Genomic DNA, 72089 nt, shown 5'->3' with positions numbered 1-72089 from the left:
TATTGTCTTCCTTGAATATCCATTAAAGGCTACTTGAATTGATTTGCAACTATGTGAATTGTGTGTGAAACTCTTTACCTGTATGGTTATTCTAAAAGTTGTCCCTAGTCGGAGTTCATCTGAGGACACACATGAATATTAGACTAGCACATGTATTAGTTGATGACTATGTTTCACAAGTCATGGACATGGAGATGTCAAACTAATAATGTGGGCACGTGTAGAGACACGTGCTAGGACTAACCCAACGCGAGTTACATAGTTCTCTCTTTACACAACGTGTACGCTTTGTCCTTAGACCTGAGATTGTCGCATGTACTCAAGATGTGGATCGGCTTACTTAGGGGCTATCAAAAGCTGCACCATAACTAGGTAGTTATAAAGGTAGCTTTCGGGTTTGTCAAGAAGCATGCTGTGAGGAATGGATAGTCAAAATGGAATTTGCCCCTCTCTATTTGAGAGAGATATCTTTGAGCCCCTCGAGTGATCGGATTCGGAAATGCATGGCCATGCTATGTGAGGTTAAGAGTTAACCTAGAAAGAGATTCCGAATAACAGTGTCGAGAAAGAGTGGTCGGCTTGGAGCTAGACCAAATATCGTGAGGCAAAGGAATAGCATGTACGTGATATTGTGATGGTTCGTCTGATATGATCTTTGTGTGCATATAGGAGTCAGTATGTCTTGCTAGAGGCCGCTACTAACTATTGGCTAAGTTAGGAGTACTCGGGCCATGTCTATACGTATATGAACCTATAGGGTCACACACTTAAAGGGCTGGAAGCCCAATTCAGATGTGATCTAAATTAGACCAGGTTTAGGAGTACAAATGGGCCTCGAACCCAGAGGCCCATTAGGAACCCATATATATTGAGGGGTGGGTGCGCCCTAGGGTTTAATCCTTTTCGCACCAGCAGCTACCGCGCCTTCCACGCCCTCACCTTGTTGCAACTCGCGAACCTAGCAGTCCGACTTGCGACGCTTCCTCCCCGCACGTGTGGATACCTTGAAGGTGTTGTATCTGCAGCACTTGGATGAGCCGCCGCACGAGAGCTCTGACGAGCCGACAATGAGCCTGACGAGCCATGGCACGATGGAGTCACTGCATGTGGACGAGCTGCTGAGGAGCTGCTCGACATCAACGTGTTTGACTACACTACGTCGATGTGTGATCGACTTCGCTGCCCCAATGCGTATCTACAACTTCCGTATCTATGCGTCGAGTGGTAATCCCGTGATCTATAATGGTAGTTTTTTCCTGGTTTACGCGGTAGAAATTTTTGTTTTTCGCCAGCGTAGCCTACCTCGTATCCCAACATAATATGTATTTGGTCAGTTGTCTTAGATATAAGGAATATAAAGTACCATGACCATAGAAATGCAAATGCCAACCTTGCAGATAGATCTAGAGCAACCAAGGTAAGAGAAGAATCTCAAATCTAACACAATACACCAAGAAATTTACTTTTCAGCGCCGCTAAGATACCCCGCGGCCGCTGAGGTCAGCCGCCACCACAGATCTAGTTGGACTTTACAACCAACAGAGAGGAGAGTTCTGATTTTGGAAATACAAGGTAGGAGTTTGGAGGGGCACTGCGGTAGCCATCTTTTTATTATTTGGGGTTAGGTGAGGGATTACAGAATTCGAAGATCCCGCTTTCAAGTTCCTGGGCGCGAAATGAAAATTTGGTAAGCTACACTTGCTACGTGGTCACTGACAAAATTGTGCGCTCTTATTGGACCCACTTGTTAGTGAAGCTGGGTGTGTTTCATCTTGCATACATCAGTGATTTTAGCCTGTAGGTGCTAGGTGACAGTGCACTAGTTTAGTATTTAAAAGTTGTATGGTTTCGTTGTTGTGTGTGTGTGCTCCTATGCCACTGTACGAGTGTGGATCTGAGGGGATGCATCATGTATATGTACTTAAGAATGCGATCTAATAAGAACGGTCATTGTTTGTTCATTACTATTTCAGAATAGAGGAACTTACATTGTGTATCTTCTTATATAAGCTGATAGTCCTCTATACTCTGCTCCCTATTAAAGGCACAAAAGAAATCCCCTGTTGTTCGCTGCCTCTGCTCTCTTCCCCACATATTTCCAATCTCCACCGCCGCCCGACGAGCTGCTCATCCTCATGCCCAAATCCACCAGCATGGCTTAGAGCCAATCAAGCTTCTCAGAGCGCACCAACACACAAGTCTCCATGGCAAAAGACCTCTCCTAGGAGTTTGGCGCCCACGTCATCGTCGTCGCGTTCTCCCTCACTAGCGAGCCCAAAGCCTACGGAGCATCCACTGCTAACTCCATCCTCTGCACCTACCTCCCTGAGATCCATAGCTCACCGTCTCCAGCTTGTTCTAAAACGGTAGGGGAGGCCGCCACTAGGGTTGACGGAATGAAGCGGGAGGCGGAGGAGACCGCTTTCTTGGCTGAGGCAGAGGAGACCGCATGGTTGAAGATCTTTGCGGCTCAGACAAGCACGGGGAAACAGAACTGGTGGGAGGTGGATGTGGAAGCTCTTGCGGTGGATGAGCTACCGGTGTTCGTTAGGGCGTTGGAGGTGCTAAGGATCGATGTCCAACGCCACCTCGACGCAATGGAATCATCTTGGAAGGAGAAGATGCAACCTTAATCCTATTTTTTATTGCTCCCGGTGCAAGATAAATTATGAAGATTTTATGTGAACTTTTATGCTACCTTAATCCTTTTGTAATCAATGCAAAAAAATATTTGTATTTTCTTCTTATGCATTATATTAGCATCAATTAGACATATGATCTATTCTCGGAAAATTGAATAGGCTAGACTAACATTTGCGATCCTTTATTGGGAAAAAGATGCTTGGTCTGAATATTGGAAAGGTGAGCAAGGATTTCCTTGCTTTTGAGAGATAGCTAAATAGGGTCACATTATTTGTTAATAATCATCCTATACTGATTGTTGACGCCAGATTTCGACACGAGTAAAATCGGCGTTAGGAGAGGAAGAAATTAGAAGATGCGGCGAGATGCAAAGGCAACGATTGGAAATCAGCCGATTGGTGCTACAGTCAAGGGTCGGTTGGTTGGTGCTACAGTTGAGGATCGGCCGATTGACCCTTGGAGTTCTGCCTCACCCGATCTTAGTTTCCAGGGTCGAAGTAGTCTGAGCCCTGACGTGTGGGTCCTAATCGGTTGTCCCTTGCCGATGAGATGATCGGCTGATTAGGAGGCTGGAATAGTTGGGCCGGTGTGGGCCTAAAAAGGATTATGAAGATGAAGAGGGAATCAGCCCATGAAGCGCGTGATAATCGACCTAGTACGAATCGTACTTGTAAATATTCGTTTTCTGTTTAAATTTAGGGATAGAGTTCTAGTCGGATAAGAAGTCGTTTGTACGGGGCTATAAATAGCCACCCTTGTAGATCTGTAATCATCGTCAACTCAATACAACAAACTACTATTTCCTCATACTTACTTTCAAGCAGGCGACTTCGCCACACTTTTCTTCCTTTTTCACGAGTTCGTACGGGTTGCCGGGGCTGCATCAACTTGACCTCCGGCTGATCTTGTAAGTTCCGCTTATCGAGTAAATTCTAAGCTTTAACTTCGGGCGCATCGCTGTCATTTCGTTTAGATTTATTCATTAGTTATCGATATTTACTAGAATTCTAGGTTTTACCTGTTGTTCTAGTTTTATCACCAGTAATCCAGCTAGGAATCGGTAATTTCGGCTTTTCTTGTACTTCGTTGTTTAATCTATTTATTTCACGTATAGCCGATTAGATCTGTTCCTAGTGTTGCTACTGTAGCGTTGTTTAGATTACTCTAGCAGTTTTCTTCATTAACGTTGCCCGGTAATCGGCTGCATCATAGCCGATTTCTTTATTCCGGCAAATCGGCCGATTCGCTGATAAGCTTTTTCGAGATCGGAACCTTAGCCGATCGCAACCTCTGGGAACTGACACGTTTTCTTTCCTTGCCAATCAACAGGTCAGATTGGCTGGCACGCCACGCGAACCGCACCAGGGCGATCACCCGAACAGGAGGTAAGCAGATTCTCCCGGGTCGTGTGTCCGACGCTTGGAATTCAATCAGCCGATTTCTAGCGCCAACACTGATTTTCAATCTCTCAAAAAATGGATGCACTATTCCAACTACATTCTCATTAAATGAAACATAGAATTTGACCCATCTTGGTTTCTAGGGGCATGCGAGTAGGAGAACGACACATTGGAAATTAAATGAGGGAATAGCATTAATTGATTTCAAGTAACCATGCCTACACGAGAACCAAGGAACACCGGTAGCGTGGACGTGGAGGATGTGACATTACATGGCGCTGGAACGTGAACGGTTGCCACGTTAATCCTTGGGTACAAATTAGAATTCGTTACAATTTTTGGGAAAAATATGGATAGACATATGTGTGACAGCCCGAGTAATTAAGAATCTAAATCAAATAATCAATAGGGTGATTAAGAAGCAAATCAAAGCTAACTCCAATTTACTGAGAGTTAATGTCCAAAAATACCTTAGATTTTTTTTTAACCGAGTGTTAAAACTCCCTCCTGTTGAGAATCACTTGTGAAGCAAATCAAAACAGATTTTATATAAGAACTTAAATTTTGGCCAATATACTAGTGGTAGCCCTTTTCAAGTTGAACACCTTCCACTCACAGCACTTCTTCTGATTTTGAGCAGAGGATGTGCCAAAATAGATTAGACGATCGGTCAAATTTCAAATTCAATTCCACAATAGCTTTGACCGACGTTCCACCAAAAGTCCTACCATCCTATCTCCAACTTCGTCGAGCTTTTCCTTGTTGATCTTTATAAAAGTCATAGCACATACCTTGTTCCCGAACCTTCACTTTTGAAAGTTAAACTGCGTAGTTCGAACTTGGTGTGAGAATACGTGTTAAACCCAATACCTTCGCCACTCCTCGCGCTCCATTGGGCGAGCTTCCATGCACCCGCCATGGCCGCCACATGGCCGGCGGCCACCAGCAGCCCCTCCCCTCCAATCCTCGCGCCCGGTGCTGTGTCACCTCACCCGTGCTTATCCTCTCCGCTCCCCTCCTATATAAAGCCCTCAACCCTCCCCTTCCTCCATTGCTAGTACAAGCTCCAAGTTTTTCCCCAATCTTATCCGGCCAAATTCATCGCCGTGGTGCACTCCCGGCCCGATTCCTCGCAGCCACGGCACCTACTCGTCATCCCGCATCCATTTTGCTACTTTCCGAGCTCCCTCCCTCACCGGACGACGCCCTCCACAGGAGCTCCTCCGCCGCCCCCTTCCTGTGCCGTTCCTTCCTGTTGTGCCGCTTCTCCTCGTCACCAGGCCCTTCTGGTGAGCCTCCTAGCCCCATGCGCCGTTCCTCTCCCTCCCCAAGCCGCCCCTTCTATTTCCCCCACCTTCAGCCCCAAGTCCATGGCCGGCCGTGCCTGTTCCCGTGCGTGCGTGCCTGTGTTGTGTACTGTTGGTGCGTGGGGGACTTCATTGGAGAAGAAGAAGGAAGTGTAGGGGGTTATGGGGAAGTTTCAGGGATGTTTGCGCAATTAAACCGTAGACCCAGGGGGTAGACAGTAAGATTGTCTCGGTTTTTTTATTTTCCAGATCTAAAAAGGCTGAAACTTTAAAACTTCATAGTAAATTGTAGAAAACTCGTAAAATAGCAAATGAGGACTTTTTGGAATCCTTGTGATAAGAATTACACAATAAAGTCATAATATGATATGTTTTAGAACAAAGTTTCTGATGTTTTTATTTATTCTTTCAAAGTGCTTTTAGAAATCCTTTTAAGTTGTTAGATGCACATCTTGAGTTATAGAAGTCCAAAACTTGTGATTACAGTTGTGTTGGTCTTGTGATGACACCCTCTAGCTAAGAAAAATATTAAACATACTAGTTGTGTACTATTTTTAACATGTTTTGATTTAATCTTGATAAATAGGCAAATTCTAGCTTGCCATGCTTATCATTTTCATATCTAAAGTTGTGGTGCTCCAATCATTGTGAAATTTGTATGGCTATATGTGGTGCTTTTGTGCTGGGGTAAAAATTTCATATTGATTGGTACATGTATGACTGAGTTATTGTTTTAACTTATTTATTCCTTCATAAATGGTTTTAAATAAGTTATAACTTTTATGTAGGTGTAAAAATGGGAAATGTGGTTCCACTACCATTGTATGATGTTGTTCTACTATAATAACATATAAAATGGCTATATGTTTATAGAAAATAATGATCTTTAGATTTATCTTACTTTTACATGCTTTCTTGCAAGAGCATTTTGTCTTTTTCATAGCAACTAAATTATACCACTTGAACATGTGAGATTTATACAGTAGCCATGTTTTGATAACATCTATCATCCATAAAAATCTCAGCTCCCAATGAGATGTTTGCCACATCACCTATAATTAATATATATGCTTACTATATAATTGGATGATGAAAGTTTGCTAGTAGATGCATATACTTAGGTCATGTGAAGCTTTTAATCATTGTTTTTGAGGGGTACATATGATTCTAAGTTATGATAAGTAGTGGTTAAGCTTTGAATATGACTCATATGTATGCTCTCATGTTAATATAACAACTACTTATATAAGTTATTCACCTTTGCTTTGATTCTTGCTTAAGATATTTAGGGTGTTCCATGTTACCTAAATCTAATGCTATTTAACTATGTCCATAGTATTTATGAGCTATGTATTTAACTTATGCATATGTTACCTTGTTAAAGAAATAAATGAAGAACCTTGTTGCATATGTGCTAAAATGGCTGCTAGAGTAGTTTCTGTTGTGGCAATATTTTCATGATGCAAATGATGTTTTCTGTAAATATGGTGAATATAAAAGTTGTGGGTAACTTTATAATCTACCTTGTGTCAAATTTTCATGACTATAAGACTGATGGTTTAGGCGCTATATATTTTACAAGTTCATTATCAGGTTTTGCGTGCTCTATGTATAGGTCTGAATGATTGTGTTGTTTGACTTAGCTAAGATTTGAATAATATCTTGGATATAATATAATAAGTGTAGGGTTTTTCATGAGCCTTCCAAATTGTTAAAGATCACCCCTTTTGGTGGTTTAAATCTCCAGTTATGAGCTTGTGAAGTGGAATGGTAGAATCTGTCCTAATCTGGATAAAGATGTTTTCTTTATGATGTTTAACCTGGTTAACTTTGGTTTTAGCTTGTGGTGTTTATAATAAAGTTGTGCATGGTTTGTTAAGCTTTCTAAAAAGTCTAGAACCACCTTGTTGTGAAAGTTATAACTCCAGATATGGCTGTCTAAATTTTAATGTCAAAATTTGTCCACGTTTGGACAGATTTGCTTCTTTGTGTTGTGTAGTCTTATCAACTGTTGAATCATCTTTAGATGACAATAATAAAGTTATAGATAACTTACTGAGGTTTCTACCATGTTAATAATCATGGTTGTTGGAGGTCTAGAACTCCAGATATGCATTTGTGAAGTTCGTGTCAGTTTTCTATCCTTGTTTGTACAAATCTACTCATTGGTGTGTTTTCACCTTGTTATTTGTGAATCAGCTTTTGATGTGAGTAGCAAAGTTTTATATAACTTACTTAACTATACAGAAAGTCTAGGATTACCCTTGTTGGATGCTTATATCTCTAGTTATGGTTAAAAAAAGTGACTACTATGCTGCTGTCCAGATTCGGTGTATGTGCTTAAGTTATTAGCTTTAACTTGACATTGCCTTGTATGTTTGTTAGTTAGCTCAAATCACTACTAGAGTTAAATTGATCTACTTGAAAATCTTATAAATGTGTTATATAATGTTGGTCAAGCACTTAACTAATAAATGTTCATGTATACATGTTGCTATGAAATCACCTTGCTGCATAGCTTGCTAGAACCTTAGTGATGTTGGTGTCTGACTTGCTTATGTATGAGTGGTTTAAAAACAAATGTAATATACTTTCATAACCTTCAACTTGCTGGTTGTGTGATGCACTTATAAATGCCATGTTGATAAGCACCATCACCCTAGTTCTTGTATGATGCTAAGCTTAATTAGCTCTTGATTGTTAAATGCTTCAATAGCTTGACTTGAGTTAACTAGTGTGCTGTGCTTGTTAGGCTTGCTATCTCTATGGAGACTTGAGTGATAGTTAGTTAAATAACTTGCTCTCTAAGTGCTTATATCTTGTGGTGTAACCTTGTGCGTGTCCCGAATGCTTTTGTGTGATGCATCTCTTTTTACTGTTCTTCGTATTCATGCTGTTGCATCTTGCATCTCATCTAGATACACTAGATAAACCATGTGAAGGACGTGATGATGGAACTGAACCCGAAGACGGTGTATGGTGGAGCTATCCCGAAGATGGAAGGACTAAGCATGTGCTGAGATGAGAGATGCTCGCCAAGCAAGTGTCGTCTAACAAACACTAACCTATTGTGGTTTCCAGGCAAGCCCCGGTGCACGCTTCCCTATTTTTAAACTATGCAATATGTTGATGCTTATGATTGTGCATTTACATTTATAGGAGTTGAATGACACCTTAGATGCATGAACTTAGCACCCTTTTGATCTGAACACTAGCATGATAAGTCGCGTAGATGCAATGCTTAATAGGGCACGGTAAAAGTCGAGTGATTTCCTGTCACTCGCTCGTTATAGGAGTTGTTTGTTACCTATGTTACAACCATAAGGACGATGGTAAGGGCAGGGCCTTGTGAAATGTTTTGGTGGTCGGTGGATTGCCCCGTCTGTCTAAATGAAATTGGACTAAGGTCGAAACTTGTCGGCGTTCGTGATCAAGTGTTTGAAAGTACTAATCTCATACCTAGTATGGGATGGGGAAGCCTAGTACCTGATTGAACTAGGGCGTGGCTTATACTCCTGCTGTCCCTGGAACGAGGTTCCCATGGTGCATCATGTGGGTGCAAGTGCGGTCACAATGCAGCAAGAGGCCGGGACTGTGGAGCATTGCATGCCAAGGGAAGTTTGGCCCTGACATGTGCCTGGGGATCGATGGGGACGGCTGACAAATGAAGCGAACCTTCGTGGTGCGCTGATGTCATGAGATTAGGTTCGCCATGCATGGTTAATAAATTTGAATCGATTCATCTGCCTCTCACAGTTTGGGACTGCTTGATCGCTATTCTGTACTGAGTAAAGATGAAACATGATGATGATATTAATCTTGATGATTGTTCTTTAATTGTTTGGAAACTTTGCTTGCCTAGTATAAGTTGCTAATCTAAACTGGTTAATGAACTTAGAACTTGAGCTAAAATATTGAAAGTAAGGATCAACTTTAGTCGCTTTTGGTAAAAACAAACCCACCGCCAAAAAGCCTTGCATGTCTAGGAGTCGGTGGAGTAGTTACCACCTGACGAGTAAGCCTTGTTGAGTATTAGTATACTCAACCTTGCTTGTGGCTTCTTTCTTAGGTGTGGTTGCTGGTGTTGTCTTGTTTGGGACCCATCCTCGGTCGGCGAGGACAGGGGTCATTGATGTCATGATCGACTTCGTCATGATATCATGTATCGACGTTTAGCTTCCGCTTAATTTACTTCTTGTTGCTTACAACCTTGCAAATTCGGTCTGAATTTCGAAAACTCTGATGTAATAAAATGTTGAACTATGTTATTGTGATGGGAATGTTGTAATCTTTGTGCCCAGTCACCTTCGTATGAGTAATGCTTCTCGATCCTGAGTAAGTGGTTTATCGGATGAAATCCGACGGACGACCATGTTGACTGGCTTAAAGTGCATGATCGCGTGTCAGGCGACTTAAATGCATTTAGTCAGGTTAATTTGGGCGATTCCGCCACAGTATGATTCGTTAGAGGAAAAGTGAATAGGACGAACCAAAATGTTCGATCCTTTGTTGGAAAAATGGTTTTGGCAAGGTGAGCAAGGATTTCCTTGGTTCTGAGACTGAGCCAAATAGGATCACATTATTTGTTAATGTTCGTCCCTCTTTCTCTCCATCATTTATTTTTCATGGCCTTTTTGACAAGTCTCAGTAATCCCAATAGATATCTCTCTTAGTTTGACAATATTTCAGATATGATGTTTTGCTAGGATTGTTTTACCTACCAAGCTCCACATAAGCCTTCCACCTTCATATATGAGTAGAATAGGTTGAAAATAAAATAGTATATCCTTGAGTGACTTGATGAGATGAGTATTTCCATAATTTTTTGCAAGAGAATCTCACTTATGTTGGATTTGCATCTTTTTAAAAAAACTCTTCATGATGGAACAAGGTAAAGGTCTGAAGTCTTGAATTTTAAATGCTAAATACTTGAGAGAGCAATGTGTCTTGTTATGTATAACTGAGTACAAGGATGACATCGAAGGGCAATGCTGATTTCTTGATTGAGCAAGTATTCTAGACTTACTTGAGCACGACCAAGGTTAAAGCATGGGGCAATTGTTGGCGCTCGTTATCTACATACTTTTAGTGGCATTTGAATAGTGTTTTCATGCATATTCTTATACTAACCTGCCACTTGGCACCTGAAATAACCCCATATTCGCATATGTGTCGTGTTTTGGACCATATTGCAAAATCATAGAAAATACAATATAAATGAAGGGTTTTTTTACAAGTTGGATCTAGACCTGGACTATGGACAACACAAGAAGTCTACATGAGAAAGACGAGGACCAGTGGAGACCAAAAGAGGCTAGGCCGATCGGCCTGGAGCAAGTCACCATCCAAATGCGTCCACATTCGATGAATCATCATTCCAGATGACTTAGAGGTGAAGTATGTGGTGCTTTGGCAAGTCAATCTAGTGGTCAAGCTAAGTGATAACCCAGATTGGAAGGTTAGAAGGCCCACGGAAGTAGTAGATCTTGCATGAAGCATATCTCCCTCGTCCGGACTCTGATTGGGGTCAGTTTGGTGTCTAAATTGCATGGCTCAAAATGATCTACAACTTTCATATAGAAAGTTTTGCTGTTTGAGGCTGGTAAGGTGGCAAAATTGCCTAGGCCAATCAGCCCAGCGGGCCCCGGCCGATCAACCTGGCCCATTTCTAGCCCCGATCGATGTGCGTTCGCCCCACGGCACCTATGGACTATAAATATGCCCAATTTTCATCGGCACACACCATCCATCCACCAGAACTTGACACAACCAAGTGCTTTCACCAGAGGGACCTAAGGGTCGTCGCAAGTCTTCGGAGTTGTCTAGGAGATTGCTTAGGCCAAACCCTAGCTGCCACGGTCATCCCTGCACGGCGAAGCCATGGTGGAGTTCAGGAGCCAAGCCTTGTATTCATCAGAGCCTATGTACACATGATGGTGATATCAATCTAATCTTGTGCTTTAATCAACTATGATGCATGTTTATTCTCATAAGTCTAGCTAGCATATGTTCTTAGTAGGAATAGATGTAATCGTGGTGATTAGTTTATATCTTGCGGATACATCTTAGTAGTGCGTAGGAAGTCAGTGTGATTACCCTTGCATGGTGACCAATTGTGGGAGGGAAAAGGCTAAATGATTGCATAATGTTGAGTAGGATCGATGGTGAGTATTGTGGGAGTCGTTTGAGGTAAAGCTTTGGGAAACCGGAGGCGTCAACACGCACCTCGCAGTGGTGACTATGAGAAAGTAGGCCGCTTGCGAGCTGCTGTTCTGAGAGATGACTCTTTATCAAGGTGTTACATAGGTTGGTTACCGCTTTGGCTGGAACTACAATGAGGAGATGATAGGCTCTTGCTATCCTTGGTGGTGTTATATCATATACATTCGTGGATGTGATCTACCCTTATTCATGATATCAATCCTTACATCAAGGTTACCCTTCATATGCAATCTATGCTTCATGTTAGTATTAGATCTGTTAGATTAGATGGAAAACCTAGTTAGTTAGTTGCCGATGCACGGATTGATAAACCTTGGATGGAATACTCCAAAAGGAAAAGCTATGATGATCCGTCCACTTGCGGTTCACAAATTGGTGTGTTAACTACCATCAAGAACAAAACAAGATAGCCATTGTTGCTAGTACATAGTACAAGAGAGTCCATTCACGAACATTCAACAGGAAACATTGACTTTTTTGCCACAATGCGGTGTCGTGGGATAAGAATAAAAAAATCACATGATAAGACATGGCATGGAAGGCTATGATGCAGCATCATGACCAGGGAAAACCAAAGCACCAAGGAAGATAAACAAATTTTTGCCGATGTCCCATCAAAGAGCAAACAGAGCAGGAAAATAGGGTATTGATCTTTGGAGTAGAAAATAGGGGATTTCCCTAGTACATTCATAGAGCAGGAAAATAGGGGATCAATCTTTCGATCCAAAAGGAAACAATCCATTGATAAATCCATCCAAATGAACACCTATGTACATTCAAAAGAAAACCCCAAATCGGAGTAATCTACGATGACCCCTCCGAGGAGTTCCTAGATGACTCTGGCGCGGGACCAACAATGGCGGGAGATGTGGGACTGATAATGGCTGGAGTCACGGGACCGGTATTGGCAGGACTGACATTGAAGGGACCAGTGTCGACGTCAAAGTCCACCTGTCCCCTCTTCTTGGCCATCTCCGAGTCCACCTCCTGCTGCCCCCTTCTCTTCTTAGCCGCCCGCTTCTTGGCCCTCTCCTTGTCCCTTCTCTTCTTGGCCCTCTCATCCTCCCTTATCTCCTTGGTAGCCTGCTTCTTGGCCCTGTCCTCTGCCACAACATCTGCTAATGCCACTTCCGGTGCCCGAACCGCAGCCACCTTTGCCCGCTCCCATTCCGCATGGAAGGCCGCCGCCATCGCTTCCTCCTTCGCTGCTGCTTCCTCGTCCTCCTCATCTGAGTTATCCTCAACGTAGGTCTCATCGTCATCCTCCTCCTCCTTCTTCTAGTACTCAGTCTCCTTATTGTAGGACTACCTAGGAGAGTCAGGTACAATGGGGGCTCATATGAGGGGTCAGACTCGTCATACGGTGACCCATGATGCTTGACAGGGCCACCATCCTCATCGGAGGAGTAGTTGGAAGGAAGATAATAAGCAATCGGAGAAGAAGCCATGGTAGTTTTCTGGAGGAAGAGAGTGGAGGTAAGGCAATGGAGGGGTTGGTTAGCACAGAATGATGGTACTGTATGTTAATGGCTCTTAGTTGGTAAGGGAAAGCTGAAAGGTCGCATCGGGAGTCGAGGGACGGAAAATGGCAAGAGGCGCATAGATCTCTAATAATGTAACGTTCTTTTGCAAGTGAATAACATTGATATCTTAGTGAATTCTGGTAGAGAAATAAAGAACTAAACTTAATTTGTATGTACTACGTGCAAACATAAACAATCTAAAACATTGCAAAGATAAATGATCTACATAATCTCCCTAGGGTTGCCTAGGGACTCCCAGTTGCCCTCGAAGATGTTCAAGTGACTAACGCGACAGAATATGACGACCTCTTTCCACCACTGCCAGGTATGACCGTGAAGGCGGTCAACATCCTGGGAGGATGGAAGCATGGCAAAGACAAGCTTAGAGAAGGTGTCGTGCGCCATCCTGAAGTTGTGATGGCCCAGCAAAGCGCCGAGATGATGAGCCAAGGAGCCAGTTGGTGCCGCTCGGTGACATAAGCTACTAGCACCAGTCGGCAACACCATTCTAGACACAAAGGTGGAGCAACACGGCCTAGGTGACGGTGAGTTCCAGCGGTGGAGATGGAGCATCCATGTCAAAGATCCTGAAATGCACATGGAAACTAGTTTGGTGAATGAGGGGGCAAGGTCGAATGCACGTACAAATCAAAACATAGACTAGAGAGAGAGAGAGCATTGTACTTACGCCGAGAGGAGGAGATGCAGAAGGGTTTTCCTATGCTTGAGGCTGGCTTTGTGGGAAAATGGTTTGAATCTTGGCAAGGTGAGCAAGGATTTCCTTGGTTTGGAGAGAGAGCCAAATAGGATTATATTATTTTCTAATATTTGTCCCATTTTGATTTTCAACTTCTAAAAAACTGATGCACCATTCCAACTACAATCACATTAAATGAAACATAAAACGGAGCAGGAATACAAGTGATTGGTCTTCCACCAGAGGAAATAGTCCATTGATCTTGCAAACAAAAGATAACAGCATAGCAGAGATGGCTAGGGTTCCAACAAAATCTAAAGTTACTAATTAATAGCATAGCAAAGATAAACAATCTAATTAATCCCCTTAGGGTCACCCAGGCCCTCCCAGAAGTGGGTCTTGAAGAGGTAGAAGCAGCTTACGCGGTGGAAGATGACGACCTTGTTCCACCACTGCTAGGTGTGACCGTGAAGACGGTCAACATCCTTGAAGGATGGAAGCATGGTAAAGACAAGGGGGGAGGTGTTGTCGTTCGCCATCGAGAAGTTGTGGAGGCCAAGTGAAGCACCGATGCTGACCGACACAGTGTAGCAAGGATAGAAATTAGTTTAATCAAAGAGGGGCCAAGGTCGAATACACATACAAATCGATATAGAGACTAGGGAGAGAGCACTGTACTTGAGCCTAGAGGAGATGCGGCAGGGTTTTCTTGCGTCGAGGGGAGATACCCAAGGGTTTTCTTGCACTTGAGGCAGGCTGAAGAAGAACAAGTGGAGGCATGTCGCATTTATAAAAAAACCATCGCTCCTTCGCCGCAAGCCTCCCAAAATAAACGGCTGCATGGACATGGAATGTGGATGATGTGACATTACCCGTCGTTGGACCGTGGACGGTTGCCACGTTAATAATTGGGTAAAAGAAAGAATTCAATACTTGGCGATGTGCAGATGTATGATCCATTATTAGAAAATTGAATAGGCCGGACAAACATTTGCGATCCTTTATTAGGATAAAGATTCTTGGTCTGAATTTTGGCAATGTGAGTAAGGATTTCCTTGCTTTTGAGAGAGAGCCAAATAGGATCACATTATTTCTTAATAATCATCCCATATTAATTTTCAACATCTCCAAAATCTGATGCACTATTCCAACTACAATTAGTGGCAAATTGTAGCATCTATAGGTTGCAACCATTGTGGTACATGCTTTGCTAACAAAACATCCAATCCATATTTCAAAATACGATGTTACAAACATCAGAGGTGCATGGCAGTTTTGTTTAGGACACACGGACGAAAACATAAGTTATTACTCAGAAATCATAGATGATTATGGAGGCAAAGATACTGCAGGATGAATGTTGCAACTGGCCATCCAGTATGGTTCATGGGCGATCATGGGCAGCGCTGGCCCGTCGAGCAGGAAAGGGTCTAGCGCCTCCCTCACTAACTGAAAAAGTGTGCTTGGCCCCCTTTGCATTGCTGGCCGAATGGCTGTGGTCTACAGCGACGCACGGCCGACTGTGCTTCGCTCGCACTCCACCCACTGGACGCCACCTTTCGGTGCAGACGGCAGCTGATTGGAGACAGTGGTCGCAGTCTTCTGCCGACGGTGTCGAGACTTTCCCCACCACTCCGTAGCGGCCCTGTGATGACCCCCGCAGGTGTTGCAGAGCGATCGGGGCCCCATCAAACCTGACCTGCACTACGATGCCCTGGTGGCGCCGCAATCACCGCACCTCGGTGCTGTCGCGGTGCCCGACAGTAGTGGTGCAACACGGAGCACCAAGGACCTCCCTCGCAACCGCTCAGCTCAGACGTTAGGGATGCAAGGAATGGCGGCATCCATTGGAGGAGATGATGGCAGAGAGAACGAATAGGCAAGGTGAGCAAGGATTTCCTTGCTTTTGAGAGAGAGACAAATAGGATCACAATAGTATTTGTTAATAATCGTCCCACATTGATTTTCAACCTCTTAAAAAGTTGATGCACTATTCCAAGTACATTCTCATTCAATGAAACATAAAATTCGATCCATCTTGGTTCTTGGGGCATACGAGTAGGAGAATGACCCATTGAGAAATAAATGAGGGAAGACCAGAAATTGATTTCAAGTAACCATGCCTACACGAGAACCAAGGAAGACCTACTGCGTGGACATGGATTATGTGACATTACATGACGCTGGAATGTGGACGGTTGCCATGTTAATTCTCGGGTACAAATTAGAATTCGTTACAATTTTTGAAAAAAATATGTATAGACGTATGATCCGTTATAGGAAAAGTGAATAGGATGGACCAATATGTTCGATCCTTTGTGGGAAAAATGGTTTGAATTTTGGCAAGGTGAGCAAGTATTTCCTAGATTTTGAGAGAGAGCAAAATAGGATTATATTATTTGTTAAAATTCATCCCATATTTATTTTCAACCTCTAAAAAAGCTGATGCACCATTCCAACTACAATCACATTAAATGACATCTTAGCCTCTCGAGCTATGTCAGTAGGAGAACCACCCCTTGGGAAATAAATGAGGGAAGACCATAAATTGGTTTCAAGTGCGGCTAACCATGTCTACATGGGAACCAAGGAAGAGAAAAAGGGTGAGGGAGAGAAAATAGAGCAAACAAAGCACGAAAGCATGGGATTGATCTTCCAACCAAAGGAAATAGTCCATTGATATTACAAACAAAAGATAATAGCATAGCAAATTTGGCTAGGGTTCCGGGCGGCAAAGATAATGAAGTCCAAAGTTACTAATTAACAGCATAGCAAAGATAACAACATTGATCTTCCACCGGCATGGCTCACTCACTCCATCAACCCCTCATTTCGGGCCATGATGAGGTGACGGCTCCACTTCTTCTTGTTCTCACCCGTCAGTGGCATGAACGTTGCCATCCCCAGGACATGGTCCTTGACCTCATTCATGATCACCCACCGCTGCCTCTTGGCGGGGCAGACGGAGCACGCGAAGGTCTTATTAGTGTGGCGGAAGACACGCAAAGCGTCGCCCTGGGGGAATGGCGTGTGGTAGCTATGGTGACAGTTGTCACACTAGTCCATCTCAGGCCCTGTTTGGTATGGCTCCAACTCCGGGTGGAGCTGCTCCACTCCTGAACTCCACATGGAGCTAGCTCCGCTCCAAAACTCCAGAACAAAAATGGGGTGTTTGGCTAGATGGTGCTCTCAGCTCCAAAAAAGATCGATTTCAGTGTGGATTGCCATTGTTGCCCCCTAATTAAGGCCCCACTTGTCATCCTCTCTATCCCATCTTCTTCTTCCCCTTTTTCCACTGCACTGTGCTGCACACGGCAGACCCTCCACGGGCGGCGGGGTGGGTGGCGGGCTGGGCGGCGACGGGCGGCGGGGTAGGCGGCGGGCTCGACGGCGGGCGGCGGGCGGCGACAGGTGGCGACGGGCGGCGGGCGGCGACGGGCGACGGGCGACGGGTGCGGCGGCGGGCGGCGGCGGGCGACGGGTGCGACGATGGGGTGGGCGGCGACGGGCGGCGACGGGCGACGACGTGCGACGATAGGCGGCGGACGGCGGCGGGCGGCGACGGGCGACGACAGGCGGCGACGGGCGCCGGGCGCGGCAGCGGGCGGCGGGCACGGCGGCGGGCGGCGACGGGCGACGACAGGCAGCGACGGGCGCCGGGCGCGGCAGCGGGCGGCGGGCACGGCGGCGGGCGGCGACGGGCAGCGGACGGCGGGCAGCAATGGGCGACGAGGGTGGTGGTGGGTGGCGAGGCCGGCCGGCCACGGGGGCGGCGACGGGCGGGGCTCTGGCGGCGAGTGGGGCTCGAGAGAATAGAAGAGAGAATAGAATGAAACGTTTTTTTGTGTAACCAGTGGCATTGGTGGGTAATTACCCACCAACTCCACGAGGAGGTTCAAAAGAGAGGTTTCTGGAGCAGCAAAAGAGGTGCTCCAAAACTCCACCTCCATTTGCACTACAGCTCCATGGAGTTGGCAACTCCATGGAGTTTTGGAGTTGGGGTGTTTGGCTGAATTTTTTGATGGAGTTACTGGAGTTTAGGAGTGGAGCCGTGCCAAACAGGACCTCAGTCTAGGACTTGGAGTTGGAGTCGAATGCATCAGCTGGAAGGGTCATCATCATGGTCAACTTCCGGGGTGGCGATGAGGGTGCGGGGGTGGAGGAAGTCACCCCCACCACCGGAGGAGGCTGGGAACGCACCGGGTTGCCCCCAGCGGCTCCGCGGCGACCATCCGTGGGCGATGGCAGATTGAGATTGGTGGCATCGGAGTGGGATCCCAACACAGAAGGGCCGTCGTAGTGGGATGACCGTGCCGTGTTGACGTAGCGCCACCGAGAAGTGGCTGCCGATGGCGCTGCGGGACCATGATGAGAAACCAACATAGAAGCGTGACGATGAGGAGGAGGTGCTGGAGGACCACATGATGCGCGAGGGGGAGCCAGTGTGGGAGAGGCGGTACAACAGGGTGCTGGAGGAGGCGAGGGCCGAGGGGGAGACGGATCGGTTCATTGTGTCGGCCGAGCTGCAGGGGTGAGGCATGTGCATCGGGGACGAGATGGTAGTGGAACTAGTGACGATGCCGATGGTGGGGGAAATGGTGATTAAATGAGGAGTTCCTCACCTTCCATGGGAAGTTGCACCAGCTTTCCTAGGAAGCTAAGACAACCGCTGCCTCTCGAGGATGGCAGCTAGCTCCTCGAAGAATGTGCGTGGGAACAGGAACTGGAATGGCAACCGCCGGAGGCCGCGGCATCAAATAGTCGATTTGAATGCAATTGGTTATGATTCTTGGCAAATCTAGAAGGAAATTCTTTTTCGAAAAAGTAAATAGGCCAGACTAAAATATCATGAGTGTGGAGTTAGTCAAAAAATATTTGAGCTGGGCAGTGGTGGAAAATTTTTGTTCGCTTATTATCTAAGTGTTCGAAACCGTGCGATAGCAAAATTTTTTCTCGCTTATTATGTGCGGGCTCCACTATTACATGTGGCAACTAAAATTTTTTGCTCTCCCCACCTATCAAGGATTGTCTTGCCAAGTCTTGGCAAACAAGGCTAGTGGGCAAGCTTGGGCAAGACAACCAAGCAAGCCCAAAGTTTCATCCATGGTTTCATTTTTATTTTTTGATGTGGCACTCTTGGAAACAACAAAATAAAATCATGCAATGAGTTGGCAAAAGTGACAGTACATCATTGGCACAATGTTCATAAACATAAGGCAACATAACCAAAGTGACATTTGCAGAATACATTATCGGGAAAATGTTAAGAACCATAAGGAAATCCTATTGTGCTTTCACTCTAAGTACCATTAGCTACCAAAATTAAGAGCACCATCCCACCTCTGAACCATATACTACTTAATTAGCCTTGCCACCAAGCATCAATCCCATGACAACAACAAATAAAGCAAGCAACATGTGCGCAAGTTTGACACTGTGCCTATAATTCCCAATTAACTTCAGCTCAGCAGTAGCCTTCTGAAGTTGTTCCGCACCATATTGTGCTCATTCCTGATCTCTCTAAGCTCACTATTAGCTTTTGCTGATTCTTCCTCCCACTTCTTTGCATCATCTTCAGCTTGCACCTTCTTCTTCATGATCATCCCATTCTCGATCAACCAACATCATGTAACCGCACTGCTTCTTTTTATCCTGCAAATTAAACACCCTTTACAAATCACCATTGACAACAGTAACATGAAACCACAGAACCAAAATCTCCGTGAAGCAGGTAGCCATTACATTTGGGTAGCAAGCAAACTGACGGCTAGGATTGAGAAAGGTCCAAGAATACTTCACCACAGCTCTCAACCCGTGATCGCACTTGCTTTCAGGATGCCAACTGGTAGTGTCGCAGGAAAATGTCTTCGAGCAGTAGCTACCAATGGAAGAAGATGATGGAATACTTGGAATCTTGAAAAAAGTCATTCTAACTTGAAATCAAAGTTTAGTTTTGCACTTCATAAGCTATATGCTATCAACTTCTAACACTAATCGGAATGTAAACCTAAGGGTAGAATGAAATCGGAATCTACTACCTTCAACCCAAATCCACAATTCCAGAAAATCCCCTTCCCTCTAATGAAAGGGGAAAGTAGCGCCACAAAGTAAGGGACTGACCTGACCGTAGCTCCTACACCTCCCTTCGCTGCTAGGATGTGCCATTCCCGCTGCCCGTTGGAGATCTGCACACCGACGCCTCTAGGCTCAAGTCTTTGCTGCAGCCAACAAGAGCGTGCTGGCAAGTCCCTTGCAGTGTACACCATTGCAGATATACCCATTTCTCTGGCCTGCAACTGGGAAGTGCACCACAATTATTGGAACTGTAATATAAAGAAACTTCCTTGTTTGAAAACCATAAATTGCATTATGTCTTAGAGGTAGTGCTAACTCTTCAGAATCAAGAGGTCACAGGTTCAACCCCTACTCTGGACACTCCTAGCTTTTTATTTTCCTCCTTTTTATCACAGACTGACTTGTGGGACCCTGCTAGATTTATGATGAATTGGAACACTTTATTTCTAAACTCAAGCTTGCATGGGGGATCCTTCTCAGTTTATGATATTTTTGCACACCTTATTTTTCAATAATTGCTTACATGTGGAATCCCGATTGCTTTATGACGTTTTTGCAGACCTTATATTATCACAAAACCATCATGTAAGAGTGAGTGACGATTTCTTTTTGGCTAAAGTGGCAACTTTTATGACGTTCCATAACTTTGTCACTAAATTTGCTCGGATGTGAAACTTTATGACATTTTTGGCGAGAAACGTCATAGATCTATGAAGAGAACAAATGTGTCATCAAATTTTCATCATAGATCAACATATTTCGTGTAGTGAAGGTTGGGTTGGAACATCCTTTCCTGGATCTTGCTTTGGCTAGGAACATCCTATCTTGGACCTTGTTTTGGTGCACTCTACCTAGATTTTGCAGCAGTTTGTTTCTTGTATAGTACTTTGTTTCATTTACAGTGGTTGGACAATTTACAGAAGTTTTTTTCTTTTCCTAAGATAAAGAACCGGAGCTCCATCCTTATGAGCGGGTGAGGGCTACATGTATCATAAGGAACCAGGGCATATTGGCTTCCCTTGGTGTTGGAAAAGTCACAAGCATCCTTACCTAGGCTATAAAAGGATAAAGAAAGGATACCAATGAAAGAAGAAGTAAAAGAAAAAGTGAAGATCCAGATCCGGAGTATGACCTGTCTCAAGAACGTCCTGAATCTGACCCAAGAGACAGGCCAACATGAAGTATCTGATATTGGTGCCTACCAAATTTCTTTTATCAGTTATGCAGGATTGCTTCTCATTTACTTTTTATGCAATTGGTCCAACCAGATCAGTGATAGCATACCTGTCAGAGGCGGAAGAGGGTTGTCCAAGAGAATTTGGGCACTTGATACCTCTAACATTATGCCTCCTAGATTGACTAGGACCAAGGCAAACGAATTGGCTTTACTTCAGGCATGACTTTCGGATGGGACAACTCCTGATTCACAAGAATTGCCAACCGAAGGCCAAGTAATAGCCACCCACACTGAGGACATCATTGACATGATGACTAGCGAAGGCAGGTCATTTGATCTCTTTTTCTCAAAGCCAAAAAATTGGAACGTCTCAATTAGCAACCAAATCATTATTAACACACACCACCTATATGACCATAAAATTGTTAGGTAATGCACGCCCTTCAAAAAGAGCACATGTGCCAAGGGATTCAAGAAGGTTGGGGATAGGTGGCACCAGTGTTCTTCAAATCGAATGGTGCGGTCACGTAACAGTACAAACCATAAAGGGTGATGAATGAGGTAATTATCTGGTCGGTCTCTTTCATCGCGATCAAGTGGTAGCCTGAGTATGGCATCCAGAAAGGAGAGGATTTCACATCCACAGGTGGAGTCGATTATCTGATATATGCGCGGTAAAGGGAAATGATCCTTGGGACACACCTTGTTAAGGCTAATATAGTCAACACACATTTTCCATTTTCCAATCTTCTTGTTTACAAGAACGGGATTAGCAAGCAAGTTGAAGTGGTATACCTCCTTGATGAAGTCGGCCACCAGGAGTTTGGTGATCTCCTCACCTATGGCCCTGCGCCTTTCATCATCAAAGCGGCACAGGCATTGCTTGACGGGCTTTGAGCCCGAGACGATGCGTAATGCGTGCCTGGCGACCTCCCTTGGTATGCCCGGCATGTCAGTGTTGGAGGTATGCCCTAGAGGCAATCATAGAGATGATGATATCTGATTGTATCCATGATTTGTATATTGTGTTCATTGAATATCCATTAAAGGCTACTTAAATTGATCTGCAATTATGTGAATTGTATGTGGAACTCCTTACTTGTATGGTTATTCTAAAGGTTGTCCCTAGTCGGAGTTCATGTGTGGACACACATGAATATTAGACTAGTACATGTATTAGATGATGACTATGTTTCACAAGTCATGGATATGGAGATGTCAAACTAATAATGTAGGCACATGTGGAGACATGTGCTAGGACTGACCCAATACAAGAAGTAGTTCTCTCTTTACACAACATGTACGCTTTGTCCTTAGACTTGAGATTGTCGCATGTACTCTAGATGTGGATCGACTTACTTAGGGGCTATCAAACACTACACCGTGATAGGGTAGTTAAAAAGGTAGCTTTCAGGTTTGTCAAGAAGCATGCTGTGAGACATGGTCAATCAAGATGGGATTTGCCCCTCTCTTATTGAGAGTGATATCTCTGGGCCCCTTGAGTGATCGGATCCGAAAATGCATGGCCATACTACGTACGGTTAAGAGTTAACCTACAAAGGGATTCCGAATCACAGGATCAAGAAAGAGCGGTCGGCTCGAAGCTAGACCAAATATCGTGAGGCAAAGGGAATAGCATGTACATAATGCTGTGACGGTTCGTCTGATATGATCTTCGTGTGCGTATAGAAGTTGGCACGTCTTGCTAGAGGCCGCTACCGACTATTGGGCCGAGTAGGAGTACTCGGGTCATGTCTATACGTATTCGAACCCATAGGGTCACACACTTAAGGGGCTAGAAGCCCAAATTTGGATATGATTCGAGTTGGATCAGGTTTAGAAGTACTAATGGGCCTTGGACCCAGAGGCCCGTCAGGAACCTCTATAAATAGAGGGGTGGGGCGCCCTAGGGTTTTATCCCTTTTGGCTGAAACACATCTGCCGCGCCTCCCACGCCCTTGTCCTATTGCAACTCGCGAACCTAGCAGTCCGTCTTGCGATGCTTCCTCCCTGCATGTGTGGATACCTTGGAGGTGTTGCACCTGTAGCACGAGGACGATCTTGCTGCACGAGGACGAGCTGCTGAGGAGCTGCTCGACATCGATGTGATCGACTACGTGTTTGACTACACTGATCAACTTCGCTGCCCCGACGCGATTCTACATCTTCCGCATTAGTGTGTCGAGTGGTAATCCCGTGATCCATATGCGGCAGTTTTCCTGGTTTACATGGTAGAAAATTTTGATTTACGCCAGTGTAGCCTACCTCGTAGCCCAACAGTCAGAAGGCTTCCATGCGAAGACATCCCGATTCGCACATAGGAAGTCAATGAGCTCACCTTCCTATTTGGTCGGGAGCTTGGTCCAGATCTGCACTGTCTTGGTCGGGTCGCTGGGGTCGACCTCCACCACCTTGGTCTCCTCGGTAAAACGGAAGGCGCTCGTGGAGGTTGGCTTGTTGTAGTTGGGGACTACCGACACCGCTACATTCCAAAGCTTCAGGAGCTCAGTGGAGTTGACGATGCCAATAGGAAGCTCGTGGTGCTTGCGGTCGCACATGTAGGCGTGCGAGAAGGTGCTACCCACGGTGATGACATCGTTTGGTCCCGGCATCTTCAGCTTGAGGTAGGTGTAGTTGGGGGCTGCCATGAGCTTGGCATAGCATGGCCGCCCTAGGATGGTGTGGTAGGACCCTGGAAAGTCCACCACCTCGAAGGTCAGGACCTCCATGCGGAAGTTAGCACGGTCACCAATCGTGACAGGCAGGTCGATCTGCCCGAGTGGGTACGCCTGCAGCCTCGAGATCACACCATGGAAAGGAGATCTCATGGGACGGAGCTTCGACTAGGGGATGCGCATGGCTTCATGGATCTCGACGTAAAGGATGTTGAGACTGCTGCCCCCGTCCATCAGCACCCGGGTGAGGTGCTTCTTGCCGATGATGGGGTCGACGACGAGTGGGTAGCGACCCAGTCGAGGGATGTGGGGAGGATGGTGCCTCTGATCAAATATGATTGGGGAGTCCGACCTGCGAAGGAAAGAGGGGATGGCCGACTCAGTGGTACATACCTCTCGGTAGCGCACCTTGTGCTGGCGCTTGGAGTGGTCGGCGTCGGGCCCCCTAAAGATCATGAGGCATCCCTCGAGGTCGGGGAAGCCATCTCCATCCTTGCCCGTGGTGCCTCCCCTCCTAGTCGCATCCTCCTTGCCTTTCCCCTCCTTGGGCTTGGCAACTTACCGCAGGAAGCGCTTGACAAGCTCATAGTCCTTGTAGAGGTGCTTGACGCCATGTCCTCATTGCCTTTCCCCTCCTGACCCCGTCCTCCTTGCCTTTCCCCTCCTTGGGCTTGGCGGCTTGCCACAGGAAGCACTTGACGAGCTCATAGTCATTGTAGAGGTGCTTCACGGGGTAGGCGTGGTTGGTGCACGGGCTCTCCTTGAGCTTGTCAAAGTGGTCGGGCTAGCCTTGTTGGGCTGCTTGCTCGAGTGCTCAGTCGCGGCAACCAAGGTCAGGTTGGTCGGGCAGCGTCGGTCCTTCTTGTTCTTCTTGCCCCGCTGTGTGGAGGGTCCCTCATCCCGGACCTCGTGCTTGGCCTTGCCCTTGTCCCGACTACCACTGAAGACCGCCCCGACCGCCTCTTCGTCGAAGGCGTGTTTCGTGGCGATGTTGAGCAGGTTGCAGAAGGTATGGGGCTTTACGCAGCCAAGCTTGTGGACCAGGGACTTGCAGGTTGTCCTAGAGAGGAACGTGCTGATGACATCTGCGTCGACGACATCAGGAAGGGAGTTGCACTGCCTTGAGAACCTGTAGATGTAATCCTACAGAGACTCATTGGGCTCCTGCTTGCAACTCTTCAAGTCCTAGGAATTCCTGGGATGGACTAGGAATTCCTGGGACGGACGGACGTCCCTTGAAAGTTCCCGATAAAGACCTTCTTGAGGTTTGCCCAGTCGTGGATGTTGTTGTACGGAAGGAATTCGAGCCATGCCCGAACAAACTCCCCTACGTAGATGGGGAGGTACTAGATGATAGTCATCATTTGCTCCACCGGCTCGGCAGGCAAGCCAGAAGTCTTTGAGCCATACACCGACGTTCATCTTCCCAGTGTACTTGGTGATGTTGGTGGGCGGTCAGAACCGCCATGGGAACGGCGCTTTCTGGATGCGGTGACCAACGGCCCATTGTCCCGGGGTGTCCGGGCTGGGGCTTCGGTCACCGTGTCGGTTGCTCGGTCAATCGCCACGCTTAGGGTGCGTCTCTTCACACTCCTTGATGGGCTAGCTAGGGCCTACGCCGCCCACTCTCGCCATCATTCAGTGGACGTCGGTGTCATGCAGAGCCTAGCGTCAAGTGTTGATGATGCTGCAAGCGTCACAGTTCGGCCCGAGCCACTCGCGCACATGCGGACGGCGTGGAGCAGGTGCCGGGTCAGGCTACAGTGCGACCGCGATGCCCTGCCCTGCCAGAGGTGGCTGCTGTGTTGGGCGGATGGAGCAATTTGATGGGTGCGGCCCCATTGCCCCGGTCAGGCAAGAGGCCGCGTGCCACTATCGTGACGCGGAGCTCTCTGCCTGCTGGACGGCAGCGGTCTCCACTAGCGCTCGAAGGTTCCGGTGAATTGCCTACTCCTGGGGGTCGGCATGCTCGGGGAGGCTGCGTAGAATTATCGCCACGGCAGCGATGTCCTGGCCAACCCGAGCGAATTGAGGGGGATCATTCCCTCTAGCCAGGATGTTGCGCTGGACCTGGAGGGCGCGACCTTGAGCGCCACTCACCGGGTTGCGTGTGTGTGTGGCTCCGAGCGCTGCATGCGGCACGCCGGCGCAGGCGGCTGCCAGCTCAGCCATCGCTGTCGCAGCTCATCACCATGCACCTGCACATGCGCTAGAGCCTCCGCATGAGGGTCCGGGGGGGTGTGAGTCTGCTGGGACTCCACCACCTCCGGTGGCTGTTCTGGGGCGTCTGCCATGGCGTATTCCTGGGACAAAGGTGACTAGGTGCCATAAAGTCGCCGATGTTGGAGCCATCACTTTTGACCTCTTCATCGCAGAGGTCATGGAATAAAGCGGGGGCATAGCCCACCATCCCCATGAACTCGGACGTTAGAGGGGGCGACATCTTGGCCCTTCGGAGCCCTCGTGCGTACGTGTCCGTAGGGGATGCGAGGCCGTAGGGGAATCAGCCGCGTGGTGAGCGGAGACAATGGGGTCCCTCTTGAGAGCTCACAGAAGGTGTTAAACAGTGAGTACAGGACAATGTCCACATCACTCATCGTGGGATTCGAGCCCAACACGGACTCGAGGCGGAGCACGAATGCCTCGATGTTGAGGTCATTGAGTGGCCTGAGGCCCATAGAGGGCGCTCCTCCTTCCGGGGACGCCGAGGCAAACGCCTCCTCGCAGAGGTGAAATACGCTGAGCTGGTCGGTCATGATGTCCAGACTCCCAAAGTGGAAGGTCTAGAATTGTGCAAAGACGGGAGAAACCCACAGCCCACCGAGCAGGGGCGCGGGGAACTCCAGCGAGCCGAAGCGAATCGTATCGCTCGAGCTCGCCATGCCAAGAGTGGCAGGAAGGTGGGCCATTTGATGACCGAAGACTTGTCGGTGTGGAATCTGGCCGACAAGTAAATATACGTAGTTTTGCCATGCCTTAGATCGGATATGGCCTAGCACACAATGACTCAGGGTTTATACTGGTTCAGGTAACGGGCCCTACATCCAGTCAGGTACCAACGGTGGGCAGCAGCGAGCGGTGGCGCGGACTCGAGCGACCCCATGACGTGGTACGTGTGGGCGCACCGCGGGCACCATCTCTGGGCGGCCATGCCGGACGCCTTCTGGATCTATATGTACAAGGTTCACCGGTGCCTGCAGCTGAGCAGCCACGACTGGACGAGGTGCCCATGTTGGAAAATTAGACAACTGTATGATTAATTTCTGAACTAGATTTATCATGACAAGAGTAAAACCTAGCATGCAATTCTCTAATATACTAGGCAACAACAAGCACAACTTCATTATCTCAGAAAACATACTGAAATAACTGATCGGATCACGGTGTACATACTTAGCGGATGCAGCCATGACGACGAGCGGTGCTAACGAAACGATGACGGTGTTGCGGATAGAGCGCAGTAGACGATGTTGAAGATGATGGTATGCCGCAACACCGGACTGGGACGGAAGACGAGCAATGGTGAAGACCTTGAGCAGCCACGTGGAGCGCTTCCCAAAAACCTTATTCACCCTCTCCCGGTGGAGGATCACATGAGCGAGAGGTTCTGGAGACCTGCTCTCCCGTTCGCCGGTACACGCCGGCGCTTGGGATGGAGTTGACTACGGTGGCGGTGCAACAGCGAGAGGAGGCAAAACACAACTCATATAGACCACCTTGAAGATACCCTAACCTGGGGGCCTTCCCGTATAGTAGTCTATGGTACGTCTTTTCCATGAGGGAGGTGGTCCGTATATATAGGGAGGAAAACCCCCAACACCCTCGTCTATTAGCAATACAGAACTAATAGATGGTGTACCCCCTCTTACGCTAATGGACCTTTGAGATTCATTCAAAATTATTTATATGGGCCAAGCCCATATATCTAACAATCCCCCACCAGATCTCAAATACCCATTGAGGTGTTTTGCATGTTTCTCAGTACTATTTTATATACTAGGGTTTCAACAAGGACTGTTAAGTTTTGAGGCTTCAAGCTACATTCATCCAAAACTTGAACAATGGACTAAGCCCCGAATTGCAAGTTTTGTGCGGAAAAGTTTCACTCAAAGTTAGAACTAGTACCTTGTTGCCAGTAGCCTACCCCACGGGTGGAGCATATACGTCATACTCCCTTTCATGAGCTTACTAGAGATCACCTAAATCTCAAAGATTGCAACGTTTAACAGCCGAACTCATATAGGTGTGTTCTTTCAAGAATGCTCTGTAGGACAGCATCTTCGCTTAATCAAGCCAATAGAAGCACATTACAACATATTGCTAACCTTCCTTACAGCACTTGAGAGTATTGCATCTTCAAATAGAGAGGGTTTAATAATCACTCTCCTCAGTCAACCGACAGCTTGTTTCCCCAAATCCTAATTCATGGGATCTCCGATCACATAGGTTGGGTTACAACTGCGGCAACTCAAACGGGTCTCATACCCATCTCCCTCGATGCGCATTCTATCACATTCCGTGATAGCCCTTTTGTAAAGGAATCTACCAAATTTTTGTCTTTTTGAATATAAGTCACACATATTACTCCGGAGTTTCACAACTTCTTAACAGATTTCAGTCATCTCCTGACATGTCTTGATGACTTTGCATTATCCTTAGCACTATTCACTTTAACTATCACCGTTTGATTGTCACAGTTCATAAGGATTGCCGACATTAGTTTATCAACCAGAGGCAAGTCCATTAAGAGATCACGCAGCCACTCTGCCTCAACAGTGGCTGTTTCTAAAGCAGTAAGTTCTGCTTCCATGGTTGACCTTGTCAGAATGGTCTGTTTGCAACACCTCCATTATATTGCACCACCTCCAAGGGTAAACACATACCCACTCGTGTCATATAGGTCATCAGCGTCCGAAATCCAGTTCGAATCACTATATCCCTCAAGCACAGCAGGGTGTTTGGAATAGTGAATCGCATAACTCATAGTACCCACCAAGTAGCGCATAACCATTTCAAGTGCATACCAATGATCAATGCCCGGGGTTGACATGAACCTGCTCAATTTGCTCACAGCAAAAGATATGTCGGGTCTCATTGCGCTAGCTAAATACATGAGTGAACCGATAATTTGAGAGTTTCTTAATTAGTCTTTTGCATTTTTCTAGTTCTTTCTGAGTATCACGCTGGGATCATAAGATGTTGGAGAAGGCTTGTTGTCCATATAATCAAAATAGTTGAAGATCTTCTCCACATAATGGGATTGCGAAAGAGTAATCCCATTCTCATCCTTAATCAGCTTGATGTTCACAATAATATCAGCTTCTCCTAGATCTTTCATATCAAAGTTTTGTGATAGAAAAGACTTGACCTCATTGATCACATCACTGTTTGAGCCAAAGATCAGTATATCATCCACATATAAGCACAATATAACTCCTTCACCCCCACCATGGCGATAGTACACACATCTATCAGCCTCATTAATGACAAAGCCCGCAGAAGTTAAAGTTCTGTCAAACTTATCATGCCATTGCTTAGGTGCTTGTTTCAGGCCATACAACGACTTCAACAACTTACACACCTTGCTTTCTTAACCCTTCACCACAAACCCATTAGGCTGATCCATATAGATCTCCTCATCCAACTCTCCATTTAGGAAAGCTATCTTTACATCCATCTGGTAGATGATAAGACTGTACGAGGCAGCCAGAGAAAGTAGTAATCGAATAGAGGTTAGTCTTGCAATAGGTGAATAGGTATCGAAGAAGTCTTCACCTTCTTTTTGTATGTAACCTTTGGCCACAAGCCTAGCCTTGTACTTTTCAAAGTACCATCAGGCCTAAGCTCCTCTTGAACACCCATTTACAACCCAATGGTTTGGAACCATAGGGTTATTCAGTGAGCTCCCATGTCCCATTAGAAAGAATTGAATCCATCTCACTTTGGACAGCTTCTTTCCAATTGTCTGCATCTGGAAATGCATACACCTCAGTGATGGACGTGGGAGTATTGTCCACAAGGTACACAGTGAAATCATCACCAAAGAATTTTCCAACCCTCTGTCTCTTGCTCCTTCTAGGAGCTTCACTGTCATCCTTCTCTAGGACGTCCTCATCCTCATTCTCATTAGGTTGTTCAGAAGACTCAACAGGTGCAATAGGTTCAGGAGTTGTTTCAGCAGAAAAGCTAGAGTTGCTATGCATATCTTTAAGAGAAAATATATTCTCAAATAATGTTGCATCACGAGATTCCATAATAGTATCAACATGCACATCAGGGATCTCAGATTTAACCATAAAAAATCTATAAGCAATGCTCCTCTGAACATATCCTAGAAAGACACAATCCACTATCTTAGGTCCTAACTTGTGCTTCTTTGGAATGGGTACATTGACTTTCGCTAAGCACCCCAAGTACCCAAATAAGAAAGTGATAGTTTTTTCCCGATCCACATCTCATATGGAGTTTGATCCTTATTCTTGTTCGGAACTATATTCAGGACATGACATAAAGTAAATAGAGTTTCCCCCCACTATGCCTTAAATAAACTGGTAGTATCTAACATGGAATTAACCAAGTCAGTTAGTGTGTGATTTTCCCTCTCAGCAACCCCGTTGGACTCGGGCGAATAGGGAGGCGTCCTCTTATGAATAATACCATGTTCCTCACATAATTCATCAAAGACTTTTGGAAAGTACTTGCCACCACGATCAGACCTTAGACGTTTGATCTTTCTCTCAAGTTAATTTTCAACCTCAGCCATATAGATTTTAAAGTAGTCTAATGCTTCATCCTTAGTTTGCAACAAATAAAAATAGCAAAATGTAGTCGCATAATCAATCAAAGTCATGAAGTATCTCTTCCACCTTTTGTCAACACACCATTCATCTCGCACAAATCAGAATGTATCAGTTCTAGAGGTGTCAAGTGTCGCTCCTCAGCCGTCTTGTGAGACTTCCGAGGCTGCTTCGATTGCACACAACTATAGCACTTAGAACCTTTGGCAATGGTGAGGTTCAGAATTAAACACATGCTGGAAAGCCGAGACATTAAACCAAAATTAATATGACACAAACGTGAATGCCAAGTACTCGCATCATCACTAACGTTGTCACAAATATGGCTCACGGACTTATTACAAATGTCTGCAAGGGAAAAGCGGAATAAACCTCCGCACTCATAGCCTTTACCAATAAATTGTCCATGTTTCAACACGTCTAATTTATTGGATTCTAACACTATCTTAAACCCGTCCTTACACAAGACCGACCAACTCACAAGATTCTTGTTGATAGTAGGGACATGCTGCACGTTCCTCAGTTGTACGATCTTTCCCGAAGTAAACTTCAGATTTACCGTACCAACACCACGAACAACAGCATGTGACCCATTCCCCGTCAACACGAAGGAATCAACATGGATATGTCACCACACACATGAACATTGGCACCCGTATCAAGCCACCAACTGGTAGATTGAAAAACTGAAAGAATAGTAGGTAATAAATTACCATAGCCATCTTCAGTGTTGCCTATGGTCACTGTATTTACATCCTTGGATACAAATCCATGATTAGCCCTTTTATCCTTGCGATCTATGCAATCTGGACAATCCTTTGAGAGATGTTCCAACTCACCACAGGTATAGCAAGACAATTCGGCTTTGTTCATCTTCTTCTTCTTGGTAGTCTTAATGGCCTTTTTTACCCTTTATTCAACAATACATTGCACCTTATGCGCATACTCTACCACAGAACGGTTGTTCACCATCTTGTAGTCATGGGAGCTTTCTATGAGGTACAGTTCACTGTCTGCATCTATTGCACCATACTTTATAACCCAAGCATCCCACAGTGCCTTTGCATCTATCATGTCTATGTAGACATCGACTAGATGGTCAAATATAATGCTAATGATACATCCCACAAAAAGATTATTGGTATTCGTGAACTTCTGCTAGTGCTCAGCAGTCAGTTTGCCTTCTGGTTTGCCTTTTCTCATGTTCCAGATGTGCATCGCATTAAGCCACAAATGGACCTTTGTTTGCCATCTCTTAAAGTTTACACCGGTAAATTTTTCAGGCCTCAGTGACTCAGCAAAACCAGCCATACCAAAATTAACAAATTGCCTATAATAAGGTTTTGGATTTTTGAAAAATTAGACAACTGCATGATTAATTTCGAAACTAGATTTATCATGAGAAGATTAAAACCTAGCATGCAATTCTCTAACATACTAGGCAACACTGTTGACGCCGAATTTTGACCAATAGTTCGAGATAGTTCGAGTCCTGTACAACAATAAGAAGCTAGCATGCACGCACATGGGCATGGAGTCCAAATCAGCTTCATTGGATTCATCGGCAAGGAGAGGCAAGGCTGATATAAAGGAAAGGCTAGCACGTATGGATAAAAATGATTAGAATATACAACATGGATTCTGGTGCACTTTGCATGCCATACGTGGGAGGCTACCAGAATAATTATGCATGTGGCCGATCTTTGTACGTACGGGAGGTTATTTTATAGAATAAAATATTTTAGAGATAGAGTTGGGTTAGTTAGAGATAGAGTTTTTTATTAGAAAAGATTGTGTACGTGACTCGCCTTGTACGTGGTTAGATGCCAATTATGTAAGTTCGTCCTATAAATATAAAGGGACGTGGCCATTGTAAAGAATAATCACACGATCAATATACAACACATTTATCTTTTATTTACCTTTTCAGCTTCACACCATTGCATTAGGAGTAGGAGTAATGTAGCTTCTCGATGAGTTTCTTCTAGCAAGCTGCAAGTCCCCGTCATCAAGTGTACTAGACTTCAACTTCCGGGCGCATCGCCGTCATCATGTCTGATTTCATCCAACAGTTATCGAGTATCTTGGATCTTTAACTTACTACGCATCGCTTCTGTCTCGATCTACGGTATTCACCAGTTATCCTGCCTTGATTAAGTTTGCATCGGCTGATATTTATCTGTTCTATCATCTTGCCGTTTATGACACATCGATTGTTATTAATTCTATCGGAATAGATGATAGATCTATTTTTAATAGCATGTTGCATCTTAATCTTGGTTGCCCCTCGAGTGCCATTGGAATTGAGTTTCATTATGATTGGATTCATCGGCTAGCGGGATTTAAATTGACGTCCTAAGTGTTTCTAGGATGCAACTACCGGGCGCATCGCTGTGGTTTCACCTAAAAATATTGGTAGCGACGTTAGTTTGAATCTCATTAGCTTGTGAATATGGCTATGGTGGAGCAAGAACTCGACGGTGCTCTATCTCCTATCGGCTCTCCAGTCGATGGTTATTGTGAAGTTATGTTGAATCGGCTTGGATAGCCGATGAGCCATTTGCATTCATCAGGATGTTGGAATTAGCCTCATTTTGTTTATCATGATTTATTTTGCTACACCATTATCGCTACTGGTGCTCGGATCACATCGGTCTGATCGGCCGGTTGCCTCAAACTTCGAAAGGATCATCTTCCCCTTGTCAGTTGAATGGTCAAACTGAGTGGTACGTCCGCGCACACCACGCACGTCGATTTGGATTCTACACTGGAGTTAAGGAGATCTCCCAGATCCTCATGTGCTGATGCAGGGTCTACCACCATCAGTATTTTGCGTCAACACATTTTGGCACGCCCGGTGGGACTGATCATAAAATCTAAAGATGATCAAGATGCGGCATGATCCTATCATTATACTGTCTCGGGACATTGTTTCTGAAAGCCGATGAGATATATTTATCGGCTATGTGCTATTCAGATGAATCTGATGCCAAATTTGTTATGGAGGAGACTTACACAACACCAATACTATCATTCCTCGTTGCCGATGGAAGCTGATGGTTAAGATGCTAGTTGGAAGAGTCGCAGTAAGTTCAATACTGTATAACAGGGGCATTCAATGATTGAATTGATAATCGGCCGTGAGAGTGCCGATTACGTTTTTTCATCATCAATGGAAAACTCTTATCGGCTATTTGCAATTTGAAGCCGATGGCCCTCAATGAATGTTATTGGACCAGTTTAGCTTCAAGATGACAGAGATGGCTATTGAATTAAGTAACTCGATCAAACCGATGGACGGTGGCCGCTACATGCATAGCGCCCATATACGGATACGAGGCCAGCGTGCACATATTTAAAGTTCTCTACAACGCGTACTCACGTATGGCCGGGCTTGCGAGGCAGCCGGCGTGATGATTCTAAAGACTTGGGAACTCTCATTTCCTAAGATGTACGTGCGGCAAGGTTAATACGTGATCAAGAGCTCAATTAGCCACACAAGTATTCATGTATTTTTCTCAACGCCGATCCAGGTGCGCGTATACGAGCTCTGAACAGATTCATTCCCGTACAACCGGGGCCGCGTGCCAGCCGGCCCAGAAGATTTTAGAAGCATAGCTTTTCTGATGGCCGATGGCGATGGCTGAAACAACTCTTGAGTCGATGGAGTTATTTTATACAGCCAATGGATGAAAAGGAGCCGATGAAGTCCTTTGGTGCGTCTTAGCTGATGGATGTTTATTTAAAAATCTGGGCAGCAAGATTAATGTCCAACCTATATGAATACAATTATTAAATGATTGCTGACGGATGGATTCCCTCACAATATTTGCACGATCTGTTTCATGCATCGGCTACTAGTGACAGAGTTGAGCCAATGAAGAGAAGAGGCCCGCACAGGAGAATAACTAAATGAAGCTTCTGATGCTCACAAAGTGCTCCAGTCGATCTTCAAATATAACTGGAGCTGCCATAAGAACTCAGCCGATGACCCAGTCGATGTATAAGTTGGGAGCCAATGACAGTAAAGAAGAAGAAATCCATACTTATAGAGGGCATCGGCAAATCAATTGGATGATAAAATACTGGGTAGCTGCTAGTGATGATTATAATATTCCGTCGGCAATTGGAGAGCTACACGTTATTGATCGGCAATTGGAAAAGCTAACAATAACAAAAGATTGTTGGACTCAACTACTGCTGCGACTGCCGGCTCATAGTTTTTAACCTTGCTGCCGATATTGTTCAACCGGAGTCTCCATCGGCTATGTACCCTCCTGTTATAAGTACATGGACAGCCGATGGAAGGAACAGAGGAAGAACCGATTGCTATTTCCTAATGGAGCCGATGGATGAGGCCAATGCAACGGATCTCAGTTTATCATTAACCCATGGAGGCTCTGTTGCTGACCACGGAAGAAAAGCAGGGGGGCAATGTATTTATTTCTGTACTTTGCCAATCACTGGTGTGCATGGACACATGGTTATTTTGTTGTCCAAGAAACAAAGTAGAGAGGAAAACCAAAAATCGGCCATGAACCTCTTTATTTAAAAGGATAAGCTTGGTCTACAGCAAAGAGTTAAGTCAGGATTACTCTTAATACAAGGGTGTATATGTCTCTTGGCCGATGTCAAGGAAAAGCCTAACAAAGACAGCCAATAGAATAAGTATTGAATTCTTTAGTCGGTTATTACTTTTTGGGCATAATCAAATAGCCGTATTTCTACCGTCGGCTAAAATTGGACCGTGCATGCATATGATTGTACTATCGGTTGATGCGCCTATCGGCTGATGTTTTATTGACTGGAGTGGAGCCGACAGGACACAATGCGTTGGCTTCTAGTGCCAGCCAAGCCGATGATGTACAAATAATGCGTCTACGATGATGCGGACATCGGCCGGTGGGACGCTGGATTGGAGCATGAAGACAATTTTTCATGCGTCGCTAGCACTAATCATCGGCTCCTGGAAAGCTGGTTGGTTTTATCGGCTGACAAGATGTTACTTCGCCCTTGTTTACTTGGGAAGTTGGGAGGTGCCAAATTGGCATTTTGTCATAAATGCGACACTGTAGTGTTTCGTTTGTATTTGTGAATTATTGTCCAAATATTGACTAATTAGGCTCAAAAGATTCATCTCGCAAAGTACAACAAAACTGTGCAATTAGTTTTTGATTTCGTTTACATTTAGTACTCCATGCATGTACCGCAAGTTTGATGTGATGGGAAATTTTCTTTTTGCATAGTGTCAAAGTTGGGAGTTTTGTGGAAAGTAAACAAGGGCTTCATTGATTTTTCCCTTTACAATGCAAACAGCCGATAGGAGAGTCTCGATTCTGGGGATGCCCGATAATATCTTGACCAGCATGCTTCACCTCGGCTGGCACGTCGTTCTCGGCATCGGAGCTGCAATGTCCGATCGCTGAGAGATCGAAAGAGGTCGCGAAGCATCTACGCCGCAGCTGGTATTCCCACGGAGGCTGCGCTAGCATCGAAAGGGAGGCGGAACAGGACTGTTTTGCATATCGGCTCCGTGGGCAGCAGCATGCCGTCATTGAGGCACATGCAAGTGCACATGCAGATGTCGGGTTGCATCAGTGTTTCGTTGCAGGAGTGAGAAAGGAGACGAACATTATCCAGCGGAACCTTTCATTAATGGTTGAAGGCAGTTTGAGTTACTGCCAGCAAATAATTAATGGTTGAGCCGATAACAAAGAATTCATCAACGAAAGTTCATCGGCCTCCTAAACAGTCAGACATACGAAGGGAGCTGGCAATTCAATAGCCGACCAGGGGACAATCGGCTGACCAAAAGTCGAGATTAATCACGCAGGTGGATCTGTCTTGGTACGGAGGGATTGGAGAAGGTGCTATTCTATAGAAAGGAAATTAGAGTCCATATACCTTAATATTTCATTTTGTTTACATATTTAGTATTAGGCAAGTTTGTGTACGGCTCAGCCATGAGTCATTATATTGGTCCAAGGTATAAATATGTACCCCTGGCTATTGTAATTTTCATCTCTCGATCAATACAACACATCTACCTTTTCAGCTTCACGCCATCGCATTAGGAGTAGGAGTAATGTAGATTTTTCTTTTCGATGAGTTCCTTCTAGTAAGCTGGGCTGCATCAACTTCGATCTCCGGCAAGCTACAAGTTCCCATCACCAGGTGTTCTAAGCTTTAACCACTGGGCGCATCGCTGTGGTTTCGTCTAGTTTCATCTACTAGTTATCAGGTATCATAGACTTCAACTTCCGAGCGCATCGCTGTTGTTGGATCTAGTTCTTACCTATAAGTTATCGAGTATCTTGGATCTTTGACTTATAGCACATCACTTCTATCTCGATCTATGGTATTCACCAGTTATCGGTTTTATCATATCTTGTAAGGCTGCATCGTTTGATCTCTTGCTAGATGTGGTAGAATCACAGTTATTCGTATCGGCTCTCTAGCTGATAGCCTGCATCGGCTGTTTAGCCGATTGCACGTGCTTTAATGCCCATGGCATGTTTTCATGGTTCTGTTGAAGTATAGATAGATTTGTTTACTTTGAAGGTTTAATCTGTTATCCTTATTATGGCGGCCATCGACCCGATCGAACCCCACTGTTAAGGATAATAGGGAAGATTTGATGAGTCATAGATTTGTTTATATCAAGCAGTTGACCGTTAGCCTCTGTTTCTTGTCAACTTTCTAGCTGATAGCTTTTATGCTCCATTATCAAATCGGCTTGGATAGCCGATGAGCCACTCACACTCGTCAAGATGCTGGAATCGGCTTCATAGCCGATAATTTAGTCATCATTATTTATTTTTCCGCACTATCATCGCTACTGGTGTCAGGACCACATCAGCCTGATCGGCCGGTTGATCTAGACAATCTTTTGAGAGATGTTCCAACTCGCCACAGGTATAGTAAGACAACTCGGCTTTGTTCATCTTCTTCTTCTTGGTAGTCTTAATGGCCTTGTTTTTCCCTTTATTCAACAATACATTGCACCTCATGCACATGCTCTACAACAGAACGGTTGTTCACCATCTTATAGTCATGTATGAGGTACAGTTCACTGTCTGCATCCGTTGCACCATACTTTGTAACCAAAGCATCCCATAGTGCCTTTGCATCTATCATGTCTATGTAGACATCGACCGGAACGATACATCCCACGAATGGTGTTAGGAATATGTAAGTAGATCTAAAGCAATTTTATAAATTGAACGGCAGAAAAATATGATATTTTTTCTGGGACTAAAATAAACGCCTAAGCCCGACCCATATTGGGTCTGCAAAATTAAACAAGCCAAGTTCAGATGCCCCCCCCACTGTTTTAATGAAAATAATTCATTTTAATGTTTCCGACCAGGTTCAGGATGGCCTAATTTTTTGGGCAAAATTAGGCCTTGTTTGGCATGACTCCAGCTTTGGGTGGAGCTGCTCCATTCCAAAACTCCAGGTGGAGCCAGCTCCACTCCAGAACTCTAGAACTAAAATGGGGTGCTTGGCTAGATGGGTGTTCTCAGCTCCAAAAAAGACCGATTTCAGTGTGGATTGCCATTGTTGCCCTCCAATTCAGGTCCCACTTGTCATCCTCTCTATCCCATCTTCTTCTTCCTCAGAACCTACGCCCCATTGATTGAACAACAGCATCCCTACGCCGCCCAGGACCTCCGCAATGCCGCGCCGCGCGGCTTCGGCTGACGCCGCCGCCTGATCGCAGGGCGTGAGGAGTCACCACGGCTAGCTGCGGGGGTGCCCGCTACCGCCATCATCGATATTAGCCTCGCAGCACAGGCGCGAGAGGAGGAGCGGCGGCACCGGTAGGGCGCCGTGGAGGAAGACGGCGCAGGCCTCGGCAGTGGCGGGGGTGCGGATGAGCGCGGCCACGTGGGGGACAGCGTCGACGCTGGCGCAGTGGTGGAGCCACATGAGGAGCGCGGCAGCTAGCTCGCGCAGGATAGGAGGGCCATGGCGGTGCGGCCGACGGGGAGGGAGGGGCCACGACGGCCGGTGGCGTGAGGGAAGGGCTCGTACGGCACGTGATGGTTGGCGGGGCTAGGCGACTGGGCGGGGCAAAGCGGCCAGCAGCGGGGGTCGACGGCGGCTGTCGGTCGGGGTGGCGGCGGCCGAAACCTAGCAGTTGCCGTGCTCGGGAGAAAGAGGAGTCGGGATGGAGGAAACAGAAGAGGCGCGGGACGGAGGAAATAGAGGCACAAGGGAGTCTCGAAGGAAAAGAATGAACATTATTTTTTAATCAGTGGTATTGGTGGGTAATTACCCACCAACTCCACGAGGAAATTCAGAAGAGGTGGTTCTGGAGCAGCAAAAGAGGTGCTCCAAAACTCCACCCCTATTTGCACTACAGCTGGGGTGTTTGGCTCCAAAGAGTTTTGGAGTTGGGGTGTTTGGCTGGATTTTTTCTAGAGTTGCTGGAGTTCTGAAGTGGAACCATGCCAAACAGACTCTTAGTGTCAAGCCTAGCTCTAAATAATGGCTAAATGTAGTGTCGGGCTGTCGGGTGGGACTGGTCCGGGCCTCTTTTGCTCGTATCTAGGTTGTAGTTCTACTTGCATGTGCCATATACCATCTAAAAATGCTCCCCATATCATCACTTGTGCACCTGTTGTTCAGAATATAAATTTCCTTGTGCAGGTATTCGTATATACGTTGTGAAAATGCTCCCTAGCTATATCATCACTTGTGTATCGTTTTTCTTTTTTCAAGAATCTGTTGTGCATTTATTTTAATCGCTTTGTGTACCATGGAAGTAAAACTATGCATGTAAATATTAGATGCGTTAATGAGCTTCCATCCATATGATTTTTAACCGTTCGATTCTAAGTTGTAACCAGTAACCATATATTTCTACGTGTAGCCCGTTCGAAAGATAATTTGAAGTTGGTAATCAATTCATCACAACGTGATTACGCATGTGATCACGTGATAATATTTAGGCTTTGCAAAAAATTATTAGATAAATAAATTATTACGTGATAAATGGATATAGCTCTTCATATTAGATAAAAAACTTGATCAATATTCATAATTTACACCAATCAACCTTCATAATGGATTGAAATAATGCACATGAAAATTACACCATTCAACATTCATAACGATCACTAAAGATACATATAAAGATTACACTTAGACAATAAATATGCATATGCACTAAAGATTACAGACGCTCCAGAGTGGACTTCACGTAGTCAATTATCTAAAAAAAATGGTACAATAACCACATACTTCTACGTGTAGCCCGTTCCAAAGATAATTTGGAGCAGGTAATCAATTCATCACAACACAGGGCCAGCTTGGGCACTAATCAAAGATCACAAGGGTCATCAAGCTAGGACCATCAAGCTACTAAGAAATTCTAGCACAGGATCACAAGGGTCGCAAGGGAAATTCTATTCCCCGCGCAACGGCACGCGGACCGTGGGGATGAGCATGAGGTGGGAGAGGCGGCGGGTCGTGATCCCCAGCGCCTCCGTCATGTCCAGCTCGCCGGGCTCCATCCCGTCCGGCAGCTTCCAATCGAAGTGGTATAGGAGAGAGGCGAGCGCGAGGTCCATGCTCGCCAGGCCAAACCCTATGCCCGGACACATCCGTCTTCCTGCACCAAACGGGATGAACTCGAAGTCCGTCCCTTTGAAGTCGACGTCGTTGTTCTCGAACCGCTCCGGCATGAACTCCTCCGGCGCGTCCCAATTGCTCGGGTCCCTGCCAATCGCCCACGCGTTCACGAGCACCATCGCTCCAGCTGGGACGTTGAAGCCGAGGACCTGGCATGGGCTCCGGCACTCCCGTGGAATTAGCAGCGTCGCCGGAGGGTGCAGCCGGAGCGCCTCCTTGATGACCAGTGGGAGGTAACGCAGATCACTGAGGCTATCCTCTGTGACACTCTCCTCCCCGTCGAGGACTCGCCGCACCTCGTCCTGCGCCTTTCTCATCACTCTCGGGTTCCGCATGAGCTCCGCCATGATCCAGGACAGCGTCGTGGCAGATGTCTCGCTGCTCGCTGCGAAGATATCCTGTAGGAATCACAGAACGTAAGTGATCTGTTATCTGCACAAAGTTTGCAGAACTTCTAAAAAAATTCCTTTGCGAGAAATCTTACGATTATCACGTTCTTGATGTTCTCAGTGGTGAGAGGTGGATCCAGCTCGTCCTCCCTCTGTATCCTCAAGAGCACGTCCAGCAAATCCTCCTCGTCAACGCCGGCGGCTCTGTTGTCTTGGTGGTCCTGGATGATGGTGTCGATGAAGGCCATCATTTTCTCGCGTTCGCGCATCATCAAGCGCGGTGTCGGGCTGATGAACATCGCCAGACGCGACGAGGGGAAGAGGTCTGGCAAACTACTCGCCGGCATGATCTTGACCCGACGCTCCAGCAGCCGCAGGAACGTGTCTCTGTCTCTGAACCGGCTGCCGATGATGGCGCGCACCGCCGCGTCGGCCACGTACGCCGACATGCGCTCGCTGAGGTCCACCGGCGAGGCCGACGCAGCCACGGAGCAGAGGAGCCGGTGGACCTCCTCCTCGCGCACGGCCCTGAACGACCGGACGCGGCGCGCGCAGAAGAGCTCCGTGGTGCAGATCCGGCGGAGCTGCCGCCACTCGTCGCCGTAGGGCGCGAAGATGATGCCGGAGCCGCCCTCGCCGACCAGGACCCTGCCCGTCCGGCTCAGGTGCCGCGTCGCGAAGGCCAGGTCGTGGGTCCTCGTGACCTCGCGTGCCGCGTCGGCCGAGGAGGCCACGACGACGCGCACCTCGCCGAGCCGGAGCAGCATCAGCGGCCCGTGGCGCCGCGCGAGGTCGCGCATCGCGCGGTGCGGGAGCGCGCCGGCGAGGTGGTGGATGTGGCCGATGACCGGGAGCGCCCATGGCGACGGAGGGAGCCTGCCGCTGGCATGTGCGCGCGCCGAACGGTGGAAGAAGAGGAACGGGATCGCGATGAGCAAAGGAAGGAAGAGGACAGAGAGCGGAAGCTCAACCATGGTGATCTGCTTGTTGGCTTCAGAGTTTCAATTCTTTTAGCCGAATGTCTTTGCCTGTTGCCTGGACGGCTGGACCTGTTCTGCAACAATAAGGTAATGATTTGGTCTTTGTCTGATCTATCGATCTCATTAGTGCTAATTTTCTACATTATCGTTACCTTATTGAGAGGTTGAAACACATCATTAGCGTAGCCAATCAAGCAACCATCGGCCAATAACCTCAGCGCATGCACCACGTCCACGGACGTCGAGCGCATGCATGTGGCAGATCACCATGCCCGTCCTTGCTCATGCATGTGGCACAACGTCGAGCGCCATAGTGCTGCGGAGGTCAGGTGCTCGTCCCCTTCATCCGATCTATGTCCGTGTGCTCGTTGATGCAATCCAGCGTCCCTGATGTTGTCTGTACCCATTACCCAACGTCTAGAGTAGCGCTGTCAATGTGTCGTTTCTTCTGATTGCTTTGCATCCTTCCACCATAGTACTACACTACTACTTTGGGAGCCATTTGAAATCATAGGACCAAGTGACCAACTGGAAGTACTTATTGATGTAAATTGCATCTTCGAGCATATTTGATCATCACTTTATGTGCATGGTTGTTTTATAGGGTTGAAGTTCAATTAGACTACGAAGTTCAAACATTAATTCAATAATAATGTGTGTTCAGTACTACTTCGGGCCTGTTTAGGAAGGGGTGCTAAAGTTTAACACCCCCATTTAACACATTTTTAACAAAATGACTGCCAAACACTTGTGTTAGTGTTAAAATTTAACACCTCTCTTTTCATAAACACATGGAGGGGGTGTTAAAATTTGCTAAAGGTGTTAAAAGTGATCCCCCTCCCCACTTATTCCCTGGTTGCCCCCCCTCTCTCTCTCCTACCCGCCGCCAGCGCGTCCTCCCTCCCGCATCTGTCCCCCACTCCTTCCCCTCCCGCATCTGTTCCCCACCCTCCCTCCCGCATCACTTCCTCCGCGCCCGCCGCCATCTCCTCCCGCCGCCCATCCATCCCGCCGCCCATCCATCCCACCCACGGTTCATCCCCTCCCGCCATCCCCTCTATCCGTTATCTCCCTCCCGTCGCCTTCCCCTCCCAATCCATTTCTCCCCCCCCCCCCCGCCACCATCCCCACCCCGCCTCCAGGAACTCCCCTCCCGCCCTTCTTCATTTCCTCCCTACCGCGTCCCAGATCCACGGCATCCACGCTGCTAGGAGTGCGTCGCATTGCCCTGAACTCTTCCCTGGGGCTCATGGACGGGCACGACGACGATGGATTGCAAGAGCTTTTCTCCCACGCGGATCCACCTTTCCCCGCTGGCGGCTTCGACTTCTTCTCGCAGGCGGAATCTTCTGGAGGTCCACGTGAGGGCTTGCAAGCCCTGGATCTGAACTCCCAGGCCGAAGATTTCTCCGACCACAACTCCTACTCCGAGATGCTTCGGGGAGAAGGAGCACCCCGGGGCCGCGGCAGTCGTACCCTCGGCTTACGCGTGCCTCGCAATGGAGGTAGTGTAACGACCAACCCCTAACCTTTTCCAGTTAGGTTTGATCTCAGCCCTTAACCTCAGTCAGTTGCTCTGTTGACCGCACCTAAGTGCTCAGTCTTCCGCCAGTTCCAACCCCTGAGGTCCGACCCCTACCGCTTCGTTCCTTTCCCGACCCTGGCGAGTTCAGCCCTTCGTCGGATCCTGCTAATCTTCCTCACCCGTCCGATCTTTTCCCCGGTGGACCCGTGAGATCCTTTTTCCAGATCCCCGCATCAGCCACGCTCGAGTTGCATGGCCGCCTCAGAGCTTTCCTGCCGCGTGGCTCGTCTTCTCCGACGCCACCGCTCAGTTTTGTCTCTGGCAAGCGACCGAGTGGGTTCCCGCGCCCTTTTCCCCAATGGCAGCGGAAGCCCTCTGCACTCCTTTCTGCAGACCCTCGTCTCCCGCGCCCATCATCACGATACCAGATCCCGGCCCCGGAGACCGATGTCGCCCGTCTTTTCCGTCCTTTTCAACAACAGTTGCGCCGCCCGGTCATCGCTACACGACGATTCCCCCACCGCCAACCCCGACCGCGGCCGCGACAGTTCCTTTTCCCCGCTCTGTCAGACGCCCCCGACAATCTGTTGTTCCGCGCTCTCCCCCGCGCCGCGTCCGCTTGTTCTCCCACCTGTGCGCCCTCGATCCTAGCGCCGCTTAACCGGTCACTTCTATCACCTCTCCCGCACGACGACGCCCGCTCTCCGCCAAATCTCAACCACCGGTCTACCTGCGCCTACGCCGCCCTGACGGAGTAGCGCAATGATCGCTGGCGTCACCCCCAGAGTTCTGCAGCACCGCCGGGTTTGCTCAATCGCCGCCACGGCAGAGCACTCCATTGCTTCTCCCCGGCCTTCGCACCGCTTCCCTTCTCTCTCTCCGCGACGTTTCCGTTCCTCTGCTCCAGCAGCTATAAAAGGAATGCCCCCGTCGCCGGAGTTCCCTCCGCCTTTGTTGCCCTTAGTTTCCTCTAGCTCCCTGCTCAAGCTCCTAGCGCCACCCACCCAGTTCTTGAAGAGTTCTTCTCCCAGTTCCTTCTCAGTTCCTCCAAGTCACCCCGCAGCTTGCTCCCTTGTGCTGCGTAGAGCTCTCTTGTGATCCGCAAGAAGCGCCGCCGCCGGAGCATCGCCGGTCTTAGTCCCTGCTCGAAGCTTTAGTTCAGCGCCTAAGTCTGCCTCTTCCCGACCCCAAGCTTTCCTTTCAGGAAGAAGGTGAGTGCCGACCCTAAGTCCGCCCCGCCCGACCCCTCCTATCCGTCCGACCCCAGTTCCGTCTCGTCCGACCCTGTCTGTTCGCCGACCCTTGTCCGCCTCGCCCGAGGGCTTGGCTGTGATCTTTTCTTCAACTCGAGGGTGTATGTGTAAACGTGGGAACCCTTCAGCGCCTACGTCTGAGGATCCCAGTTATCACATCCTCTAGTTCCAGGATCAGACCACTAGTTTCCTTCCTACCCTTACCTGTTGATCATCATCAGCTCTCTCAAACAGCCTCCACCTCCTGCTCTTTGTCGCAAGTTTCTGGGCTCAGGAGAGCCAGTGTTGCTGTCAAAATCGAAACGTTTAAGCTAACCCTTGCATTGCATTCGTGTAGAGCTGCATCTCGCTGACGGCTTCTACGAGCTGCACCCGACGCCCGAAGAAGAAGCTAGCCGAGATCCTGCCCGCAGAAGTCGAAGCCGCCCCCGAAGTCGAGCAGTTCCAGCCTTCCTTGTTTGCAGGCAAGCCCCGATTGCATGAAAATCCTATGTGTCTTTGCCAAACTTGCACATGCCTTCCGAATAGCATGTTTGTGCATTTACGTTTAGGAGTTGGGTGAAACTCTAGATGCATGACTTAGTAACCCTTGATATGAGCACTAGCTGTTGGACCGAGTAGCTACATTGCTTAAATAGGAGACGGTAAAAGCCGAGTGATCTCCTGTCACTCGCGAGTTGTAGGAGTTGCATGTTTACTATCTGCTACAACTATAAGTACGGTGGACGGGGCAGGGTTGGTAACACTTTGGTGGTCGGATGGTTGCCCCGTCTGTCTATGAAAACTTGCTAAGGCCCGACAGTGGTGGTGTTCGTGATCAAGTGTTTGAAAGTACTAGCCTCATACTTAGTATGGGATGAGGAAGCCTAGTACCTGATTGAACCTAGACGTGAGCGGTCGCCCCATTGTTCTTGGAACGGAGTTTCCCCTGCTGGTTGTCGCACGTGGTGGCAAAGCGTGGTCACAGAACGGCAGAGGCCGGGTCTGTGGAACCTTGCACCAAAGGAAATGGGCCCGACACGGGTTAGGGGATTGATGGGGAAGGCCGACACAGGAAGCGACCTCCGGGTGCGCGGATGTCGTGGGGCTAGGTTCACCATGCATGGTTAAAGAACTCGAATCGATTCGTCTGCCTCTCACAGTTTGAGATTTCTTGATCGCTATGTCACCCTGAGTAAATGAGGAATCTGATGATGGCAATGTTGTTGTTTTATCTACACATCTTGATTGGCTCGATGTTTGCCTAGAATAGGTTGCACAACTTAGACTGGTAAGTGAACCTAGAACCGGAGCTAAAACTTGAAAATAGGTTACTTAGTGCTTTTGGCAAAACAAACCCCTTAGCCAAGAAGCCTTGCATGTCTAGTTGGAAGAGTAGTTGGCTCCTCCCCGGTTAAGTCTTGTTGAGCTTAGTAGCTCAGCCTTGTTGTGGCTCCTGTTTTTCAGGTGAAGTTGCAGTTCCCGACCCCTCCCTTGTTGGCGCTTGGCCGCCCCAGCTCCTGCCAGGCTGGACGGTCGAGTGGGACCCCTCCTCGGATGGCGAGGAGAGGATCCAGTGATGTTCTGGCTGGCCTCGCCCGGACGTCCGACCCCGACGAAGTCTTCCGCTAGTGTTTTCTCTGTTGTTCTTTTGTTATAAAACTCTGATGTTAATTTTTTTTATGGCTGAACTAATTGAGTAAGACTGTTTAACTCAGTGGACTTGTTGTATTCTCTGTAACCGCTCACCTTCGTGTGGGTTTGCTGAACTCGATCCTGTTTAAGTGGTTAAATCGGACGAAAACCGACGGCACTTCGTATTAACTCGGTTTAGGCAGTGGTGTCGCATGTTAGGCGGCTTAACCATGCTTAATCAAGCTAATCCTAGGTGGTTCCGCCACAGGTAGAGGAGGCGGCGGCAGAGGTGGCGGCGGCAGTAGCCGAGGAGGTGTTAGCAAAGTACCTGCGATGAGGTCTCTCTTCGTTGGTTCGTTGCCCGACGGTGCCGGTAGCAGCGGCAGACGCAGCGGAGGCCGTTCCTACAGCTGCGGAAGACGTTCCGACGGTCATGGAGGTACAACCACTGCTGATTATACCCAATCCTTTGGTGGAGAGGATTGGGTTGATGTTGACGACGAAGATGGTGGTGCACAAAATGTCGAACTTATTTTCCCCACCTCCAAGGTTAATTCTGATACTCATCCTATTCATCTATTCATCTTTTTTAGTTTTGGTAGATTACAATGTGTGTTCATCTGTTCATGGTTTTGCTAGGTTACATTGTGCGTTTGCTTAGTCCATGTTGGTAGGTCAGAAAGATGAAATGGTTAGAATGTGTTGCTAAGATTCATCTGCTCAGGTTGATGTTGTTAGTTAGAAACAGGAATTTGTGTTAATTTTGTGATGGTTAGTTTTACACTGTGATAATGTGCATTGTTGTTACCTGTTCTATGTGTGATGGGTTTCTATGTCTCTGTTATGCACTAGATAAGAAATGACAAGGCACAATGGACAGAACAAAATACCAGGTTGTTGTGTGATTTATGGGTTGAGCAGATTAGATCAGGCAACTGTCCCAAAGGATCTATGACTGCTAGAGGTTTGAAGATAGTTGTTGAGAATTACCACATGGCCACTGGGTTGAGACATCACAAGTCCTAGATCAGGAACAGAATTAATCAACTGAAAACATTGCATTCTTTCTGGAAACTAATGCAAAATGATACTGGTCTTGGAAGGAATGGTGATGGTACTATATATACCCCAGATTGGTGGTGGAAAAAAAACACCAAGGTGAGGGGCATTCACTAAATTTGCAATCAGTTTGCAGTAACTTTATGTGCATTGATGTATAACATCAAAATCCATTTGTAGGGCAAATATAGTGAATGTAAGAAATTTCAGTATGGTGTTCCAGATTACATTGATCACCTAGAGGAGATGTTTCATGATATTATAGTGGATGGCTCTACCTCTTTTATGTCTGGATGTGAAGAGGAAGAAGACCAAGATGGTGAAGATGTACGGGAAGAAGATCAATATGGTCCAGATGGGTTTGTTAATGAATATGATGACAGCCCAGTCAGCAATAATAGTAGGAAGAGGGGAAGTAGCAACAGCACCAAGTCCACTGCCACTAGTCCTGGAAAGAAATCTAAAGGCCCTTTGATGAAGATGGTGAGCAGCCTAGTTGAGAAGTTGAGTACCTCTGAAGATAAAGATGGTTACTTATTCAGGAATGTGGAGCAACCCCAGATACCGTAGAGTTCTATGCAGGCAAACAGTTATTCAAAGATCCCTATGAGAGGGAATTTTTTTGCAACATACCTGCTCCTGAAGGAATGCTGCTTCACTTGAAGAGATATTGCAAAGAGAACAATATTGTTGAGTTAGCAGTAGCTAGTGATCCTAAAGAGTGAATGTGGTTGTTTGGAAAATTAGAGTTCCTTTATGTACTAAGTCTGGTTGTTTCAACAATATGTGGATGTTTATTATTTTTATGGATTGAATATGCTAAAAATGTGGTTGTTTGTTCTTTTTAAGGATTGAATGTGCTAAAAATGTGGTTGGTTTCATTTTTAAGGATTGAATGTGCTAAAAATATGGCTGGTTTGTATTTTTTATGGATTGAATGTGCTAAAAATGTGGTTGTTTGTAATTTTTATGGATTGACTGACATGTTTTTGTTTGCTACCTTAGGATGGCGATCAGCTTTCCTTAAGTTCATCAGATGACAACTTTTCAAAAGAGATTCTTACTTTCATGATGATGAGATAGTATCATCGTAAAAGGACTCGGGACATATTAAAGGCCGCAATCATGATTGGTACGTATTGTGAAACTTACATGGACAAAGGTCCACAAAGGGTTGCTACTGTGTTGGGTATAAAATGGGTGCACGAAATACTGTCTAGCAGAACCGCTTGCTACAACATGTTTAGGATGTCAAACCCATTATTTCACCAGCTGCATGACTTGTTGGTCGACACCTATGGGTTGAGGGCAACTAGAGGAATGTCAAATATGGAGGCTTTAGGAATGTTCCTTTGAATAATTGGCGCACCACAATCCCTTAGACAGGTTGAGGACCGGTTTGTAAGGTCCTTAGAAACAATAAGCCGTACATTCGATACTGTTTTGTGTAGTTTTCTTAAGCTAACAGTGGATATTATTAAGCCAAAGGATCCAAAATTTAAGACCGTGCACCAAAGATTGAAAAACCCTTGTTTTGCCCCATACTTCAACAATTGTATAGGAGCTATAGATGGGACGCATGTACCAGTTGTGATGCCAAATGATAAGGTGGTTCAGCACATCGGGAGACATGGATATACCTCACAGAATGTGCTGGCTATTTGTGATTTCGACATGAGGTTCACGTTTGTTGTGAGTGGAGGGCCTGGTTCGGTTCATGATATGAGAGTCTTCAGTGATGCCGTAACCAAATATGGTGACAAGTTTCTGCAACCTCCTGCAGGTACACTTATTTCTGTACTTGTTTTGTTTTCATTTGTACAGTAGATCGTGCCAACTTTATTAACCTCATAAAATTTATCTTCATTTGTAGGCAAATTTTACCTAGTTGACTCGGGTTATCCAAATCGTTCGGCTTACCTTGCACCCTACAAGGGTACAAAGTATCATCTACCGGAGTTTAGGAGTGGCCCAATGCCAAAAGGTATGAAAGAGATTTTTAATTACGCCTATTCATCCCTTAGAAATATTATCGAGAGGTCATTTGGAGTGTTGAAGATGAAGTGGAGGATTTTGTTGGGTATACCAAGTTTTTCAATGCACAAAGTAAAATAATAGTAGCATGCATGGCGATTCATAATTTCATACGAGAGAATGATATGGCTGATAGGACCTTCGGTATGTGCGATCGGGATGAAAATTATGTTCCTATGGTTGAAGTGCCAAACTACGAAAGACATGCGACAAATACCCAAGTAGGGGATGAAGATTGTAATATGAATGCATCTCATGATGAATTAGCTAATGGTTTGTACAACAAATCGTAGATTATTTGTATGATTGTGTTGTAATGACATTGACAACATTTGTGCAATCTCTATGTTCTATCATGTGTATAGGACAATCAAAATAATTTGAATGTTTTTTCTCCTTCGGTTCTTTGATTTGGCCGAATGAGAAAAAAATCAAACGAAAGTTCAGCAACACAACGGGATGCCATCACGCAAGCACGAGCAGCAACAGCATGCAAGCACGCTAGGACTTGGCACCAAATCGTTCCCTGTGCATAGGGTATTAGACAACATTTAAGAGCATTATTGAGGGGTAATTCAGTCCTTTTCCAGCAAAGGTGTTAAACTTTAACAACACATCCAAACACCCCACATGTGGTGTTAAACTTTAACACCCTCTTAAACTTTAACACCCCCTTCCCAAACAGGCCCACCTCTAGCACTTCCTAATAAGGTAGCTCCCAAAATATAGACTTTTTCTTCCACATGGTTGCATGTCCATTATCGTCGTTCGGAACAGGTTGGCTACTGAAATCCTTACCAAAGACTACCTTCACATCCTTTATCATTAGTGATATGAATATAAAACATGTGTTCAAAGTTTTTTTCTACAAACTTAGCGTGCTGCACGGGCACTTTAGTGAAGTATAAAGTATTATATCTGATTCCGAAAGTTACCATTGCCGTTCTATTCAAATATTGACATTTATACTTTTAACAAAAGTATTGTGAGTCATCCTTATGTTATCAATCTATATATTTTTGTATCATAGATTTATGGCATCAACTTAATATTACAAATTCATATATTATTTGAGTTATAGGTCCAACTGCCAAAGTAAAAAGAATATTTATGATAATTTTAAATAGACTTATATTTATGGTCAGATTTTAAATAGACTTTATGTTACAAATTCATATATTATTTTAAATAGACTTAAAACAGGGTCGAATGTATTGCCTCGACTTGGGAACATCTATCGTCCCCATCCAGAGAACATGGGGTCATTTTCCTCCCCGCCTTATAAAAACCAGTTGCAAGTATGTAGTATGTACCATGTTTCTCGATCCGATCCACCCGGGAACTTTGTGACTATGGAAAGAATTTGCAAGAGCTTATATTTTTGGCAAGCGCAGGTTGGTGAAAAAAAATGGCTAGCCTAGACACTAAAAGGATATCCTTTGCTCTTCAGTGGTAAACGATCAATTTACAAAACTTTAAGGATTAGATTTTTTTCCATATCTGAAATCTATTATCTTAATAGTTAAAAGAAGGCATCACGTTCGTCGAGAGAATATAGAAATTACCACGTTAATTAAAAAAAAGAATGTGAACCGTTGGATTTTATGAAGATCTAACAGTCTAAACAATCAAAGGAATAATACTACTAATTTCTACGTGAATTGGAAAACAAATAGTTAGCTTAAATAGTTCGTGCCCATACAATTAATAAATAATTAAATTAAATACTAACATGAACCACCGATCTTTGTGGGTTTATAAATTGTAGCATTCCATAACTCTTGCTAGATACTTGAGGATCGATCAGGATTCTTTAGATGAATAAAAAAGAAACGTGTAGATGAGACTACAGATTCCTTTTATGAGTATTTGTTACAGATATTAATCTGTTAGCAATAATCATATTGATCAATTGTCACAGTGTAGTCATCGGTAAGGCACTATGGTGGTTCTGCTAGCCATGACGGGACTGAAGTTAAAGGTTCACAACGCAACGGTGGTCAAACAATTGAGGAGAAGACAGTGCTTTCTGCATGGCATGGCAGAGCTGCGGTACGGAGAACAAGTATTCGACCATGCCCTTGTTTACTTCGCGAATTTAGGAGGTGCTAAATTACTGTAGCAATACTGTAACGTTTCGTTTGTATTTGTGAATTATTGTCCAAATATTGACTAATTAGGCTCAAAAGATTCGTCTCGCAAAGTACAACAAAACTGTGCAAATAGTTTTTGATTTCGTCTACATTTAGTACTCCATGCATGTACCGCAAGTTTGATGTGATGGGGAATCATCTTTTTACATAGTGTCAAAGTTGGGAGTTTGGAGGTAAGAGAACGAGGGCCATGGCTGCTTCAGTCATGCCCAAAGCGAAAGCTGCAATTCAATGCTCATCTAGAGGCGTTTCAAGGAAGAGACATTGATAAGACAGATAGACAAAATCGAGGTGAAAAGACGTGGACGCAGTTACGGCAGAGGAGCACCGCCGGCCAACAACAGGTACATGCTAGAGTGGTGAACTGTCATTTGAACCAGAGAAAATAATTCACGGTGTTATTAAGAACGACAACTAAATTAGGAACTAATGTCGATAGCCACATTGCCTACTAACGTTGGATAATTTCTACGTTGGATAATTTCTGAAATAACATAGGAAAATGCAATGCGCTGGGCGCCGGGGGCTGGTCCCTGCCCTTCTCCCCGCGCCGCCACGCACCGGCGGGTGGGGCCCGTCCTTCCTCCTCACCGCACCAGGCGTCAACGGCCAGGCCCCACCATCCTCCCATGCGTTGCGTATCGGCAACCACTGCCCTTCTTTCATGTCGAGTGCTGGTGGCCGGGCTCCTCCATCCTCCCCGCCGCGCCACGCACCGGCGGGTGGTGGCCCCATCCTCCCTCCTTGCCGCGTCAAATGTCGGTCCTTGCATCCCGCACCTCTACTAGCTCCGCCTCCATCCCGTGATGACGCTTGCACCCCACCATCTACGTGCGCAGCGACTCACCGGCGTTGGTGGCAGCCAAGGCGAGGATGGTGGAGGGAGACGGGGTAGGTAGGAGGCATGGACAAAGCAGCACAAAGGAGAGAAGGGAGAAGGGGGTTTCGAGATGGAACAATAGGGTCCACTCGATGTTGGGAGCCATGCTATCAGCTCTCGCCAAAGCTAGAGATCTTCTTTTCTCTCTCTTCCCTCTCCGTTTCTCTCACATCTACGTATGCGAAAACATGATGTCACTGGTAGAGAATTGACCTTTAGTTCCGGTTGGTAAGGTGCAAATCTCCCGAAAATCCCTCCGGGATAAACCAATCAGGACAAAAGGGGGATCCTTTTGTTCTGGGTCACTCAATCGGGATAAAACGGATCACCACGGCAGGCGCTGCAAAAAAAAAAAACCCAGGAGGCCCCCCACACGTCGCAAGTCAGAAGTCACGCGATTTTTCACGTGAAATATGCGCGTGCGCGCTGTGTTGGATTCGAACCCACAACCTCCAACCTCGCGCGTAGCTTACTTGCCATCCCACCTACACAGCACATCAGGAGATGCAATCCTTTTGTATTAACTCGTGGGGACCCTTTTATCCCGGTTGGAAACACCAACCGGGATAAAAGACCCCCTTTATCCCGGTTGGTATTACAAATCAGAATAAAAGGGTTCGAGGGATTTAGTCATCTTTCAGCCACCCCGTTGGGGACCCTTTTATCCCGGTTTGAAACACCAACTAGGATAAAAGACCCCGTTTTATGTCTTTTATCCCGGTTGGTATTAGAAACCGAGATAAAAGGCTCTTGTTACCAACCGGGATAAAAGATCCTCCTCAGGGTCTTTTTTTCCACTAGTTTTTGCAACCGGGATAAAAGGTCCCGGTTGGTAAGGCCCCCACCAGTGACCGAGCTTTAGTCCCGGTTGGTGAACCTTTTGTCCCAGACCAACTTTAAATCGGGACAAAATGAGACGTATGGATGGTGAATTCTCTGCTAGTGTGTGGAACTATTGTAGCCCCCTCCCTCTGCCTGTTGTGGCAGCCCTTAGGAGTATGAAACTATGATACAACTCTCCATGCCTTAGTTAAGAGCACGCACACCCGCTTCATTGGATAATAAGAATAAAATGGTATGCTTTAGAAATAAAGAATCACTTTTCAAAGTTATGTGGCTACAAGGTGTATTTTAAGAGCTATCATGAAAAAAAAATGTTAGGCTATCATGGACAGACATAGCTTAACTGCGGCGTACAGGTAACAACACGTTCAAAAGAAAGGAGAGAAAAACATCATTAAGGAGTGGCTATGGCGAGATGTGAGCCCATGACTTGATTCCAATCTAGCAGACGATGACAGAGTTTCGGATGTCGAGAGGGTGAAGTCACAATAGGGTAATGGCAACCATGAAGAAAAGCGATGTATTGGCCATGAAAAAGTGCAAGTCCAATAGTAGCATTAGGAGAAGGCCTGCATGATTGGAAGATTGAAGTGAAGAAGTGGCGAGTTTAAAAATAAAACGAAGGCTATAATTGTACTTTCGATTAGATCATCGGCCCATGTTATTAGCCCGTTGGCCCATCGGCTTGACCGTTTTCCATCCGTCGGTACCGGTGACCTGCACGAGGAATCCCGGGACCGCCGCATCGCCGCCCTGGTTCCGCGCGGGAGAACGCCGCGTGCGTGCTGCTCCGGCTGTCCCAGCTTGAACGGCGCCACCGCGGCCGCTATCAGCCGCGCGGGAGCCATCCCGCTGCTCGTCTCCCTCCTCGAGACCGGCGGCGCACGCGGGAAGAAGGACGCCATAATGGCGCTCTACGCGCTCTGCAGCGGCTCGCACGAGAACCGGCAGCGCGCCGTCAAGGCAGGCGCCGTGCGGCCCATGTTCGATTTTTGTTGTTTTGATGAGGTTTTGACAGTGGGGCTTGCCGGCGGCGCTTGTTTGTCCTACTGCTAGCTAGTGCTAAACTCGAGAAGGAGCTCGGAGTGGATGGCCGGCGCGACTCCCTGCGTAGGTGGACGTCGGGCGACTGCGAACCCCTATGCAGGCCAGGCGGAGGCGGAGACAAGACTATTTTTTTCTGATCCGCTCTCTCGTCTCACGCCTGGGCCTCGCGCGCGGCTGGGCACTGGGCAGGCACCCGATGCCAACATGTGTGCGGCGTTTGCGCCGGCTGCCGGGGCCGCCAGTCCGTCACGAAGCACCCAGGCCATCCAGCCCCGCCGCCGTCACGGCGTTTGATGAAGAGCGTGCGTTGGCCCCCCGGGCGGTCGACGACGGCGAGGCCGTTGTTCACCTGATGCCGAACGGCTCGATGGTCACGTTCGGCCCTTGCAGCACTCCGCCGCTGGCAAGGCCGTACACGTGGAACGGGACGTGCATTGTTAGACCCGGTCCCGGGGGCGGGCTGCTCCTGCGTCGCCATCTTCCTGTCGAAGATCGACGTCGACAGGACGCGCGCCGGCGCTCTGCGTCAGATTGACCAGCTGCAAGTTGAGAGGCCCAACAGATGAGAGCGGGGTGACCCAGCAGCCGTTGACTTCCCAGATGCCCGGAGACCCGTCGCTGGAGTGGTTTCTGTCTGTCACCGGTGAGAAGGAGGTGCGGCGCTACTTGGATATGATGGAGAATTGGAGATGCATACTCCAGCCGGTCATCTGGAGCCAAAACTTAACCATTCCATTCCAACCTCAGAGGAAAAAAAAACAAAGATGCTTAAATCTGTACCAAGCCAAAAAGAATCAATTCTGATATTTGCCTGCTTCCGATGTAACGCCTGCTTGGAAAAGTCTTAAACTGATAATGCGTCTCCAATCAAGGAGGTGTTTGGATTCATAGACTAATTTTTAGTTCGGATCACATCGGATATTTGGATACCAATTAGAACTAACGGTGAACTAATTATAAAACTAATTGTATGAGCCGTGGATAGTTCATGAGACCAATCTATTAAGTACTCATCTATGCATCCTGCTCTCAATCCATTCATTGTCCCCTCACCTACCTAGCCTAGCCAATCAAGCAACCATCGGCCAATAACCTCAGCGCACCAAGTCCACGGACGACCCAGCACTTGTTTAGTTCACCCCCAACTCCCAACTTTGGTACTATGCAAAAATAAGATTCCCCATCACATCAAACTTGCGGTACATGCATGGAGTACTAAATGTAGATGAAATTAAAAACTAATTGCACAGTTTTGTTGTACTTTGCGAGATGAATCTTTTGAGCCTAATTAGTCAATGTTTGGATAATAATTCACAAATACAAATGAAACGCTACAGTGCGCTACAGTGCCGGCACAGTAATTTTGACACTCCCAACTTTGGCAACTAAACAAGGCCCCAATCACCCAAAAGATTCCCGATTCAGGAGCTCGTAATGGATTGGATAAGGCCTGCCTGACGTCTTCCTCTCCCTGACACCTCCTGATCCGGAGCATAAAGACAGCACGCATAGCACGTTGCCAATACTGATGACCATATACAATCTTTCCTATGCTATGTCATAAGAGGAAGTTTCTTTTGCTAACCATTTTCATACAAGGTCCGAAGTAGCCTGGCATCGATATAGATGTTTTCCTTGAGCCATTGATGGAAAATATGTAGAAGCTTTGAGAAGATGGGATTCAAATATGGGATGAGTACAGACACGAGCACTTCACACCAAGGACCATTATCTTTGTTACCATCAATGATTATTCCGTCCTGTTTGTCCTGACAGGTCAGGTAGAAGGTAAGACAGAATGCGTTGTTTGCCTGGATGGAACATCATCAGTGTATCTTAAGGGATCTATGAAGATAATGTTCATGCATTATAGGCACTTCTTATTGAAGACGCACAAATACGGCGGCGGAGTCTCGATCGGTGGCGGACAGCACAATGTCGGGGCGGTGGATGGGGGAGCGGCAGCGGATGGGGAGCAGCGGCGCTGGGGAAGAGGACGACGGCGCGAGGGGCTGGGGGCGCGGCAGAATCCAGCAGCCTGGCGGCGTCAGTTGCGAGAACACTGGGAGTGCCATTTATACGTGGTGGAGTCAGCACTAGCGGGTGCTAACCGTCCGCTAGCACAGTTGTTTCAAAAAAGTCAAAAGGATTCAAATACTTGGCAAATGATGTCGAAATTGTTTCAAACTTTTATACATGAACCTAAATGTTATTTAGTAAATTTAAAAAATATTATTTCATAGATAACACAAATGAGAATGAGTAGTTAGTTCACTTATCGCTATAGGTTGAAACACCTCATGAGTTATAGGGTGTTTCAACCCTTGTGTTAACTATATTCGAAATCATTTCCCAAGTATTTGAATCATTTTGAATTTTTGTGAAACAACTGTGCAACGCGGCCCACAAGCGCTGAGGCTCAGTGCTGGTGGGCTGTATTAGCACCCGCAAGCGCTGTGCCCCTCCAAATAATGCCGCGCTAGACTCAAAAATTTCCAAATCCTAGCGCGAACTCGAAAAGACACTATCAGGCTGCCAAATTTTCCTGCGGAACCACCACCCTCATCGACACCGTCGTCGGTCACCGGAGCGCCATCGCGCCCTCCCTGCCGCCCCCACCGCACTCTCGAGTGCTGACGCCGCCCCCGCCGCACTCCCGAGTGCTGACGCCGCCCCCGCCGCACTCCCGAGCGCCGCCGCCACTTCATCGCCTCCTACGCCACCTCCGCCTAGATGCTACCGCCACTGCCGCCCGCGGCCACCTCTCCAGCCGCCGGACCACCCACGACCGCCGCTCCTCCCCGATGCCGCCTCGACGCCGCTGGCCTCCTGGAGCCCCACCGCCACCTGCGCCCACCTCTCCTCTCCCGGTCGCCGCTCCTCCACTGTGCCTCCCTCCTCCCCCCGCGATGTCATGTCGGGCTGCCGCTTCTGCCCGAGCCACACCTCCTCCCCGACTGTCGGCGCGCCGCTCCTCCCCGAGGGCTCTGCGCTGCCGTCGGCCCTCCCCGAGCCCGCCGTGCAGCCGGCCGTTACTGAGCCTAGGTGAGTTTAAAATTTGAAACGATGTAAACTTAAAAAAATTAAAATTTGAACTTTAAACTCAAACATATTTTCCTGTCCAACTAAATAGAGGATAGAAAAATATGTTTTTGCATAATAATTGCTAATGTAACTTGATATAATGTTATAGTCAACATAAGGTCGTGTCCAAATTTGAGTTCGAACATGTTATGAGGTATTCAAATCTCAAAGTTTAACTTGGATTATAAGAAACTATGTGAGAGATGTATCATTTTGGGAACAATGTATATGTTGCCACTTCAATTTGTAGAATTTTATGACCAAATTTAGATATTATTGTAATTATTATTTCATAATTTGAAGATATTATTGTAATTATTATTTGGTAATTTGAAGATATAAGTTTGTACCTTAATAGATGCACACATAGTTTAATTTTGATAACCATGTAGAAATTCATTTAAGATTTAGAAAATAGTAAATCAGTTTCAAAACTATTGAAACTTCTACCAAACAACTTATATATAGTTTACTAAATATAAAAAATGTACCGGTGTATATAAGATAATTATTTTTAGATCTTACTTCGCAATGGAAAATTTTGAGTGCAATATTTTGAACCACTTGAAATATTTTTATATCAAATGCATAAGAAATATTTTGAGTGCAATATTTTGAACCAATTAGGTATACAAATTTGTGTTGGTATGCATAAATTTATGAATAATTTTTAATTGCAAGTATTACAATTTTGCATATTAAGAGCGACTGATCCGCTGAGGAGGATTCTGATTCCACGGCTCATTTGGATCATATTCTACTCCACCTAAGTATGAACAAAGCCTCACCTAGGACTCGCAGGCGTCTAGATGAAGATGACCCTTAATACGATCCAACCGCGGATCATTAGGTACCGGACAAACCTCGAAGACGTAAGTCTCTTATACATTGCCATGTGCTAATTTCCTAATGGTAATACATCCTAATCTTTATTTACTGTATACCTACAGATGCCTAGGATCAACACTCATGATGCGACGACGCTCGAAGACAGAGGCATCGTCAATATTTGTAGGGACATGGCAAGGTTCATCCAATGAGAGATTTTTCATGAGGATGGAGAATTCTTTGATCCAAATGGCGTGTTGGCGGCGGACGAATGCACATGTCTTCATAGATGGACGAGTCGTCGCCGGACGAATAGCTCTATTCCAATTGTTGAATTATGTGAATTATTTATTATTCAAGTTTGTTGAATAATGTGAATTATCTATTATGTACGATGTAATTTTTAATAATATGAATTATTTATTATTTAATTTTGTTGTTATGTGGTTGGAGATACATATTTAAATTTGGCGGCTAAAAACTGGCGGAAAATAGAAATGATAAATCAATCACGGGAAATAATATGTAGGGTGAGAAGATAAATATTCCTAGTGGGTGGCATAACCAACTGCCAGCAAAGCATTCTGTGCTGGCAGGTGGATAACGTCGCCCGCCATCACATATCGCTATTTGTGCTTGCGGGTGCTCGCCCACCAGCACGGAGCCTTTCAACCGCCAACACAAATCTTTAGTCGCCTAGTGATTCATGTGATTTAATTTGATGGTCTGTAAAGTCAATTCACCAGCCTTGATCATTAAATCAACATAGAAGATTGCGTTTATCTGATACAGATATACAGTATTCTGGAGCGTAATCTATTAGTCCCTACAAAAATATGGTGACTCTACAATTCTATTTGACATGCATGCATGATAGTGTACTGATGATAGATATGGAAAATAGAGACCTATATTCAATTGTTTAAGTGTTTCTTTTGCAATAATCTCTAGGCATGCTATTTGACTCATTTTAGTGCGACCTTCGCACCCATTCATTAATATAATAGTAAAAGTGTAAAACCGAAAGGCTATATGTATGTACTTGTGCACTAAAGAAATGATATTTTTGGCTTGAGTTTCGGATGCCAAATAGAATAAACGAAGCAAACGTTTGTGCACATCAAAGAATAATTTTAAAAAAAACATATAGTTAAATTAAATGATCTTTTAGTTGGCGGAAAGGTTCAGGATCTATCTTTCATAAATATCCTTACTGTACAATGTCCAAGTGGCAGTAATGTCAATGGCGCTACTTGGCTTGGACCTATTCCCAGCTTAAGTGCCGATACCTTATGCCTACATGCCACCTGAATGGTATTCTTGAGGCAGACACCACTAGCCCTACTTGATAGTAAGGTGGTGTTTGGATCACTAGTTCATGGGCTAAACTTTAGCCCCTAAAATTTAGTCCTTGTGGGGTGTTTGGATCCACGGGCTAAAATTTAGTCTTCCTTCAAATAATGATTGATTTGCCCTCATTTATTGACTCCATGCACATGCATGCCTTAAACTCATTTATTGACTCCATGCACATGCATGCCTTAAACTCATTTATTGACTCCATGCACATGCATGCCTTAAACTCATTTATTGACTCAAATTGGTGGGCGTGCTCTCCATGCACATGCACATGAATGCCTCAAATTGCTGGGCCACCGCTCTCCATGCACATGCACATGCGTGCACCGGCCAGGAACACGCTGCTGTTCCTACTGGTCACCAAATAATTCACAATCGTTCAAGTACACAATCGTTCAAGTACACAACTCAGTGGTCCTAGGCAATACAAGAAATCAAACACGCTACGATCTATTATATAAATTTGAGACTATCTGATCACGGAATGCATTCATGTTTGTATCTTCATCTCTTGCTCAAGTACTCTGTGTTGGTGGTCGAGAGGTTGATGCTTCATGAGGAACATAGTTCTCATCAGTCACAACGATCAAAGTCCTTATCCTCCATATCACTCTCTCTAATAAAATTATGAAGTGCCATGCATGCAACAATTATCTGGCTTTGCTTTGGCATTGGATAACTTGGCACTTTCAATAAAATCCGCCACTTCATCTTAAGAACTTCAAATGACCTCTCGACACAATTCCTAAGAGATGAATGAGCGAAGTTAAAGGTCTCTTTCATACCTTTCGGCATTGGCCCATGCCTAAACTCTAGAAAATGGTACTTTGTTCCCTTGTAAGGTGCAAGATAATCAGGCCGATTGTGGTATCCAGAGTCCACTAGATAAAACTTACCTACAAATACGAACATTATTGTTACAAACAAAACCTACAACAAGAGTGGCATGGATATTGGATGTGCAAACATAGGCACAACATACCAGGAGGGGGATGTGGGAACTTGTCTTTGTATTTGTCCCTTGCATCATTGAAAACTCTCATGTCATGTACTAAACCAGGCCAACCCCAAGAACAAATGTGAACCTCAAGTCAAAGTCACAGACCGCAAGCACATTCTGTGTAGTGAAGCCCTTTCGACATAGATGTTGCACCACCTTGTCATTTGGCACGACAATTGGTAGAGTGTCATCTATTGCTCCTATACAATTGTTGAAGTGTGGAGAGAACCTAGGATTCTGTAAACTATGGTGCATTGTTCTAAATTCAGGGTCAACCGGCTTAATTATGTCAGCTGCTAGCTTTATAACACACTTCAAAACTTTGTCAAAGTTGTGGTGAACTGTATCTAATGATCTCTCTAATCTGTTCTTGGCTTGCCTGACTGACGGAGGTGCACCAACCATCCAAAGAAACATTCCTAAGGTCTCTACTGAAGAACTCTTTGATGTGGACTTTAGGCCATATGATTGCACCAATAGATCATGCAGACGATCAAACAGTTGTCTACTCATTCTAAACATGTTATAGCATTGGACAACATCTGCTAGATTTCTCATCACCCAATCATGTCCACTTTCAACCGTCTTTCTCTTCTTAGCTTTATGGAAGTAAGTGTCATTGTACATACCAAACATAAGTAGATCCTCCATGAACTACCTTTCATAGTCGTTATCCTCAATAATGAGCCTGAAAAGCTCATCGTCACTTGAATCAATATCCCCATCCATATCCTGAGACATAATAGATAGTTTAAATTAGTTAAATTCATTTCTACCAACACATACACTTCAAACCAATAGTTTAAATTAGTTAAATTCATTTCTACCAACACATACACTTCAAACCAAATTCATTTCAGCCAACACAACAGTTCAAAGCAAATTCATTTCAGCCAACACAAATAGTTCAAAGCAAATTCATTTCAGGCAACACATAAACTGGTTCAAATCATAACAAAGATAAGTAGTACAAATAGTTCAAATCATCACAAAGGCATCATCACAAAAACGTAATTCTAATCTAGGTTGTGCTGCTTGCAATATCTCTTCAGGAAGGCTAGCCTTCCTTCTGTTGTAGATATGTTAATGAAGAACTCTCTCATTGGCTCATTTAAGCAAATTTGGGAAACAGCATAGTACTCCGTACTAGTTTCATCCACCCCACTCTAAAACCATTTCCTGAGCCTACTTAATGGCATTGGATAACTGAGCCTTCCTGTCTTGCCTCTCATTGCAAGCTTGCTTGATGTATTTATTCCTTTCAGCTTGTTGCTTAGAAGAGAAACTAATGTAATCCTTCATCATTTTGACCATTGGACTTTTGGACTTCTTTCTTGGACTTGAAGCTGTTGTGCTAGTACTACTTGTTCTCTTGCAGCTACTTGTACTCATAGGACTCTGTGTACAAGTAGCCGCAAGAGAACAAGTAGTACTAGCACAACAGCTACTTGCTCTCCTCCTCAGCCTCTTCATGAGCTGTGGCTGTTTGATCATCTGTATTGGTGTGTCCTGCAACAAAAGAACTTGAACCATCCACAACTACACCATCAAATATGCGTTCAAGCATTGGTAGATACTATGGAGGCCCATGCCTTAGTTTCTTCCAATCTGGATGCTTCTGTACACATAGTAGTTGATGTTAGAAACTGATCATATGTTTCCTTGCAGCCTGCACATGTACTAGATCAAGAAATACCTCTGTTGCAGTCTCCAACCATTCCAAGCTTGCAGTAGGCCACCCTCTTTCATCATGGCCTAAGCCACTGTCGTTATAGATATCTTTTACGAACTGATACATTTGCTTGAGCTGTCTAATTCTATTAGCTATCTGTTTCCTATCATGCCTGAGCCCTGACCCGCATTAATACTTTTCTATGATGAGCTTGTACCCTCTTGTTGTCATACTTCCTTTGATGTAGTTACCCATTTCAATTAGATCAACGAGTAATTGATACAACAATTTGTTATTGTGCTCTGATGACCAACTTCCTCTGTCAAATTTATTCTAGCATATGCATCATAAGAATACGCATTTGATATTACTCTAACAGCAATAGTGGATTCATGCACTTGTCTGAGATCAAAGGACATGAGGCTCATACCTGATGGGTTGGGAAAATTTCTTCAACTTCATTATCATCAACATCGTCGTTGTTGTCGCCTTGCCGTCCACCACGTCGACCTGAGCCACGGCCTACAGATGCAGTAGGCGTCGCCGAAAAACCTCCACGCATCCCACGGCCAACGGCGCGAACAGGTGGCAACCGACCGCGGCGGCCGTGACTGGAGGGCGAAGATTCTCCGCGACCTACTATGGCTTCACCACTGCTGTGAGCATTGCGTAAACCCAGTGAGCGAGAGCAACCTCCTTTTCCACTGCGCGGTTGAGGGGGATGAGGCCCCATGCTGGCGGATGCAGCCAGCATGCCGTACTGCAAGATCCCCTGATAAGCTACCATTGAGGACCAGTCATTCGCCTACGAGTTGAGGTTGAGTGCCTCAATACCAATCCGGGGACCATGGATGGATCCCGACCCCGGATACTGGCTCCCCTCGCTAGAGAAGATGTCGAAGCCGCCAGCGGGGGAGTACGTATCCGCCTACTCGAAGAAGTCCCTAGTGCCGTCGTCGCCGTATCCATCCATTGGCGGTGCGCGGATGTGGATCTTCTAGCTTGGAGGCGGTTTAGGTGCTCTGGCCACAGTGTCGCGGCCGAAAGGGGCGGTACCGGAGGAGCACGAGCTACTGGTGTGGCGAGAGGGAGGGGAGGCGGGGGGAGTCAGGTGATAGGGGCTGAGGCGGTGTAGATCTGGCGAGAGGGGCGGAGGTGGTGTAGATTTGGTGAGAGGGATGGCGGCGGACGAAATCGGGAGAGAGGGGTGGCAGCGGCGATGCGGGAGCATGCGAGAGGAGGAGGAGGCAGGGGGAATCAGGCGAGACGGGCGGAGGCGGTTGAGATCTGGCGAGAGGGGTGGCGGCGGACTGCGGATGAGGGCGAGGGCAGGGTGCGAGCGCGTGCCTAGGGTGTTGAGCATGTCTGGGAGGGGTATGGGGCGTCCGGGAGCACTTTTAGCCCCTTTTAGGGCCTCTTTGGTAACTAAAGTTTTTAGCCCAAAGTTTAGCTCTTTGCCCCTTTTTGCCTACCTGTTTGGATCCCAAGAGCTAAATTTTGAGCTAAAAGTGCAGAACTAAAATTTAGCCTTTGGATCCAAACAGGCCCTGAAGAATAGCATAATAAGCTTGTTTCACTCCAATAACTCACGCATATCGCAATGTTTTTTCTATGTTGAAATCCATACTAACCAGGCAGAGTGTTCAGAAAATAGATGATATATACTATCACTTGATCAATACTACTAGTTAGAGCAATTGCAACGTCCTCCGTGGAACCACTTTTATTGGGGGATGACTGCTGCATTTGAAAGACTAGCTAACTTGTCCCTGCACTGCAGGTCATTCAGGTTTTACTCTGTAGTCATGCACAACTTCATGTACTTTGTACTTCCTTGCTTTTATCCTACATGATCACGCAACTCTTTGGGGCAGCTATATCGTGCTGCGAACAACTAGGGCATTCTGAGAACCATTCATTCATAATTTGTATTCCCTACATATTTTCTACCAGAAACTGTGGGCGCGATTTCCCCACAGGCCACAGTGAACCATTTCAGCAATAAGAGAAAATATGCACAACCAGAGTTAAAGTTTCAGAAGGAACAATGTACACAGATCACTGTAGGTTGTTAAGCCATGTGTTTAAAGCATCTAGAGCTTGTCATTCTGAAATCATGTAGGATGATACTATGTCAATGCTGAAACTTAGCTTTCAAAGTGTTGTATACGTCATTTAATCATACATGCTAGATATATTAGACCCAGTTACTGAAGCAGCTGTTTTTTTTATGTAAAACTGTTGGGGAGTTCCTCACAGCAATCCATTGCTTTTAAATTAAAAAGATATGTCCAAGCATATAGAGATACTTACAGAGCAGAGATAGAAGGTGAGGGGAATTACATAATGCCATTTAGCCATTGTATAACTACTTGTCTAAAGTCATCCTTAACTCGATGCAATTGCAGAACGATTTGCTTATTGAACCTCACGGTCCACAAGCCGCTGTTATGTGCATAGAATCATTCTATTACTCCCCAAATCTGCAATGCTCCATCCTCTGTTTAACTACCGTACAAGATAATATTTTGTACAAAGATAAAGAAAAGCAAACGCTAACTAATGCATTCTCGTACCCTTTTGGAAAGAGTTTTACATTGCTCCGTACTACTAATCAATGGTTTGGCGTGTAGATATTATTTCATAAGTTATTTGCACATTCCATGGTAATGTGTCAGTACAAAGCACATGACCTAGATGTAAAAGTTACAGGTTCCACCACAGCATACACTGGTTGCGCCACACTGGAGGAGGTTTCCACCACTATAGGAGTTACCACTTACCACAGCTTTGATGAATTGCTTGGTTCCTGGGACACCTTGCGGATATCAATGCGCACATGCAACAAACCATAGGGCTTCTACTGTTATGGGCCGAAACGCAACTTTGATCCTCGCACTATGTGCATCAGTGCATGGAAACACGGCGCATAGTTCTTTTCTCATTCAAGTCCATACCGATTATTAGGTTGAGAAAGGGACCGCCACTGAATAAATACTACTAGCAAGAATGAACGCGCTTATATTGATCGAGAGATGGCTTCTTCACTTGATTGTACCACCTTCTCCCTGCAGATGAGGTCATCCATGCATATACTCTGCCGTTGTGCACTAGTTTAGCGGGCATGCCACATGACTTCTATAGCAATCAACTGCATAGTTACTATCACTCTGGCTTGTTTTGCTCCAATGCCTCAGCAAAACACATAGTTCTTTTGTGGCACCATAACAACAGCAACAGATTTGTAAAAGAAACCACTTGATATTACTACTAAATCCTCATGAGAAGGGTGAATGCCTATCCCTAGATCCTAGCTGGTTACACCAATTGTGTTCGGATGAGCCTGTTGAATTGAGTGTAAATATAAATGTTCACACTAAAAATCAGCCGATGACTCTCGACGTTGGACACACGACCCGGGAGAATCTGCTTAACTCCTGCTCGGGTTATCACCCTGGTGCGGTTCGCGTGGCGTGCCAATCAATCTGACCTATTGATTGCCAAGGAAAGGAAAGCGTTAAATTCCAAGGTTTCGATCGGCTAGAGTTCCAATCTATTTCAAACGATATATCAGCAAATCGACCGAATGGAGTAGCCCCTAAGCCTTAGGTTGAGTCGAAGAGTCAGGCTTAGGGTCAAACCAGTCTTGTGTCTATTTTACCCTTGACAGTGTTTGAAAAAGAAAAAACCGACCAACGGGTACGGTACCCGCAGCCCCCGAGCACTTAGGCGATCTCTGTCGTTGAAGTGGTCAACAGTCTGTTGAAAAGAGTAACCGTTGAGTGTTTAAGGCGATTAATCTGCAATTAATCTGTTAGAATCGGTCCATTGCGTAACCAACGCGTGGAAACCGGAGCTAGCGGAGATAAAACTGGAAGGCCCCCTTTCGGTTGTTTTAACGCCACACGGTAATAAGATCTGATTATCTTCCTCCCCTGTCCTCCTGCTCCACATTTGCGCCGCCGCCAGTGCCATCACCACCATAGCTGCCCCTTGAGAGAGATACGAGGGAGAGTGCCGTTCTAGCTTGAGGTTGAGTCCGTCGAATGTGCACCAAGAAGATGGGCAAGAAACCCGAGAAGATCCAGGGCAAGGCTCCGACGATGGGCAAGGCAAAATCCAAGAAGGGGAAAGAGCTGGTGCTGCCAGCGCCAAAGGTGGGGCCAACGAATCAGACTGCGCCGCCGCCGCCTGGAGCAACATGGCAACATTCAGTGATGAAGGAGGAAGCCATCCAAGCATTAGTCGATGCGAAGCTTCTTCAGCTGAAAGAGATTCTGGAGTGGCGCCCTGCATTTCCAAATGCGTGGCAATTTGAGGAACATCCAGACAAGACCGTGATGCTCACGCACTTTGTGGAGAGGGGGTTGGCAGTGCCCACCTCCGACTTCTTTAGAGGTATTCTCGACTACTATAAGCTTCAACTTGTGCATTTGAACCCCAATGGTGTACTGCATATTTCAATATTTGTACACCTCTGCGAAGTGTATTTGGGAATTCCTCCAAGTCTCGAGTTGTTTAGGAAACTGTTCCGCTGTAAGCCACAGCCAAGTGTCCATAGAACAAAAGTCTTTGGAGGCGCCGGGTTCCAACTCAGGAACTCGGGTGCATACATTGAGTACAACTTCACTGACTCCCATGGGGAGTGGAAGAAGAGGTGGTTCTACATTGGGAACCACAATCCTCGCTTGCCTGTGGTGACTGGTCATGCGCCCAAGCACGCAAAAAATTGGGTGAGCGAACCCGAAGACACCCCCGAGCTCGATCACCTGATGCAGCAGATTACCGAGTTGAAGGCACTCGGTCTGACAGGAATCAATGTGGCGGCCAGCTTTCTGAAGAGAAGGGTCCAGCCGCTTCAACAACGTGCTCACTCGGGAAGTGAGTACACAGGTCTCAAGGATCCATCACGTATGTCCGATGAGGATATATCCGATGATGATGTAGAGGCGTTGCTGGCCAAGTTCTTCAGGAACTATCAGGGAGTGCCAGTAATCCCTGCGGCCCTTCGTCAGTATGACGCCTAGTATGAGCCAGAAGTGTTGGGATACGAGGTAGGCTACGCTAGCGCAAAACAAAATTTTCTACCGCGTATAACCAGGAAGAGCTGCCGTATAAGGATCACGGGATTACCACTTGACGCACTACTGGTGCGGAAGATGTAGATATGCGTCGGTGCAGTGAAGACGATCACGTAGTCATACGTAGTCGATCACGTCCAGCAGCTCCTCAGCAGCTCGTCCACGTGCACAGCAAGATCGCCTCCGGTGCCGCGGCTCGTCGTCGGCTCGTCGTGGCTCGTCGGCGGCTCGTCGATGGCTCGTCCAAGTGCTGCAGGCGCAACACCTCCAAGGTATCCACACGTGCAGGGAGGAAGCGTCGCAAGCCGGACTGCTAGATCCGCGAGTTGCAACAGGCGAGGGCGTGGGAGGCGCGGCAAGTCTGTTCAGCCAAAAGGTGTGAAACCCTAGGGCGCCCCCACCCCTCTATTTATAGGGGTTCCTGATGGGCCTCTGGATCCGAGGCCCATTAGTACTCCTAAACCTAATCCAACTCGGATCAGATCCGAATTGGGCTTCCAGCCCCTTAAGTGTGTGACCCTATGGGTTCGGATATGTATAGACATGGCCCGAGTACTCCTACTCGGCCCAATAGTCGGTAGCGGCCTCTAGCAAGACGTGCCAACCCCTATACGCATATGAAGATCATATCAGACGAACCATCACAACATAATATACATGCTATTCCCTTTGCCTCACGATATTTGGTCTAGCTTCAAGCCGACCGCTCTTTCTCGATCCTGTGATTCGGAATCCCTTTGTAGGTTAACTCTTAACCGTACGTAGCATGGCCATGCATTTTCTGATCCGATCACTCGAGGGGCCCAGAGATATCACTCTCAATCAGAGAGGGGCAAATCCCATCTTGATTGACCATGTCTCATAGCATGCTTCTTGACAAACCCGAAAGCTACCTTTATAACTACCCTGTTACGGTGTAGCGTTTGATAGCCCCTAAGTAGGTCAATCCACATCTAGAATACATGCGACAATCTCAGGTCTAAGGACAAAGCGTATATGTTGTTTAAAGAAAGAACTACTTCTCGTGTTGGGTCAGTCCTAACACATGTCTCCACATGTGTCCACATTATTAGTTCAACATCTCCATGTCCATGACTTGTGAAACATAGTCATCAACTAATACATGTGCTAGTCTAATATTCATGTGTGTCCTCACATGAACTCCGACTAGGGACAACTTTAGAATAACCATACAAGTAAAGAGTTTCACATACAATTCACATAATTGCAAATCAATTCAAGTAGCCTTTAATGGATATTCAATGAACACAATATACAAATCATGGATACAAATGGAATATCATCATCTCTATGATTGCCTCTAGGGCATACCTCCAACAGTCTCCCACTTGCACTAGAGTCAATCTAGAAGGTACCTAATACCCATAGCTCTTACATGCGCATCATGCTTAGCCTGCGGGAGTGGTTTTGTCAACGGATCAGAAATGTTCAGATCCGTGTGTATTTTGCATATCTTGATCTCACCCCGGTTAACGAAGTCTCGAATGAGATGAAATCGTCGCATTACGTGTTTGTTCTTCTGGTGGTTCCTTGGCTCCTTTGCTTGCGCAATTGCCCCATTATTATCACAGTAGAGATTCAATGGGCTGGACGCATTCGGGAACACACCAAGCTCAATGAGGAAATTCGTTATCCAAACACCTTCCTTCGCGGCTTCCGAAGCCGCGATGTACTCGGCTTCTGTCGTAGAATCGGCCACCGTCTCCTGCTTGGAACTCTTCCAACTAACAGCACCACCATTTAGCGTGAACACAAATCCTGATTGTGACTTTGAATGGTCTCTGTCGGTTTGGAAACTAGCATCGGTGTAACCTGTTACAACGAGCTCCTCCTGACCTCCATAGACGAGGAACATATCTTTAGTCCTTCTCAAGTACTTAAGAATGTTTTTCACCGCTGTCCAGTGACTCTCACCTGGATCAGATTGGTGTCTACTTGTCATACTTAGCGCATATGAAACATCTGGGCGAGTACTTATCATTGCATACATGATAGATCCAATAGCCGAGGCATATGGCACTCTACTCATGCGATCCCGCTCATCAGCAGTCGAAGGACACTGAGTCTTGCTAAGATGTATGCCATGTGACATAGGCAAGAACCCTTTCTTTGCCTCTTCCATGCTGAACCGCTTCAACACTTTGTCAATGTAAGTATCTTGGCTTAAACCTATAAGCCTTCTCGATCTATCTCTATAGATCTTAATACCCAGAATATATGCCGCTTCCCCTAAGTCCTTCATCGAAAAACTATTTTTCAGTGAAGTCTTTACGGACTCAAGCATAGGAATGTTATTTCCAATCAGTAATATGTCATCCACATATAAGATTAGAAATACTACAGAGCTCCCACTAACCTTCTTGTAAACACAAGACTCTTCTTCGTTCTTGGTGAAGTCAAACCCTTTGACCACTTCATCAAAACGAATGTTCCAACTCCTAGATGCTTGCTTCAATCCATAAATGGATCTCTGAAGCTTGCATACCTTTCCAGCATTTTTTGGATCGACAAAACCCTCGGGCTGTATCATATACACGTCCTCAGCTAGGTTTCCATTCAGGAAAGCTGTCTTGACATCCATCTGCCATATCTCATAATCGAAATATGCAGCTATAGCTAGAATAATCCGAATGGACTTAAGCATCACTACGGGCGAGAAGGTCTCGTCGTAGTCAACTCCTTGAACTTGTCGAAAACCTTTTGCGACAAGTCGTGCTTTGTAGATGTGAACATTTCCATCCATGTCCTTTTTCTTCTTATAGATCCACTTGCACTCTATGGCTTTAACACCATCAGGCGGGTCAACCAAGTTCCAAACTTGATTGTCTCCCATGGACTCTATTTCGGATTGCATGGCACTCTGCCATTTTTCGGAGTCTGGGTCCATCATTGCTTCTGCATATGTCGCAGGCTCATCATTGTCCAACAATAATATTTCCCGCATTTCGCGGAGCCTTGCCGACCTTCGTGGTTGTGGCGGTGCTTCTCTTGCCATGGGTATCTCAACTTGTTCTGCTACGTTAGCATCACTCATTGATTCTTGCCCGATTGGCTCATCTTGAACTTCTTCAAGATGCACTGTCTTTCCACTCTTTTCTCCTTTGAGAAACTCTTTCTCTAAGAAAACCCCGTTCCGAGCGACAAACACTTTGCCTTCTGATCGGTTGTAGAAATAATATCCCAAAGTTTCCTTTGGATATCCCACGAAAATGCACTTATCCGACTTGGGTGTGATCTTGTCCGACTGAAGTCGCTTGACAAACACTTCACATCCCCAAATCTTTAGAAAAGACAAACTAGGAACCTTTCCAGTCCACATCTCATATGGTGTCTTAACTACGGATTTAGATGGTACCCTATTAAGTGTGAAAGCTGCTGTTTCTAGAGCGTATCCCCAAAATGACAACGGTAGGTCCGACTGGCTCATCATTGATCGAACCATGTCTAACAAAGTTCGATTACGTCGCTCGGACACACCGTTTCTCTGAGGTGTTCCAGGCGGCGTAAGTTGTGGAACAATTCCGCAACTCTTTAGATGATTGCTAAACTCGTGGCTCAAATACTCGCCTCCACGATCAGATCGTAAGGCCTTAATTTTCTTGCCACGCTGATTTTCAACTTCATTCTGAAATTCCTTGAACTTTTCAAAGGTCTCAGACTTGTGCCTCATCAAGTAGACATAGCCATATCTACTAAAATCATCAGTGAAAGTTATGAAGTATTGGAATCCTCCTCTAGCCGTCGTGCTCATTGGTCCGCATACATCACTATGTACGAGTTCCAACAAGTCTACTGCTCTCTCAGGAAATCCTGTGAAAGGCGTCTTGGTCATCTTGCCTAGCAAGCAAGCCTCACATGTCTCGTATGATTCAAAATCAAACGAAGTTAGAAGTCCATCAGAATGGAGCTTCTTCATGCGCTTATCACTTATATGACCCAAACGACAATGCCACAAGTAGGTAGGACTCAAATCATTAGGCCGAGGCCTTTTAGCACTTACATTACAGACAGGTGAACCATCAAGATTTAAAACAAACAATCCATTCACAATGGGTGCAAAAGCCATAAACATATTATTCTTAGAGATCACACAACCATTGTTTTCACTCGCAACTGAATAACCATCCTTCATCAAACATGAAGGGGATAAAATGTTTCGACTTAAACTAGGAACAAAATAACAATTATTCAACTCCATAATAAATCCTGACGGGAGGTGGAGTTGCATCGTCCCGACGGTCAAAGCAGCAACTCTTGCATTATTGCCCACGCGGAAATCAACTTCTCCTCTTTCCACGCTTCTACTTCTTATCATTCCCTGCATCGAATTGCAAATATGAGCAACCGATCCGGTATCAAATACCCAAGAATTAATAACTGTATCAGCGAGAAATATGTTGTCTATAACATAAACAACAAGCGTACCTGAGGTAGAAGTACTCTTACTTCCGCCATTCTTCAACGAAGCTAGGTACTGCTTGCAGTTTCTCTTCCAGTGACCAAGTTCATGACAGTAAAAGCACTCTTTATCTGGAGCAGGTCCAGGTCCAGCTTTAACCTTGGGCGGTGGGTTTGGCTTGGACGTTCCAGCCTTGCCCTTCTTCTTCCAAGAATTGCCCTTCTTCTTAAAGCTGGGCTTGTTCTGTATCGCCATCACATGGCTGGTACTAGCGCTTTTCTTAATGTCAGCCTCTGCTGTCTTGAGCATACCACACAGCTCATTCAGACCCTTCTCCGTCCCATGCATATGGTAGTTCGAGATGAAGTTCCCATAGCTAGCCGGAAGAGATGAAAGAATGAAATCAGTGGCCAACTCTTGGCCCAGTGGGAAGCCTAGCTTCTCCAACCGTTGAGTGTAACCAACCATCTTGATTACGTGTGGTCCTACTGCTGCGCCTTCTGCTAGCTTGCTCTCAACAAAGGCCTTAGACACATTGAACCTTTCAGTCCTGGCCTGTGTTTGGAACATGTCTCTAAGCGCCACGATCATATCGTGCGCCTCATGGTTTGTTTCGAACTGCATCTGCAGCTCGGGTTCCATGCAAGCAAGCATAAGGCAGCTTACTTCGAGGTTAGCATCACATGCTTTCTTGTAAGCATTCTTAGCAGCAG

General features: G+C 46.2%; 2 protein-coding genes across 2 annotated transcripts; both read right to left on the bottom strand.

Moving 5' to 3' along the window:
- Window positions 1–23386: 23386 nt before the first annotated feature.
- On the bottom strand, window positions 23387–23872 carry LOC117861739 (uncharacterized). Its single transcript, XM_034745286.1, has one exon. It carries the CDS (start codon window positions 23870–23872, stop codon window positions 23387–23389), a length of 486 nt encoding a protein of 161 aa, XP_034601177.1.
- A 15726-nt stretch (window positions 23873–39598) lies between these two features.
- On the bottom strand, window positions 39599–41613 carry LOC117861273 (desmethyl-deoxy-podophyllotoxin synthase). The gene is made up of 2 exons (XM_034744802.2): window positions 40640–41613; window positions 39599–40553 (listed from the first exon to the last, which is right to left on the bottom strand). Exons 1-2 carry the CDS (start codon window positions 41516–41518, stop codon window positions 39930–39932), a joined length of 1503 nt encoding a protein of 500 aa, XP_034600693.1. The 5' UTR covers window positions 41519–41613; the 3' UTR covers window positions 39599–39929.
- Window positions 41614–72089: the final 30476 nt, after the last annotated feature.

This window comes from Setaria viridis, chromosome 6 (assembly GCF_005286985.2).
Source record: "Setaria viridis chromosome 6, Setaria_viridis_v4.0, whole genome shotgun sequence".
NCBI classification, from domain to species: domain Eukaryota; kingdom Viridiplantae; phylum Streptophyta; class Magnoliopsida; order Poales; family Poaceae; genus Setaria; species Setaria viridis.
This window is presented reverse-complemented; position numbering and strand designations above follow the sequence as displayed.

Excerpts from the sequence above, each read along its gene's own strand:
- LOC117861739 (XM_034745286.1), bottom strand. The coding sequence starts at position 23,872 with ATGAGATCTCCTTTCCATGGTGTGATCTCGAGGCTGCAGGCGTACCCA.
- LOC117861273 (XM_034744802.2), bottom strand. The coding sequence starts at position 41,518 with ATGGTTGAGCTTCCGCTCTCTGTCCTCTTCCTTCCTTTGCTCATCGCG. Across the intron at positions 40,554-40,639 it reads ACATCAAGAACGTGATAATC|GATATCTTCGCAGCGAGCAG; the intron begins GTAAGATTTCTC and ends TGATTCCTACAG.